Source organism: Nicotiana tomentosiformis, chromosome 9 (genome assembly GCF_000390325.3).
Source record: "Nicotiana tomentosiformis chromosome 9, ASM39032v3, whole genome shotgun sequence".
NCBI classification, from domain to species: domain Eukaryota; kingdom Viridiplantae; phylum Streptophyta; class Magnoliopsida; order Solanales; family Solanaceae; genus Nicotiana; species Nicotiana tomentosiformis.
The window spans coordinates 31,697,365-31,769,453 of record NC_090820.1 but is presented as its reverse complement, the minus strand read 5'-3'; the positions used below and the strand labels follow the sequence as shown (position 1 = coordinate 31,769,453).

Below are 72,089 nucleotides of genomic sequence, written 5' to 3'. Positions count from 1 at the left end.
CTATCCTGGTAAGTTCCTGTCCTATACCACCCACGCAAGTTATTTTAGGGTCTAAATATATTGTGGAATTAGAATTAGGCCATGCATGTGCCAATAGCTTGTAGTATGTTAGGTTAATGAATTATTTTGGGTAGTCTCTTGTTGAAATTGGTTGAGTTCAGAAGGGATTACCATTGTAGAGCTTTGTAATCTATTTTGCATACTAGGTGTTTGACAAAATTCCTAATAGGGTTACACCATGAGAATCCTTCTAATTATTATATGATTTTCGCTATCTTCCTATAGATTGTTATTGCTAGAAGTATTGGGACGTTGTAGTAACTTAAGGAAATATCAAACAAGGTATGTTGGCTAAACTACTCTCTTAGAATTGAACGGCCTTGACATTATCCAAAATGGTGATGTCCTTGATGGCCTTGATTTTATCGGGATTAATCTCGATTCCCCGGTTGGACACCATGAATCCGAGGAATTTCCCGAACCCGACTCTGAATGCGCATTTCTCTGGGTTCAACTTCATATTGTATTTCTTCAATATATTAAAGGTTTCCTACAAATGTTTCAAATGGTCCTCTTCTCGCAGGGACTTAACCAACATATCGCCAATGTAAACCTCCATTGATTTCCCTATTTATTCTTCGAACATCCGATTTACTAGGCGTTGGTAAGTGGCACCAACATTTTTTACTCCGAATGGAATTACGTTATAACAGTAGGTACCATATTTAGTGATGAAGGACATTTTTTCCTGGTCGTCCGGGTCCATCCGAATTTGGTTGTACCCGGAGTAGGCATCGAGAAAACTGAGGATCTCGTGGCCGGCCGTGGCGTCGATCATGCGATCGATGTTTGGCAGAGGGAAAGAGTCCTTGAGGCATGCCCTGTTTAAGTCTTTATAGTCTACACACATTCTTAATTTATTCCCATTTTTAGGGACTACTACTACGTAACCTCCCGGATGAACCCTATTTTAAGGAGTTTAGATACCTCGTTCTTGATGAATGCATGCTTGAATTCGGACTAAGGCCTACTTTTTAACTTGACCGGATGGAACTTCAGATCCAAGCTTAGCTTATGAGTAGTTATCTCCGGAAGAATCCCTATCATATCGAGGTGAGACCAAGAGAAACAATTTATGTTAGCTATCAGAAATTGAATGAGTTTTTCCTGAGCTCGGGACTTAGCCCAATGCCGAGGTGTACCTTACGATCAGGCAGGCGTTCGATCAATATGACTTGCTCCAGTTCTTCGACTCTTGATTTGGTGGCGTCGTAATCATCGGGGACTATGAAAGGCGTGGGAACTCCGTATTCGTCGTCCTCATTCGTCCCCTGCTTGCCCGGTTCGATCGAGGCGGGTATTGGTAATTGCTATTTGGTTTTATCTTTGGTCACCGGACTTAGACCCTTTGATGTCGAAAGTGCGGATATTGGGGTCACCTCGACGACCGTGAACATCGCCTTTGCGGCCGGTTGTTCTTCGTAAACTGTTTTAATCCCTCTTGGCATTAGGAATTTCAGCACCTGGTATAGCGTCGAGGGTACTGCCCTCTTGTTGTGAATCCATGGTCTCCCGAACAAAGCATTGTACCTCATGTCTCCTTCGATCACGCTGCACTTTGTTTCCTGAATGGTTTCGGCGGTGTTCACCTATAATGTTATCTCCCCTTTAGTGGTCTCATATGCCATGTTGAATCCGTTTAGAACCCTGACTGCAGGCACGATTTGGTCTTGTAGACCTAGTTATTCCACGACCCTCGATCTAATGATATTGGCCTAGCTTCCTGAATTAATTAATACATGCTTAACTCGAGATTTATTTATGAGTATAGATATTACCAGTGCATCATTGTGGGGATGTACGGTGCCCTCACCGTCCTCGTCGTTGAAAGACAAGGTTCCTTCTGGTACGTAATCTCGAGTCTATTTTTCCCTCGTGATGGATACTTTGGTGCACTTTAACATCGGCCCCTGGGGAACGTCGACCCCATCGATGATCATGTTAATGACGTGCTGAGGCTCCTCCTGCTCAATCTGCTTGCTAGAATCTCTATTCCTGAAATGATTTTTGGTTCGAACGCTCAGGAATTCTCAGAGATGTTCGTTGTTGAATAACCGGGCTATTTCCTCTCTCAATTGTCGGCAATCTTCTGTTATTTGGCCGTGATGCCATGATATTTACATATTAAGTTGGGATCCCTTTGGGCTGGATCGGACTGTAGAGGTCGAGGCCACTTGGTGTCTTTGATGCGTCTGATGGCAGATACAATACCTGCAATATCGATGTTAAAGTTGTACTCCGATAACCTCAGCACTTCTTTAGGCCCGATGGGCCTTTCAAAATCGTTTTGCTTATGAGTCCCCGATTATTTTGACTTCGATCGCTTCTCCTTTCACTTTTCACAGGGTTTTCTACGGACCCATTACCCCTACGATCACCGTTGTACGATTGATACCGATCTCTACTTGACCTTGGTTCACGATCAATGTCTCTTTTAGATCTGTCACTAGCTCGGAAGGGATAAACAGACACGGAAGGGGCCCCAAGCTGATCATCTTCGACCCTAATTTTTGATTGGTATCGGTTATACACGTTGGCCCAAGTCACAACCGGATATTCTACCAAATTTTGTTTCAACTGCTGCGAAGCCAATGAGCTTCGAGTATTGAGTCCTTGGGTGAAGGCCTGAACGACCCAATCGTCTATCACTGGCGGCATGTCCATCCGTTCCATTTGAAACCTTGACACGAACTCCTTGAGCATCTCGTTATCTCTTTGCTTTACCTTGAAAAGGTCCGACTTCCTGGTCTCGACCTTGATGGATATGGCATGCGCTTTTACAAATGCATTTGAAAGCATAGCAAATGAGTCAATAGAATTGGGGTGTAAGTTGTGATACCATATCATAGCTTCTTTTGACAAGGTCTCTCCAAACTTTTTCAGCAAGACAGATTCGATCTTATCATCTTCCAAGTCGTTCCCCTTGATGGCGCACGTGTACGAGGTCACATGTTCATTTGGATCAGTTGTTCCATTGTACTTAGGAATTTCGGGCATGCAGAACTTCTTCGGGATCAGATTCAGAGCCGCGCTGGGAGGAAAGGGTTTTTGAACAAACTTTTTGGAGTCTAGGCCTTTCATTATCGGTGGTGCTCCGGGGATTTGATCGACCCTGGAGTTTTAGGGCTCCACCATGTTGTTGTTCTCGCCATGGTGGCCAGACTCATCATCTGTGTTTAGCAAGGCAGATTAGGTATACATTTTAAACTTAGACCTGAAATCAAAGACACTTCAAAGAACAAGTGTGAAGTAGGGTGTTTTATGGAAATTTGTATCAAATTGCCACTATTATCCTTAGCCCCATGATGGACGCCAAACTGTTTACCCTCAAAATCGGATAACAATTAAATTTGTAAGTGGTTTTAAGGATATGCAGATTAAATTTTGATACAAAACGATAAATTGAGTTAGAATGGAAAAGTAAAGATACAATAATTTCAAACCTTGTGAGGAGGATGGTTCCAGCCTTGGTGAAGCATTCACCCTCGATCAGGGCTTACACCGGACAATTTCGATGAATGAGAGAAAAAGCTTACAATTACAGTAAAAATAATAATATATTGCTTTGGAATGCATGTTACAATATATCTAATGAATTATCAGACCTCCTTTATAAAGTAGGGGAATTCTATTTTAAGTACAACTTTATAAAAGGTAAAAAATCTTCTGTTTAACTGATTGTCGGTTCTTCATCGATACATGCCGGGATCCACGCCGCGATATTCGTCCGGTCGCGGATGTTACGGCCTTCTGTTGGTCATGCTTGATTTCCCGACAATGTCTTCCAATGTCTTTTAGGATTTGGATCGATCTCGAATCATGACCCTAATATTCTCGAAGACAGACAACGTTCCCCTAGATTCTGACTCGACGAGACATTTGTTTAGATTTTGATCCTTCGCAATTGTATCTCGAGTTCGTTTTACCCTATTGGAGGCCGGAGTGTATCATGAGCCCAGGTTTACTCGTATACACTATTATTGCTTCACTATTCTCAGTCCCTGCCTCTGCAGGACCAGAAGCTACGAGGTGTCATGGTATGAGTTCCTCGTCTTCCTCACCTTCTGTCTAAAGTTTCACAACTATTTTCTTCCCCTTCCTGCATCACAACACTCCGATATATCTTCGCAGCAGTGCCTGAAAACTCAGCCTGCAAAACTTGCTTATCCTCTGTATCAAACTGATTGAATAAACAGAAACAAATATCTTAATATAACTATCTATGCATAAAAAGTTAGATGAAAAATTCAGTAAGTGAACCCATTCAAGATTAATTCAAATCTCACAAAATGGACAACAATATAACCAAAAGATGCAAAATTTAATGCTAAAAATCAAACCGAATTCAATAATATTGAATAATAAAGATACATTTTTCAATTTAAGTAATTATACTGTTTGTTTTATATATACTGAACAATGCCAATTTGATGGACACAATAATGAAAGAAGTAGTTACTATATGTTACAAGGATGCGATAAGCTTTTGAACAAAGCACTCTTGGTAATAGTATATCAAGCAGACTGAATTTGGTTAACTTGGTCTTTTTGAAAACTTGAAGACTTCAAAGGTCATTGCTATTTTGGTTATGAAGACCACAAATTTTTATTTTCCTCCCAATTTCAGAGGATCCCTCCAGCATAACTCGAACCCAGGACATAACAGTCGTGGGTGGAGGTGCTTTACCAACTGAGCAAGCCTCACTTGTCGAATACCAGAGAGTTATTTGCTGTATCGAAAGGAACAAACAGATATTTGTTTAGTTATTTTATTTTTATCTTTTGGGTCAGTAGTTTACTTATTGTCAACTTGGGTCCTTAGTTATTTGTTGTTTAGTCCCTAAAGGTGGATAACCTAGTTAATAGTCACGTGTCTATTTTGTTAAGAAGTTGTTCTTATATACCTTTATATCGTTTTGTACTCACTCATTTTTAGAATATGAAATGAAAATTTGAAACTTTTATCTTTTAATTCCTTTTATCTTTCTCTTAATTTCTCTTTTCAATTTCAATGGCGATTCCATCGTGGGATTCGCTACATTTTCACTGTATAAAAATATTAAATTTTGAGGAAGTCCTCGAGTTGGAAGAGGATGTTGGTCCGTGATTTGATGACTGCAAATGTTAGCAATAGTTGTTTTTTCACAAGCAATGTACGAGTGCAGGTCGCAATGCCGTGAAGTAGACCTGCAGTTTATGAACAAAATCAATTCCAACAACCAAAATATATTTTATGAAAGTGCAAATGCTAGTTCTTAGTACGACGTACATGTTAGCCATGAAAACATCAAAACACTAAACATTTCCATTCCTAGAACACCAACAGAAAAAAAAATATTGATTTGGTTATAATTATAGTTGTAGTCATCTGAATGTTCCACCTGAAACTATTAAAGCTATTGAGTTTTTAAATAAAATAAGCCATAATAGGGAATATAAAGAGTGAAATAATAAGCAAATAATTGACATTCAGACAAAATATGGAACACTAAAATTACAGTGAAAACGGTTTCTAATACTCTCACCTTTAAGAATTGAAATGGCAGATCAGAATATCCTTCAATATGTAGAGCTTTGGATCAGATGCAATCGGGCACCTATATTAGCCATGACCAAGTGAAACTAAAACTTCTTTTTTCTAGGGAATGATAAACAATACCGACATACATTCATTTTATGTTAGCTCAGAAGTCGTTAAAGCATACATTGATAAACCATCAAAAGTTAGCTCTGCATGCTAGCTAGTCCTTGTAACGACCCGACCAGTCGTTTTGAGATCTAGCATGTCGTTCGGCAGTTTGAGGCCTTGAGTAGCTTCATTTCAGATATTATGACTTGTACGTATGGTCAGAATTAAATTTCGGGAAGTTCGGAATTTATTTGGAAAGAAAATTTTAATTTCGGAAACATTAAATTTGACTAAGGTTTGACTTTTGAGTAAACGACCTCGAAATAGGGATTTGAAGGTTTCAATAAGTTTATATGATGATTTCGGACTTGGGCGTATGTTCGGGTCGAGTATCGGGTGGCCCGAGAGCATTTCAGCGCTTATTATGGAAGGTTGGCATTTTAAAGATTTAAGAGTTTCATAAGTTTGGTTTGAAGTGAATTTTTATATTATATATGTCCATTTGGGGTTTCGAACCTTGGAATAGCTTAGTTATATCATTTGTGACTCGTGTGCAAAATTTGAAGTCATTCCGGATTGATTTGATACGTTTCGTCACAAGATATAGAATTTAAAAATTCGAAAATTTATAAGTTTGATTCGAGACGCGATTCATGATTTGGATGTTGTTTGACGTGGTTTAAGGCTTCAACTAAGTTTGTATTGTATTTTGGGATGTGTTGGTGTGTTTGGACGAGGTCCCCGGGGCCTCGGGTGAGAATCAGATTGAAAACGCATTGAGTTTGGACTTAGGGGAAATGCTGAAGCATCTGGCATCTGGTGTAACCGCACCTGTGAGATTTTGGCCGCAGGTACGAAGCCGCAGAAGCGGCTAAGAGGGTCGCAGGAGCGGTTCTGGGCGAGTTGGGCAGTGGCACAGGTGCGAGACCATTTTTGCATATGCGATGGCGCAGATGCGACGTCCTTGAGTGCAGAAGCGGAATGACTGGGGAAGGCTGGGACCGCAGATGCGGTCTAGTTCTGCAGAAGCCGGACCGCACCTGCTCATGAGGAGCTGCAGAAGCGAAGGCACAAAAGCGTTGGAGGGGCCGCAGATGCGGAAGTTGAGGGGCCTGAAGGGAGCCGCAGAAGCGGACTCTGTGCCGCAGAAGCGGCTCATGTTCTGCAAATGCAAAAATATGGCTGGGCAGTGAGGTTTTTATAAAAACGGGATTTGACCTATTTTTCTCTCATTTTCACTTGGTTGGGGCGATTTTGGAGAGCTTCAAGGGAAGATTTTCATCAAGCAACACAAGGTAAGTGACTCCCACTATTACAAGTTAAATATATGGTTTGCATATGGATTTAAATATAGAAATTAATAGAAATTTGGTATTTTTGGTAGAAAACCTAGAACTTGGTATTTTTGAAATTTGACCGCAAAATTGGGACATAAAATTAGTAATAAATTATATATTTGAGTTCGTGGTGTTATGGGTAGAGTTTATCTTCGAGAATTTCCAAAATGCAGGCGCGTGGGCCTGAGGGTTGACTTTGTTGGCTTTTGAGCGAAGCTGGGAATCTTTTAAATTGTTAAATTATACGTGTTGGGGGATATTTTGATTGATTTTCACGTTGTTTGACTAGTTTGAAGAGACATGCATCGGTTTGAGGTGTTAGAAAGGCCTTGGAGCCGATTATGGAACTTCGGAGCGAGGTAAGTCTCCTGTCTAACCTTGTGGGGAGAAAACTACCCCTTAGGTAATATTTGTTATTATGTGCAACTAGTTGTGGGTGCTACGTACGCACGAGGTGACGAGAGCCCATATGTAGCTATAGCATATTTATGTCTGGGTAGACTTACGATCTTATCATGTAATATTTGATTTATTTGAACTCATTATGCTGGCTTAATTATTTGAAGTTATAATTGAAATTGATTTAGAAATAAATATATGTACACTAAGAGGAACGGTAAAGATTATATTCATTTGTGCTCATGGGCTGTATTGTAAACATGTGTCTCATGATTCGGTAACTTCCTTCCTTTTCTTGTGGAGCGGGCCGAATGCCTCGGCAGTATATAGATGCATCTATGGTTTGTGCCACTCGACCTTCAGCAGTGTACACATTATTCTGGATCGGGCCAAACGACCTCGGCATAATCGTGCGTTATATCGCTAGGAGTCCGAATATTCGCGAACTAATCTCTCTACTGATGCCGAGTGTTTATGTGGTATTCCTTATTTATTTGATAATGACACTTGGAATTTTCTGAGCTGTTAAGGTAGAATGCAAGATTTAGAAATTCTTGCTTTAAAAGAAGTAATTGGAAGATTATGTAACTTATAGATTTACCCCATCATTGCCGTATGCTTCATATCAGCTCATATTTTATTACATTGTTTTATTAAACATTTAGTAAGTGTTGATGTCGATCCCTCGTCACTACTTCTCCGGGGTTAGGCTAGATACTTAATGGATATGCGTTGATTTACGTACTCATGTTGCACTTTTGCACTAAATGTGCAGGATTTGACAGGTTCATTGATGATCACCTTGGCGCATAGGCGCACCTGTTGAGGAGACTTCATGTGAGCTGCTGTAACGACCCTGCCAGTCATTTTGAGTATTACAGTCCCGTTTCCCTATTTACTGCTCAATTTATGCTTTTCAATTATTGTATGTCTTGCCGGGATAATTGGTTCGGGTCCGGAAGGATTTCGAATTGAATTGAGACACTTAGTCTCATAATTGAAAACTTAAGTTGGATAAGTTGACCGGATGTTGACTTATATGTAAACGACCTCAGATTTGAATTCTGATGATTCCAACAGCCCCGTATGGTAATTTTAGACTTAGGAGCGTGTCCGGAAAATTATTTGGAGGTCCATAGTGGAATTAGGCTTGAAATGGCGAAAGTTATTTTTTTGGGAAGTTTGACCGGGGGGTTAACTTTTTGATATCGGGGTGGGAATCTGATTCTGGAAATTGGAATAGGTCCGTAATATGAAATGTGACTTGTGTGCAAAATTTGAAGTCATTCCGGATTGATTTGATATGTTTCGGCACAAGATATAGAATTTGAAAGTTCAAAGTTCATAGATTTTTGATTTGAGGTGCGATTCGTCATTTCGATGTTGTTTGATGTGATTTGAGGCCTCGAGTAGGTTTGTGGTATATTTTAAGACTTGTTGGTGTATTTGGTTGAGGTCCCGAGGGCCTCGGGTGAGTTTCGGATCGTTAACTGATCAAATTCGGACTTAAGGAAAATGCTGGAACTGCTGCCTCTGATGTGATCGCACCTGCGAGGGTCTTGGCCGCAGGTGCGATGCCGCAGGTGCGGCAATTTTTGCGCAAAAACGCGACCACCGATGCGGTCCTAAGCATCGCAGAAGCGGAGGTTCGCTGGGTAAGTGAGATCCGCAGAAGCGCAATTCCCTCCGCAAAAGCGGATGCGCAAGTGCGAGCCTAGGCACCACAGGTGCGGAAATGCCTAGGCAATGTTAAAAATGAGGGTTTTCAAGATTTTTCTCATTTTGGTCATTTTGGAGCTCGGTTTGGGCGATTTTGGAGAGAAATTTTTTCACACAACTTGCGGTAAGTGTTCTTGACTCCCTTGTGATTATATTCCATAAATATATCTTTATTTTTAGCAATTGATTGATGAATTTAAAGAGAAAATTGGGGGTGTTGGCCTAAAGTTCATAATATGAATATTTGAGTTTTGAACATCGATTTAGAGTTGTAATCGAGTGAAATTTTTATGGTTGAACTTGTAATTGGATGGCTTGTCAGATTTTGTGAGTTTTGTCGGATTCCGAGATGTGGTTTCCACGGGCGATTTTTGGAGTGTAATTTCGGATTTTATGGGAAAATATTAGTATTTTTATATGAAATTAATTCCTATAAATTGTGTGGACTGAATCAAATTTATTGTGGTTAGATTCGAGCCGTTCAGGAGTTGCTATGCGCAGAATGGAATTTCTGGAGCATTTTGATCTTTTTCGGAATTGGATCCGTCTTGTTCGAGGTAAGTAACTCTTCTAATCTTGGAGCTGAGGGTATGAACCCTGAAAATACGTATTATATAAATTGTTTGGAGGTGACACACATGTTAGGTGACGGGCGTGTGGGCGTGCACCATAGAAATTGTGATGTAATTGTTTCGTGGAATTTTGTAGTCAAATAATCATGGCATTTTCCATCCAGTTTTATGTGTTAAAGAAATTGAGCTGAGAATTATATTAAAAAACAACTCACATTAAGGCTATGTGCCAGTATTATTGGGTCCCACAGATGTCATATTGCTATGAATTATTTGTTTTAAATTGAAAATTCATACACAGTCATATTCATTTCATTACATATATGTTGTTATTTATTGATACATCACATCATTATTTTCGGGCTATTTTCATGACATTGTGAGCCCATGAGAGAGAGAGACTGTAGAGATTAATGACTGAGGGAGGCCGAGGGCCTGACTGTGAGGATATTTTTGGGATCGGACTACACACCGCAGCATGCCATGTTGACTTTATATATATTATTATTATTATTATGTGGATCAGGGCTGCCCGCCTGCAGCAGGCCTTATAGGCTTTATATAGCATGTGAGTTGTTTGTGCAACACGTGAGTTATCAGTGCAGTTTATAGCGCTTGGGCTGAAGGAGCCTCTCCGGAGTCTGTACACACCCCCAGTGAGTGCAGGTACCTACTGAGTGCGAGTGCCGAGCGATTGGGAGGATTGAGTGACTGTGAGGACTGAGTGATGGGAAGAACTGAGTGAATCGATACTCTGAGAGTATGTATATGGTATCACCGAGATACATTGCATTGACATGCACACATGACATACAGGCATGGAGATGTGTTTTCTTCAGGCTGTACGGTATCACGTTATTCATGACTTCTCACACATACTGGCCTATAGGCATAATGATGCATTTTTCACTGGCTATCTGGAAAGAAAATGAAACATCTTATTTATTGTGGAAAGGATTTTTGGAAAAATTATTGTTTTCAACTTACTCATATTTTTGGCAACTTCGGTAAACGATTTGGTTTTTTTTTACTGATGTACTTGAAAGGCAGAACTATTTTCAGAAATCATGATTTAGCTGAGCATTTTATATATGGATTACTCTTTTTATTACTTGCTTTATGTTGTTATGAATTGTTGTTGCTTATGGGAGTTGGACTCTGACGTTGGTATAAGCTCGTCACTACTTTCAACCTAAGATTAGGTTTGTTAGTTATTGAGTACATGGGGTTGGTTGTACTCATAATACACTTCTGCACCTTGCATGCAGATATTGGATGTTGATGTTGCTGTACTCGACAGGAGCTAGAATTGAAGACGTACCTGCGTTCCGGTTGTAGCTGCCTCTTATTCATGGTAGCCTTAGATTTATAAGAATCTGTTTATGTTCATTTCGAACAGATGATGTATTTATTTCATACCAATTTTGTAAATTCTAATCTTAGAAGCTCATGATTTGTACTACCAGTTCTTGGGAAAATGTGTTAGTTTTATTTATTTTCTTTTAATTAATTGCTTTATTAATTTTATTAGAATTGGATAGTTGGTAATTGGCTTACTTAGCGGGTTGGGTTAGGTGCCATCATGACTAGTTAGATTTTGGGTCGTAACAAGGTGATATCAGAGCTCTAGGTTCATAGGTTCTATAAGTCATGAGCACGTGTCTAGTAGAGTCTTGTGGATCGATATGATGACGTCCATACTTATCTTCGAGAGGCTACAGGGCATTTAGGATAATTTTTCATCTTTCTTTCTTTATCGTGTGTAATTGATTCAGCTTGAAATATAAGTCTTTGAATTCCTTCCACGTATTCGTGTGCGCATGTGAGCGCTCGATATCAGTTGTGTATCGCCGGCTTGTGATTTCAGGGATGACGTGCGAGATGTGTATTCTGTGTTTTGTTGATGGCCCAGTCTGGAGGACTTGAGGCCAAGTTTGGACCGTAGCTCAGGCTTGGTAGCTTTAGTTGTAACTTGTACATTTGGACTCATATGTCTGGTAGTATCCCTCTGAGTGGAAAATTTGTGGCTTGATGAGCGGTCGAATGGATATATGACGAGGATGATGCGATTGCGGGATGTGTTAAGATGGATTGAATGTGACGAGAAGTGTTTCCTTGGAGTGTAAAAAGGGCCATTGGGTGCTTGATTTTCATTTTGATGTGACGTACAGTCTCGAGTATGAATGTTTTGAAGGACCTTTCACGTTGTTAAATTTAGGGACAAATTAAATTCTCATGTCTGGTTAATGAGTTTGGACTCGGATAGACTAAGTGATTGCATAGTAATTGTGACGGCGAAAGGGTACAACAAGATACCAATTTGAGGCTAAGCATGTGGATTATCCCCTGCGGAGTAATCTACGTAGGTGTGTTCCTTATAATGTGAGTGGAGAGTTTCTTTTCTACCAGCGGGGCGTATGTGTGGAGGTTTGAATTTGAAGCTGGTTGAGAAGGTTGACTTGATTGTCAAGAGAATAAATGCGAGTTTAGTGGATGATAGAGGTATTTTATGGTTGGCGTTGTATGAGCTTGAGAAGAATTTTTGTTGGACTGACTGTAGTATTATGGCAGTAATAAAGTACGGGTATTGTGAGTTATGAAGTATTTTAATCTATGGCTTTGAGCCAAGTGCTATTGACAATTCAATTAATGGTTATATGTTAAATTTTAGTTTTGGTCCGAGCCATACTTGTGGATTAGTTATGATTTGCAGAGGTTGAGATCGAGGAGGACTCGAGTATCGAATTCCTAAATACGGGTTATATTGAGCTTTATGAGTATATGAAAGTCATGGGATGAGTGAGTTGTTATTAGTGAATGATGCAGTGCGCACAGAGTATGAATTTGATTGGTGGTGTTACTGCAGGATTACCTCTTTAAGTGTTATTGTGCTAATGGGGCACATGTCTTTCAGCCCATTTGGGCGGTGAAATTTATATTTGAGCAAAGTGGGTGACTCTCGGGAAGGTGCTAATGGATTCAAAAAAACAATGTGTAAGATGCAATTGAATATTATTTTTTTGGATTCATATATCGCTAGAATCGATTATTTACATTGGATGGTGTCGGGACTTGCGGTAATTTTGTATGACTATGGATTCTACATTTTAATATAAAAAAAGGGAAGAGGAATAATTTTAAATTCACATAATGTCTTTCAGAGTGGATGCCTCAGTTGTGGTGCTTTTGGGGTACTTAAGAGGGAATTTAGCGGCTTATGGGTCTTAGGGCATTGTGGTTCTATGCTAGGGTTCGTAGGGGAGTTGTGGTTAAAGATCGTGGTGTTTTAGCAAGGAGAAGTATCAATTTGAAGACAAATTCGGAAGGAACTCGGAGAAATATGACAGCTTGGTGGTAGGTTGGATCAGCATGGTAATGGATATGATCGGTTCTTTGGGTGCTTATGATGTGGGGGTTTTCTACTGGTGCTTTGTGGCAATACTCTTGGGTTTGGCGACCTGCGTGGCTTGGTTGAGTTAGAGAGATTCAGTTCTGATAGCTTGATTATGTGCAAATGCATCCCAAGGCATTCTCGAGGATTTCTATCACGATTTGAGATGGATATTTCCTACCGGCCCGAGGAGCATGTTGAGTATTGTGATTTTCTACTGGATGAGATCAAGTGGAAGGCTTCTGGATGATCGGATATGTATTTTACTTGTGACTCAGAATGATTATGAGGTTCTCATATTTTTCATATGATGGCACGATAGATGCGGTGTGTTGTGTGGGATTAAGGTTTGCGTGCGCAAGGTCAAAGTTCAGTTTTGAAGGGGAGGTCATAAATTCTTAGATGGCATGGGCGGTTTTCGATGTTTAGATGAATGCTATAACTATTTGGTATTGCGTGAGTAGAGTGTACATTTTAGAAGGCGCACTATGTTTTGAATTATGGATGTTTCATAGGTATTGCAACACTCTCTTGGTTGATCGACTGCTGATTTTAAGATGTTGATATATGACACGAAAGAATGGGAGAAGTATTCCTCGTGGGATGATCGTGTCTGAGAGATATGTTAGACATTCGGGCGATGGAGATGGAATTAAAAATGGTGATTCGTGTGTTCTATGGATTTGGAGACTGGGAGTTGTCAGGAGCAGATTGTTTCATGGTGGTGGACTGTGAAGTTGTGGCCGAAGCTAGCCAGATGATAGTATGTATTATGATTCAGTCATCGTGGATTTTTGGAGGGTTATTTATCTATTTGTGGGTGACCAGAGTTGATTTGGGGGTCCATCGGTAGGCCCAATTAGGATGTGTATTCTACACCAAGTTGGATTGGTTGGCTCCATACTGCTATCGTCGAGGGATGTGCCATTCGGTTAATGTTGAGCTTATTCGTGTTCTGAAATGATCTGTGAATTACTCTTTTATGCTACAAGGAGTTTTGATTCATTGGTTATATGCACACATGGTGTGGTTCTATTGGGGGCCTTATGGCGGAATCTGAGCGAGATGAGTATTTGGGTATTGCATGATCGATTGCGTATTGGTTAGGTTCTTTCAGGTTTTGTGTGGCATTGTATCATTTGCCTCTCTGTGGTTATTGATTTTGAGCAGGGTGGCTCGAGGTATATAAGATGGACCAGAGTTTGTCACGACCCAAAATCCGCTAAAGGTCGTGATGGCGCCTAACAATACCGTCAGGCAAGCCAACAGTGATTGATCAATTTATTAACTCATTTTAGTACCTTAAAAATCATAATTTTTATTAATGAAGTAGTGTGATATAGTATTTACACGAACTACAATAGTGAACAGCCTGTAGGAACTCCCAAAACCCGATGTCACAAGTGCATGCATCAACTAAGAAATATAATAAAATACAACATCTATCTGGAATACAAGTTAGACAGAAAAATATAAATAACTCTGATGGAGACTCTGCAGGCTGCGGATCGTAACATGAAATGCAACTCACGGTAAAGTCCCCGAAATGGCTGCGCCTCTGCGCCCAAAGACCATCGGACATATGTGTACCTGCACAAAAAGTGCAGCAAGTGCAGTATGAGTACGTAAATCAACACGTACCCAGTAAGTATCTAGCCTAAACCCAGAGAAGTAGTGACGAGGGGTCGACATCAACACTTACTAGCGGTCCAATAAGAAAGATACATTAGAAGTAAACAAATGTGAATGAGAGAAAATAAACAGAGTAACAAGTATAATACGTGGTGCAATCCTCCTCTCAGCCATAACTCAAACTCTCCACTAGTAGCTACCTCCTCAATCAGAGAGAGAGAGAGAGAGAGTGTGTGTGTGTGTGTGTGTATATATATATATATAATGGACCTTACAGATAGGCCATCATAGTTCAATCAGGGAAAAAAGCTCACAGATATGCTGGCTTCTTGCCAATTATTATGCACGATTTCATAAGAGTCTTTTATAGAAATGCCGAGGCGTACGGCCTGATCCATTATAATATTGCCAAACCATAGATACATCTATTTTATTGCCGAGACGAGCGGCCCGCGCTCCCATGTGAGTGTGGTACATATTCCTGCTGAGGCGTACGGACCAATCTATCATAGTGTGCGCACTGCCGAGGGTCGAACAACACGAACCATAGATGTATCTATCCTGCCGAGGCGAACGACCCGATCCCATTAGAATAAGAAGCTTTGACGGGTCCTTGACCCCACTTTCGATAAGAATGCATAACGCGGAGGAAATTCATAAGAGGAGTACAATTATTTCGCGGCTAATCATGAAGCCCGTCAAATCTCTACAATAGCGAGTCTATCACTCTACATAAGTCTCGTCTCAAGTCGTATCGTAAAATGAAGGAATTTAATAGGCAAGCAACAACTCAAATTGTACAGTTATAGCGTGGCGGGAACCTAAGTCTACCCGGACATAACATGAATCTAGCTACGCACAGACTCTCATCACCTGGTGCGTACGTAGCCCCCGCAATAAGTAACACATAGCAAATACATCACCTAGGGGTAGTTTCCCCCTCACAGAGTTAGACAAGAGACTTACCTCGATCTGAAGTTCCAAGATCGGCACCAACGCTCCTCAAACACCTCAAACCAAAGCCCGTCGATCCAAAACTATTCAAACAATGTGCAAACCAATCAAAATATACTCTAATACCCATAATTAATCAATTTAAACAAATTCTCAACTCTGTTCGAAAAGCCTATAAAATCAACTCTCGGGCCCACATGCTCGGATTCCGAAAATTTTTGAAGATAAACTTTACTCATAACACAACGAACTCAAATGTATAATTAATTCCAAATTCCATGTCCAATTTCGTGGTCAAAATCCAAAAATACCAATTTCTAAGTTTTCTCTTAAAATTTCATAATTTCCATTAATTTACAAGCCTAAATTTGTATATTTAACTCACAAATGGTAGAAATCACTTACCTCATGATTGATGATTAAAATGGTGCTCTAAAATCGCTCCAAGGTCGTCTCTCATGGAGGAAATGAAATAAAAATGTCCAAATCCCCGTTTTTAAAACCACACTGCCCAGCCCGACCTTCTTCGCGAACGCGGTAAGTCCCTCGCGTTCGCGAAGCACAACTAGCTTCTGCCCTCCAGTTTCCTCTACGCAAACGCGAGATAGGGCCCGCGAACGCGAAGCTTCACCAGCTCATCCGTCGCGGACACGGACACCCCTTCGTGAACGCTAAAACCAATCCCCCCTGCCAGGCTAGCCCCTCATATGCGAACGCGACTAGGCCTTCGCGAACGCGGAGCAAAACTGCCCCACCCTTCGCGAACGCGACTGCCTTATCCTGAATGCGAAGAACATAAAGGCCCCCAGCTCAATTCCTTCTCCGCGAACGCGGGAGTCCCCTCGCGTTCGCAAAGAACAAAACCAGCACCAGCAAACCAGCAACAACAACTCAGCCAAACTTGGTCCGAAACCACCCCGAATCACACTCGAGGACCCCAAAACCTTATCCAATCAAACTAACCAGTCCCAACACATAACACGAACCTGCTCGAGGCCTCAAATCACATCAAAAAACGCTTAAACCACGAATAGCTCCCAATTCAAGCTTAGTGAACTTTAGAACTTCAAATTTCTACATTCGACGCAGAAACCTATCAAATCAAGTCCGATTGACCTCAAAATTTTCACATAAGTCATAATTGACATTACGGACCTACTCCCCCTTCCGGAATCAGAATCCGACCCCGATATCAAAAAGTCCACTCCCCGTCAAACTTCCCAAAAATTATCCAATTTTTAACTTTCGCCAATTGACGCCGAAATGATCTGCGGACCTCCAAATCAACATCCAGACCCGCTCCTAAGACCAAAATAATCGTACGAACCTGTTGGAACCTTCAAATCCTGATTCCGAGGTCGTTTACTTAAAAATTATACCTCAGTCATTTCTTCCTACTTAGAGCTTTCGAAAGTAGAATTTTCTTTCCAAATCAATCCCGAACTTCCTGAAATTTAATTCTGACCACACGTACAAGTCATAATACCCGAAGTGAAGCTACTCAAGGCCTCAAACCGCCGGACGACGAGCTAGAGCTCAAAACGACCGATCGAGTCGTTACATTCTCCCCCACTTAAACATACGTTCGTCCTCGAACTTGCTAAGAACTGCTCCAGAGTTGTCCAATACCACCGTGAAACACCTTGTGCACCTACCCGTGCCACCACAACCCAGCTGGGCACATTAGCTCGAGCCAGACTGAAGATCCTCCCTATAACCTTAGCTAACAAGCTTTAGAACCAAATTCCAACATCCAAAATTTTCCACGAGACCCGACTCTAACATACGAACACCGCATCAATCACCAGACACTGTACCAAAACACGATCGTACACCTTTTGCTGAATTCACACTATGCCCCGCATAATTTGCATGCCCATATTTACATGCTCTAACAATAGCTGTAATTTCCTAAATCCGATGCCCGCAATACATCTCATGATGTATATAAATCCTATTCCAACTCTTGCAATACTGCCACGATGAAAGAGGTGTAGAAACTCACAACCACCTACCGAATCAATAGTTTATGGAGTCTCCCCTCCTGACAAGAACCATTACCTCACTCTGAACTGAATAATGATATTTTTCCCTTTAATGTACCTTATGTAAATCTAGTTGCACAAATTTCAGGTCCCACAATCTCGTCTCACCCAGTACAAGCTGCTCAGGCAATAAGCCGCTTCAAACACTGACTCAGATTTCATATGACGCCGTCAATGCGCCGATAATCTACAATGCAAATATGACACATAAGGAGGAACGAACTCTGGAAAAGAATTACCTGGCCCGCGAAACGAATAAAACGGTCGAACAGATGTTATGAACCCTTCTCAGAGGATGAGAAACAAAATATGTTGGAATAGATATAGGGAACCATACTCAACATAACACTGTTGCGGCGTGCAACCCGATCCAAACATGATACCGTTGCGATGTGTAACCTAATCCAAATAACGTACCCGTGGCGGCGTGCCACCCGATCCACTCATAACAATAAATAACGATATACCCACCAAGCCATAATGCTTCTACCTATGGAATACCGAATATCGGCCACAAGCACGCAAGTACAAAAATATGACTCTGGGGAGATGAATAGCACAATACGCCATAAGACCTAAGCACGACTAAGGTGCGATAAATGACATGCATCTCGAGAGCCATCCTGCTCGTATGACACCACAAGATGCACGTGAACTCAACACATATGCGAATAATCAAGCCGTCTTAATCCGGCACAACCCCCACAGTTCACAACCACAAGAATAGAGCGCCTTCCAGGCATAAACTCTCACATTAATGATAGTACCAAAAATCTCCGTACTTGGTTTCGATCTTTGACAATCAAGTGACTAGCATGTCACACTTATACAATTTCCCCGTGGGGTATGATCTCACGACCTTTCGCCCAGGTAGCCAAGTATGCACATCCATACCACCAACTGTACTTATTTTGTAAAGCAGATCATGAATCCGCAAATCAATACACAATACTCCTTCCACGGAACACCATTCCCAGGTGACACTAGGATAATATCAGCTTACTCTGAACATCTAATTCTTCTCGGCTCCTCCAAGCTCGTGACATTATGTCAACACCGAACTACAAACTTGGTCCTCAACTTTCAAATTCTCATGCCGCTCACTGCACCTATCATGCCGCTACGCGAGAATATACAAATTCATTATAACCCTTGAACTACCAGTAGAATAATACTTCATTGGCTAAAAACCTTTCACTTAGCTCATTTCTGAAGAGCCCATGCAAAACGCAACTAAATTCCCAAACCGCAAAAAATACAACCTCAAGTCGTGATCTAAACCGTCATAACTCTTCCAGAATCCATTTACACAACAAAGCCATTTGAATCAAATACCTCCCAAATCAATCAGGTCATGGTGGCTGTAAAGCCCGCACATACAACCACAACCCATATGTTTAACTTTACACACCAAAGGAACTGATCATTGCCACAACCATGCCGATTCAACCATTACTAACCGACCCAACTTCTTTTAATGTACTCTTGACATGTCTTAGAAATAATAATATCTCCATTCACAACATAACAAATTCAATCCGCACTCATCCGGGGTGACCCGAATCGCGAGACCACATCATTTCAATACCCATGAATCATCTCATACCCTTTACAAGCGCGCCATAGCATCTCCAACTGGTACACCCATTTTACAAGACCTTCCGAGAATACAAAACTATTTCTTCCTTTACTCCAATACTGCACCGCATACCCGATGATAATATAGAATATTCCAAGTCCCGTTCGCAATCCACTGTGAAGACTCAATCCTCAACCACATATCGGACCCGAAATCCTTAGGCACTGCACTTCAATTCTTGAACCCACTAGAACAGTTATTGAGAGTCACCCACTCTGACCTGATCCTGAATATAACCAACCTTCAACGATCTGCTAGCACATGAACATTCTCTCAAAGAAGCAATTGACTGAATTCTTTGTTTTGTACATTACATCCACAAGAAGCATCAACTCCGAGTCTTCCCAAATCCCACACCTCAATCTATAAGGCGAAGTATAACACACGTTCATCGAGTTTCTTGTTCGAATTAATCCACCAACGCATCGATAACCAAAAATCACACAAGCAGACAGCCATATGATCCCATCGTAAATGGTGGGGCTCCCCCACTTAGCTTTAAGGTACCATCACATAATGTAGAGCCCACAACGATTCCTCTTTCTTATTTACCATGATCCTGTGCCGTCAACCCGCCAAATTTCTTGTAGTTTCTTACTAAATATTTCATGAACATTATGAATTATCAGCCAAAATCGCATACTAGACTTTCCGCTTCATAGTAAGTAGAACTCTTCGTAGAAACTTCATCAAAATCACACAACCGCTGACCTGTCCACAGGAGATAGCCCACCCGTGAAATTCCATACTGACATCTCCCAAGGACGCTGCACTAGGTACAACTACCACGTAATCAGTAAATTCTCCGGAGCCCATGCTCGCCCATCAGCTGTATAAGTATGTTCTTTCCCTATTGACATCAACTGAAAGTTCAACAATACCTTCCTAACTCAAGTCATATTGCATCAGAAACGATAATAAAATCTTCACACCCCTCTTCATTTCAAGCAACTCCTTTCTGCCATATTCAATCTTTCTTCGTATGGCAACCATCATTCCAAATAAAATCCGTAGACCAAATCACCTTCTATCACGACTCCCAAACCATTCTACACTTTCTCAAGGTATGCGGTTCTCCTACCATAGAATCCATATGCTACTCTGACACTCTCACTTCGGTCATACCATCTCCTTTAAGCAACTTCCCGACCTTTGTTGTTCATACTTGATCTGCTAGTAATTCAACTACTGCGAGAACTTCCCGCCATGTCCTTACCTCATACTTAGCTGCCCAAATGTTGCCTCAAATCAAATCCATACCTGTAGCACCTAAACTGATAAATCGTTACCAACTCTAAACGTCCTAGAAGATCATCTTTCTCGAGCCATCAACATTAGAATCACCAATTCGATTCTGAACCGCTGCACATCATTATCTCTGACAACCACCCCTCAGACACCATTTCACAATACCTTGTCCCGAAGGCAAAATCAAAGGAGACCATAACACCGGTGAACCGTAATGCATTCAGACAAGGATGTCGATGATCTCGTCCAAGTCACACCTCTATTCGGGGTTGTGAAATGTCGATTGCAATAATAATACTCAACAAGGAGTTGGTATTTTCTTGTGGTGGTCAACTCGGCAATTGCTTGCCCATGATCATTCAATTCTTTATGTAGGTGAATCACACTTGGATCACCTTGAGGAACATTTGCTCTAATTTTCCATGCCGATGAAGTATCCGCAATTTCATCTAAGATCTCACAAGCTTTCGTATATGGCATTGTCATGAAATTTCCACCGGCAATTTGGTTGACCACACATTGATTGGAAGTATTGATCCCCATGTAGAAAGTTTGTTGAATCATAGCCTCTGTCATATCAATTTTTGGGCACCCTTTCACCATAGTTCAGTACCTCTCCCATATTTCATGGAACGACTCATTGGGTTCTTGTTTAAATGCTAGAATCTCGTCTATAAGAGTAGCCATATGCCCGGGAGAAAAGAACTTGGAAATATATTTCTCCGCCAATTTATCCCGTATATGGATGGAATGGTTTGGAAACCTTTCTAACCAATCCAAGGATTTTCCCCATAGAGAGAAAGGAAATAGCCTCAACCTTAAACCATCATCGGAGACGTTTGTCTGTTTACTCCCCCAGCAAGTGTCCACAAACCCTTTCAAGCGTTTGTACATATTATGATTCGGAGCCCCGGTGAAGAATCCCTGTGCTCTTTCAATGTGAGCATAACATTTATGATTTGAATGTTGCCCGCCCTAATGCAGGGCGGGACTATGGAACTTGCATACCCTTCATTTGGCAACACCCGGTGTGGAACCGCTCTTGGTGGATTTGGGGGGTGGAACGGAAACATTGTCTTGAGGCGGTCGGCCTCGTCTATTTGCTTGAGGTTCAAGAGGAACCTTTTCAACTAAGTCATCTTCCACGTACACATCCCCCAAAGGCATGTTTCCGAGAGGATCATTGTTGTTGAGAGCCTTTGTTTCACCTACAATTGTTTCACCAAAAAGATTAGTAACACAGAAGGAAAAGAAGACAATTCACACTCAAAACCAAATATATAGCTAAATCCGTTTTTATGCTCCCCGGCAATGGCGCCAAAAATTGATCTCGTCCAAGTCACACCTCTATTCGAGGTTGTGAAATAGTCGATTACAATAATAATACCCAATAAGGAGTCGGGAGCGAATCTACAGGGAGATGAGATGGGATTAGTGGTATATATTTGGATAAAGCACGTGAAGTATCTTGGTTGCACTTCCACAAATATGATTTTGTTTTTACTTCTAAATTACGTTAAGGATTATAATTCTAAAAATATAAAACTAGAGAATATAATTTTTGGATGGTTTTCAAATATATAAAAAGTCCTAGGGGTATGACCTTCACCTAGGTGTTTGCCTAACGGGTTGTAAACTTTAAAGCTTGTTTTGTTGGTCGGGGTGTATTATAGCAATCAACACTCAAATACCCACTCAATACCTCTCGGTAAGAGAGTGATTTTGCCCAATTTGGTTTTCTCAAGTCCAAATGGATATTGAACAACATAGTTGATAAAATGCTCAAGTCGGATTTTACTATCTCTAGGTTCAACCCTTTAATTAGGACTATTAATCTCTTGATTTTATCCCAAATTCTTGTTAGCTAATTTTTCCTAGACTAAGTCTCTCTTTCTCAAGTAGAAACCAAGTCAAATAGGCATAAACTAATGTTTGCAACCATTAATTCTATAATTAAAGGCAAAAACAAGGCTAAATAATAAACACCCAACCATAAAAAAGCCATAAATCAAACACCCATTAGGTTTACACACTAGGGTTGGGTCACAACCCTAGTTAGAAATCTAGCTACTCATAATGGGTATAGAAGAAAATAAAGAAGAGAAGATGATAAAACTCGTATTGCAAGGTTAAAAGATACAAATCCAATGTTAAATCACCAAAGTAAGCTAAAGTTACCTAAAGAGGCAAGTAAAAAAGGCTACATGACTTTCAATATTCAAAACTTGACCTAATTTCGTGAAAGTAGTCTATTTATACAAAGCTGGAATTTTCGGACAAAATTGCCCTTTCGGAGGTTCTGCGGCCGCATAATTATATGTGCGGTGTGCACTTCTCTTCAGATCTTGACAGGAGTTGACTCTGTGGCCGCATAATTCTGGATTATGGTCGTATCTCTCATGTTCTACGGTCCGCACAATTCTGGGTGCGGCCGCACTAGGCTCTTTTGCGGACTGCACATTTCTTGTGTGCGGTCGCACAACTGTTTCTGCGGCCGCACAATTATTGTGCAGTCCGCATTTCTTCTTGATCTTGAAATGAATCTCTGAATTTTGGCTCTTACGTAGCTTCTGCGGTCGCACAATAATTGTGTGGTCTGCACTTTGCACTGAGGCTTTGTTGATTTTCCTTCACATTCGGTGGCCCGGTCCGCACTTGAGCTTCTGTGCCTGATTGTTTTCCTTGTTCAGATCACTCCTCCTTGAGTTGGAATTCATCGTAGTGGCTCATTTTCCAATATTCCTACAGGTAAGCATATTTTATCAGTTTTCTGGAATATAATTACACACTTTTGGACTAAAACGAAAGCTAAAAGGCGCTAATAAGTAGTCAAAATTTCCACTTATAAACTCCCCCAAACTTAAGCTTTTGCTTGTCCTCAAGCAAATAAGGTAATTCCTACCTCCACAAGATAAGAGCTATTCCAGCTACTCTAAGGTGAATAAAACACACATCAATTGGGACCAACAATTACCCACAACACTTATGAATTATCAACAAGGCAATGATTTGAAGTTTTAAGCACAAATAGTTCTAATGTGACACTAGAACATCAAGAGTTGACATTACTCATCAAGGAAGTTCGCTCTTTCATGTAGGTCATTGTGGATCCCAAACTCCTCTTCCTCCTCTACTCTCCGTTGGTATATCTCACTTAAGAATGTAGCACTCACTTCAAGGATTTGTGAAAAGTTCGCTTCTCTCTCAAAAGAATGTCACAAGTACGACTCTAAGTACCATATGCTTGCCCCTCATGTAAGTTACCACTAATGTAAGTTCACTCCGCTTGAAATCACGTAGGGCTTTTTCGGAATGTAATGAAGGCTTTTGGACTAAGGTAGGAAATATTGGAATAGAACGGGTTCATCTTTCCTTAAGCACTCCATTTTCTTTTTTCGGCTCATGCTTTGCCGACTCTTTGAGTCATTTTCTTTTTCCTTAGGGGAACTAGAGGGACTTAACATCCCTCTTTCTTGGTCATGATATTCGTTTTCTCCTTCTTTTTTTTCTCCATGCTTCGTATTTTTGTTTTTCTTTGAATCCCTTCAACTCTTCAACTTATTCACTTTCTTTTTGCATTTTTTTTCTTTTGTTCTTACTTTATTTTTCTTTGCCTTTCCTTTTCTTCATTTCTTTTCTCTTTTTGTACCTTGATACTACTTTCAAATTTCTCGTATCTCCTCCAAACTTATGTTTTAGCCAATTATTTCTCAAGAGTATTAAGGAAAGCTCGGGTGCCAAGAGAGGATCACTACAAAACGGGTAAAGGCTTGTAACATGGTTATCAAATGAGAAAGGTTTTAGGCCCAAAAGGGTTGACTAGGGATAACAACATTGGTGGGTCATGGAAAATTTCAAAACGGGTCAAGGAGAGCCAACAATCACTTGTCAAGCCAAGCAAAACTTAGAATTTTGCCTAAAAACACATTCGGAGCAAGTTCTAGACCATTTGCATGGGTACTTGGACTTGCAACAAAACATCTCACCTCTCACACAACTGGATTGTTCAAGAGGATAGAGTCGAGGGACCACAACAACCATATTCAAGATTGAAAATTACTAATGGTTCAACTAAACCACTCGATGATTGCTTAAGTCAACACAAGAGTCAAACTAGAGCTATTTCTTTCCAAGAACTTATTTTTAATCATAAGCATGTCGTTAAGTGTGTTGGTACCAAGTGAAGCATGTTTGACTCTTCTAGTTCGACTCAATTAGGTCCTTTTATTCATTACTACTACTATTCATACCTAACCATATAAAACAGACTTAATCCCTTAAGAAGGTTTTCATGCCATCCATCGTTGGGAATTATCACCCGGTTCACAAAAAAAACCACCTTTGGAAAGAGCCGTAGCATTAAGAAAACCAAAGGCTTATTGATCACTTAAACATGAAAAGAAACTACTAAATTAAAAAGAAGCTATTAAAGTAAATAAGAAGCTATTAGACTAAGCATTGACTACTGAGAAAATAAAATAAATAAGCTATGAAGTAAACTGCTGAAAGCATAAATGAATATACAAACTGAGAAAGGGAAAGAGAATATATACATCAATAGAGAGATAAGAATATGTACATAATGAAAGTAAAAATAAAAAGAGAATGTTATCAATTATTAAAGGCCAATGTCAAATGTCAAATCAAAATAGACTCCACCCCCCTGAATAAAAATAAGCATTGTCCTCAGTGCTTAACAAAATAAAAACAAGGAAGGGAAAGAGTAGAGAGGACTCCCTATGTGGTCTCAGTGTCCATAGCAGCATCACCTCCCTCAAGCTCCTCCAACTGGATCTCATCATCCTCTGCTCGGGGAGTAGCTGGGTTGGTGAACATCTGTAGCACTGTCTCAACAGTGTGGGCAGCGAGGTCTGGCTCCTCAGACTGGCTAGTTGGTGCCACTGGCGCTGATGGTGCTGCTGGGTCTGCTGGTACTGATGGACCTGTCTCCATCAGTAAGTCAAATGGAAGATCTCCAGGCTGCTATCTTGGTCACCTCTCATCTCAATTTATCAATTGATTTCCTCGAAGCCTGAGATTTCCTCATCTTCTTCACCTGCTTCTCAAGCTCCTCAATTGCTCCCCCATGTGCCACCAAGGTATCCATGATGGTCTTCTGATTCTCCAATATTTTCTTCAAAGTTTCCTCCACTGACGGAGGAATCTGGGGTGTTGGGATAGAATTCTGAGCTGCAACAACACTGGATAGGTCAGACAGCTTTGCAGTAGCTGTCTGTATCCAGTTGTTGAGACTCGCCAGTGTCTGGGAGACTCGCAGTGCAGAAAGTGGATAAGTAGAGGAGGAAGGCATTGATACTAATGGCCCTGAAGATGGAGGTGAAGGTATGATAGCTGTATCGGTAGAAGGCTCGACTTCTGTGGAAGGCATGGCTACTGTAGAAGGCATGGCAGCTGAATCTGCAACTACCACCGACGGTTCATCAGACTGGCCTACGGTAGTAGTCGACTTACCCTTGTTCTTCGGGTTCCTTGGGTCCTTCAGAGAGTACCAGGAGAAGGGCTTCTTAGCCCTAACCTTCATATCAAAGCTCTTGGGCTCCACCCCTCCATCCGTGAGATACTCTGTGATAGTGTTGGGATACGGATATGAGCTTTCACCCTGCCTGAAAACTAGAGACATGTTGACCTACATGATGGCATCCACATTGATTGGGTACTCAGCCATGATAGAAGCAAGTAGGACTGCCCGAGGGATTGGGAGATTATTTTCATTCTGGCTTGGGTCTATGCGACTGCACACAAATGTTTGCCACCCTTTTGCTTCAAAGTTGAGGGTGTTCCGCTGAATGGGAACCCCTGCTATGATCAATGGTGGTGGTGGTCCTGGAGCTGCTAGTATCTCATATAGACAAGGACGAGCTGCATCACCTATTGCGAACTTCTCTAAATACTGCACCGACTTCATATCCTCGAGCCCCAAATAAGTGTTCAGGGTGCTCTGATCAAATCGTACTTTCAAGTTCCTCACCTTAGTCACCTTAGTCCCCTTATTGATGTGTGCCACATTGGCGTAGAACTCCCGGACTAAGTGCTCCTTGGAATCAACTACGCTTTGCGCGAACCATTTCCACCTTTTTCTCTCCCGAAACTGTTTTGCCATATTTCAATTATACTTATCCAAGTCTTTCAAAAGAAACTGATGCTCAAGTGTGAGTGATCTCTGCATCCACCACTCTCGGAACCTGTTGAATGCAGTCAGGCTCACAAACCTATCTTCCCAAACTTCCTTCTTCTTTGACCTCTCCAGGACTGCAACTCTGGTATCACCCCCCGACCATCATCCGGAATATCATCATCATCATCAACTGTTACTGGTGTGGTGGGGGCATGAGTAGATGAGGGTTCTGAACCCTGACTGTCATCATCCAAACCCTCAGAAGTGCTTGCTGAGGTGGAAGGCTCATTTCAGAGCTGGTATCTCCCTGGAAATTGCTGTGGCTGAGATTGGGCATTAGGCCGTTCTTCCACAGAGTGGCCCTTTGATGCTTCCCTAGACGGGATGTATGAACTTGACTTAGAGGGCTTTACAGCCCTTCCTCGCTCTGCATTTTCCTTTTTAGATAACACTTTTTGTACGGAGAGTGGTAGGGTACCCCTGCCTCGGCCTTGGGAGGGTTCACCCCTCCCCTTGGATATATCACCTCGTCTCCATGATCTAACCATTATCTGCAATACATAGCAACATGAATTAGTTATAGTTTAAATCCAAAGTATCAGACAATTATAGATAAACAGTATGCAGGTTGGGGGAAGTGCGGTCCGCATATTTTTGGATGAGGTCGCAGATGGGCTTGTGCGGACCGCATAATTTTAGAAGTGCGGCCGCACTGATGGTTCTACGGTCCACACAATTTTAAGTGTGACTGCACAATTGAAGTGCGGTCCGCACAATCTTGAGTGCGGCCACACAATTGAAACTTCAAAAATGACAACTCTCTGAAGACAGAGACTTGCTTGATCTGCGGCCGCACACACTTTTCTGCGGTCGTGGTTATCATTCTACACCAAATGCCCTAGCCTACTGATCTACGAACCGCACAATTCAAAACTTTATGGGGCAGATTCTTAGGGTTTCTAATTCACATTCAATTTAGACATGGTAGTAGCAATTTATACATGATACACAGTTTACCCATCCCCCCAATACCAAATGGGAAGTTACCCACATAAATTTAAGCTTACATGATGATGAATTTGACATTAGGCCTACAAGTAACTAAACTAATTATGAACAAAATTATGAAAATTTAAAAATTTAAAGATGAATTGAACATACCAGTAATGTAGTGATGCTAAGGAAGAATCAAAGATGATGAAATGAGTGTTAGATACGTGAATCAGTTAAGTGCACTGTATTTGCCTTTGTGTTAATTGTTCAGAGTTCGTAAAGTCTCACCAATAGTGAGAAGGCTACTATTTATACATGACCGATTAGGTCAAGAGTTCAAGATATGAGTGCGGCCACACAATTTCATGTGCGGTCCGCACTCCTTTACCTATTACATATTTACCCTTTGTTGATATGCGGTCCGCATATTTTTGAGTAAGGCCGCAGATTTTGGTGCGGACCGCACATTTCCTTGTGCGACCACACTTTGGACATTTCTCAGACAGGCAAACTTCAGAGAGTTTGTAATTTTTTGATCTCCAGTTGTGCTGTCCGCACAAGAATTGTGCGGCCGCAGATCCCTTTCTGTTGTGGCCTTCAAAATTGTGCAGTATGTGCGGTCCGCACTTTTTTTCACACTTAGCCACTTTTCCTGAGCACAGTTCCTGCAAAGAACACTCATTCTTGCAACACACTTCAAAACCAGTTAGCATAAAACAAGACCTATCTAAAGAAGAAGAAAAAGGAAAAGGAAAAGAAACATGGGTTGCCTCCCAAAAAGCGCCTGATTTAACATCGCGACACGACGCAGATTACCATCAATCACTTGAAATGAATCACTGCCACTACGTGGCCATCATCGACTTTTCCCAGATAGTGCTTCACCCGGTGACCATTGACTCTAAACACTTCATCAATTTTATTTTTTCAAGTCCAATGCACCAAAGGGTGTAACACTCACAACTTCAAATATGCCACTCCATTTAGACTTCAACTTTCCCGGAAACATACGTAACCGAGAATTGAACAATAACACAAGATCACCTTCTTTAAATTTCTTGTTCCGAATAGAGGTACTTCATCTTCTCCTTGTGTAAGGATGAACTTGTATATGCATGGTACCGAAATTCATCTATCTCATTCAATTGTGCCACCCTTAAGTTGGAGGCGACATCCCACTCAAGATTTGGCTTTTTCAAAGCCCACATAGCCTTGTGCTCAAGTTCCACCGGTAGGTGACAAGGTTTCCCAAATACTAACCGGTATAGAGACATCCCAATCGGTGTTTTGTAAGCCGTCCTATAAGCCCATAAAGCATCGTCAAGTTTCTTTGACCAATCCTTCCGGTTGGCATTCACTATTTTTGACAAAATACTCTTGATCTCCCAGTTGGAGACTTCCACTTGTCCGCTTGCTTGAGGGTGATAGGGGGTCGTGACTTTTTGAGTGACACCATACTTGCTAATCAAGGTATTAAAAGCTTTGTTGCAAAATTGCTACCCTCATCGCTTATAATGGCCCGCGGAGTACCAAACCTTGTGAAGATGTTCTTTTTAGAAAATTCCACCACACTTCTAGCTTCGTTGTTGGGTAGAGCAACAGCCTCAACCTATTTTGACACATAATCCACAGCTACTAAAAGGTAGGTGTTCCTACAAGATCTAAACAAACGGTCCCATGAAATCAATACCCCACACATAAAAAATATCAATTTCCATGATGGTGGTGAGGGGCATCTCATTTTTCTTTGAAATCCCACTGGCCCTTTGACATTCATCACAACGCTTGACTAGATCACTTGCGTCCTTGTAGAGAGTAGGCTAATAGAATCCACAACTCAACACTTTGGCCTCCGTTCTTTCTCCCCCATGGTGACCACCGTAGGGTGACGAATGACAAGCCCCAAGAATTTCAACTTGTTCCTCCTCCGGCACACATCTTCTAATCACGCCATCGATACAAATCCGGAAGAGGTAAGGTTCATCCCAATAATAGTATAGGCAATCACGTTTGAGCTTCTTCCTTTGGTTTGAAGAGAACTTATCCAGTACAATACCACTCATAAGATAATTTCCTAAATTAGCGAACTATGGCATCTCAGTCATTGAAATAGCTAGAAGTTGCTCGTCGGGGAAGGAGTCATTGATTTCAAGGCCGTCATGTGGCCTCCCCTCCTCCTCCAAGAGAGATAAGTGGTCCGCCACTTGGTTTTCATTGCCTTTGCAGTCTTGGATATCTAGATCAAACTCTTGCAATAAAAGCACCTATCTCATTAACCGAGCCTTTGAATCTTTCTTAATCATAAGGTATCGAAGTGCCGCATAATCTATGTGGACAATCACCTTTGTACCCATCAAGTACGGGCAGAACTTCTCCATAGCAAAAACAATAGCAAGGAGCTCTTTTTCGGTCATAGTGTAATTGACTTGGGCACCATTCATGGTCTTACTAGCATAGTAGACCGGATGAAAGATCTTGTTGACACGTTGCCCCCAAACTATTCAGACTGCCACATCATTAGCATCACACATGAGCTCAAAAGGCAAGCTCCAATTCAAGGCGGTGATAATAGGAGTAGTTGTCAATTTGAACTTGAGCAATTCAAATGCCTTCATGCAATCCTCATTGAAATGGAATTTGGCATCTTTCTCCAAAATCTTACACAAGAGGTTCACCACTTTGGAAAATTTCTTAATGAAACGCCGGTAGAACCCCGCATGACCCAAGAAACTCCTCACTCCTTTCACGGATGTTGGAGTTGGAAGTTTAGAAATCACCTCTATTTTCACCTTGTCGACCTCAATGCCATTATTTGATATTTTGTGGCCAAGGAAAATGCTTTTCTCAATCATGAAATGACATTTCTCCCAATTCAACACCAATTTCATCTCTTCACATCTTGCCAAAACCTTATCCAAAATTTTCAAGCAATCATCAAAAGAATTCCCGACCACCGAAAAGTCATCCATGAAGAATTCAAAGAAATCCTCCACCATGTCCATGAAGATAGCTATCACACACCTTTGAAAAGTTACCGGTGCATTGCATAACATAAATGGCATCCGCGAGAATGCGAAAGTACCATAAGGACATGTGAAAGTAGTCTTCTCTTGATCCTTCGAAGCAATAAGAATTTGATTGTAGCCAGAATACCCATCAAGAAACAATAGAAAGCACGGCCGGCTAACCTATCAAGAATTTGATCTAGGAAAGGAAGTGGGAAATGATCCTTCCTTGTGACTTTGTTGAGCTTGAGATAGTCCATACACACTCTCCACCCGGTCACCGTTCTTGTAGGAATCAACTCGTTCTTGTCATTGGTAACCACCGTCATGCCCCCTTTCTTTGGGACATATTGCACCGGAGAGGTCCACGAACTATCGAAAATGGGATAAACAACCCTTGCATATAACCACTTGATGATCTCCTTTTTGACCACCTCTTGTATTGCTTCATTTAGCCTCCTTTGATGTTTAATGGAGGGTTTGGAATCTTCCTCCAAATTAATCTTGTGCATGCAAAATGCGGGGATTATTCCCCGAATATCCACCAATGTCCATCCAATAGCTTTCTTCCACTTTTGTAGCACCGCCAATGTGGAGTCTACCTGCACGTTAGTCAAACAAGAGGAAAGAAAATCGAATATACTTGATTTAGTATATTCTGATGTTTATGGTCCAATGGATGTAGAATCAATGGGAGGTAAGAAATATTTTCTCACATTTATTGATATGCTTTACAAAAATTGTGGGTTTATTTCTTGAGAACCAAAGACCAGGTATTTCAAGTATTTAAGAAATTCCATGCTCTGTTGGAAAGGGAGACAAGTCAAAAATTAAAGCGTCTTAGGACAGACAATGAAAGAGAGTATACTTCAAAGACGTTTGAAGAGTACTGCTCAAGCCATAGAATCAGACATGAGAAGACAGTTCCTGGAACCCCACAACACAATGGTGTAGCTGAAAGGATGAATCGCACCATTATCATAAAAGTGAGAAGTATGCTCAAAATGGCAAAACTACCTAAGTCATTTTGAGGTGAAGCAGCTCGCAGAGCCGGTTACTTGATTAACAAAAGTCCATCAGTTCCACTGGTATTTGACATTCCAGAGAAAGTCTGAACTAACAAAGAGGTGTCCTACTCCCATCTGAAAGTGTTTGGATGTAAATCTTTTGAACATGTGCCGAAGGAGCAGAGAACGAAGCTGGATGACAAAGCTATTCCCTGCATCTTCATCGGTTATGGAGATGAGGAGTTCGGCTACAGATTGTAGGACCCAGAAAGGAAAAAGATCATCAGAAGCAGAGATGTGATCTTCAGAGAAGATGTGGTCGGGATTGATAGTGATCAATCAACAAAGACCAAAAATAATAATGGTACAGTTACTAACTTTGTTACTGTACCTATACGTAATCCTTCCACAGGTGAAGAATGGCACACGGAAGGCGTAGATAAAGAGGTTACTGAGCAGTGGGAGCACCCTAGTCCACAAGAAGAAGAAGAAGGAGAGCAACAACAACATGAAGAAGGACAACAACCTTTAAGAAGATCTAAAAGAGAGAAGGTAGAGTCCACAAGGTATCCTTCTTCGGAGTATATCCTCATCACTGATGAGGGGGAGCCAGAGAATTTCAAGGAGGTGCTATCTCACCCGGAACAAATCCTGTGGATGGAAGCCATGCAAGAAGATATGAATTCTCTACAGAAGAATGATACATACGAACTGGTTGAACTTCCAAAAGGTAAAAGACTGCTCAAGTGCAAGTGGGTCTTCAAGCTCAAGAAAGATGGAGACGGCAAGTTGGTCTGACACAAAGCTCGATTGGTGGTAAAAGGTTTCAAACAGAAGAAATGTATTAATTTTGATAATATTTTCTCACTTTTTGTCAAAATGACTTCTATTCAAACAATCTTGAGCTTGGCAGCTAGCCTAGATATTGAAGTGGAGCAGTTTGACGTGAAAACTACGTTTCGATATAGAGATTTGGAAGAAGAGATCTATATGGAGCAGCCTGAAGGTTTTGAGGTGAAGGAGAATAAACACATGGTGTGCAAGTTGAAAAGTAGTCTTTATGGGCTGAAACAAGCGCCAAGGTAGTGATACAAGAAGTTTGACTCATTCATGAGAAGTCAAACATACACAAAAACTTTTTCAGATCCATGTGTATACTATAAGAAATTCTCTAATAATAACTTTATCATCTTGTTGCTATATGTGGATGACATGCTGATTGTAGGACAAGACAAGAAGTTGATTGCCAAGTTGAAGGAAGATTTGTCCAAGTCATTTGACATGAAAGACTTGGGTCCAACACGACAAATTCTAGGAATGTAGATTATATGAGATAGGACAAATAGTAAGTTGTTGTTGTCACAACATAAGTATATTGAACGTATACTTAAATGCTTCAACATGATGAGTGCTAAACCAGTTAGCGCGCCTCTTGCTGGTCATATGAAGTTGAACAAGACAATGTGTCCTACAACAAAGGAAGATAAAGAAAGTATGACTAAAGTTCCATATTCATTTGCTATCGGGAGCCTGATATATGCAATGGTATGTACCAGACCTGATATTGCTCATGCTGTCGGTATTGTTAGCAAGTTTCTTGACAATCCTGAAAAAGAACATTGGGAAGTTGTGATGTGGATACTTAGGTATCTAAAAGGAACCTCAGATGAATGCTTGTGTTTTGGGAGATCAGATCCAATATTGAAGGGCTATACCGATGCTGATATGGCCGGTGATACTGATAAAGAAAATTCACTAATAGATATCTATTTACTTTTTCAGGGGGAGCTATATCATGGCAGTCTAAATTATAGAAGTGTGTTGCACTTTCAACAACTGAAGCAGAGTACATTGCCGCTACAGAAGATGGCAAGGAGATGGTATGGCTCAAGCAGTTTCTTCAAGAGCTGGAATTGCATCAAAAGGAGTATGTCGTCTATTGTGACAATCAAAGTGCAATAGACTTGAGCAAGAACTCTATGTACCATGCAAGAACAAAGCATATCGATATGAGATATCATTGGATTCATGAGCAGGTGGAGAACGAATCTTTACATGTCAAAAAGATTTACACGAGTGAAAATCGTACTTATATGTTGACCGAGACGATACCAAGAGACAAGTTCGAGCGATGTAAAGAACTTGTTGGAATGAGCTCTATATGAGAAACTGGAGATACCTCCTTCAGGTGCATGGGACTGGATGGGGAGATTTGATGGGTCCATCCCATGTGAAAGGAAGATAACTTCCTTTGGCAAAGTCTGCACCGTCCAAATTCAAGTTTGTCAAACAAATATTTGTGTGGCAAGGAAAGCCAAAAAGGGAAGGAAGATAAGTTTGGTTCACTATTTTTTGATGTCACCCATGACGTCTTTGAGAGGTTCTTCACCTCTATAAATAAGGAAGTATTCCTTCATTTGTAATACACACCAACAAAAGAGAAAGAAGAGTGAGGTTTCATAGACAGGGTATAAGAAAATAGTCTGTGAGAAAAATAGAGAGTGAGCGATATTGTAGTAAGGTGGGAATATCAAAAGAGGGTTATTTCTTTTGAGTGTTGTAGTAGTCTTTGGAGTATTTTACTCGGACCTACAAAGTGTAAAATTTCTTGCTATAGTGATATCAGTTGCTCCTCTCGGGGCCATAATTGTTTGCCTTATTCAAAAAGATTTTCCACGTAAAAAATCTTGATGTCCTTGTAACTCTTTTATTCTTGTTAATTACCGTATCTCGGTGTTACATTATTATTTCGTGTTTATTATCGTGAATATTATTTCTGTGTGGATTTATTTCCAACAAGCTTCTCTTTCCAAAACAATACTTACTTTGAAGCTATCAAAATGAAGTTGGCCATCAAGTTGAAATAAGCAAGAAAGAAATTAATAGGTCGTCAATTGTAGTATCCATAAGACAAAATAAAATGTTACAGCAAATTCACATAAACTAAAGAGAAAACAGAACACAAATAACAATTTCTCTCTGTCTTGATATATACTTCCAATTTATTATTTGACCAGACTATGCTTTAGAAAAACATTGCCGATGAGAGAATATGAATTTGAAGTTCTTAAATATCTAGGATCCAACCTGAAAAATATAAATTAAATGAACTTTATAAATGAATAACTGCATTCAATTTGCATGAGAGCGAACTGCATCACTGATAAGTTATGTGTCATGCTATGTTTTGATGATCTGACAAACTTAATGTTAAGAGCCAGATAGGTAACCTGCTCCACATCTTCAAAGTGCTCAAAATTAACAAGTCTCAAGTCTGGGCCATGATCCAACACTCAGAGTCCAAGAAACAATAGAGGGAACAGATCCACACTAGTTCCCTTGTTGACAGTACCAGTCAACTCCCCACAACTATAAAGTGACTGTAACTGTTCCTCTGCACACACGCAACAATATAAACAGTGGGGCAGTCACTTTATGGGGAATGCCTTTGTACCAAACATGATTACATCACTCAAGTGATGCCACTTATGCAATATTAACATGAAGGAAAGGAAAAACAACATTTGCACACTCAGAATCGATCAAGCTCTCTCTCAAGTGTATTGCCAACTTGCAAGTGACATTCAAGGAGTCAAGAACAAAGAGCAACATAACGAAAGACCAGTTTCCTACATTGAGTCATCATATGTCCTTAGTTGTGTAGCACCTTTGTCAAAATAATTTACTTGTAATTCCTACTTAGCTTAGTTAGAAGCATTGTGTAGGAAACCCTTGTAAAATCATAAACCCTGTGTTTGTGTCTTGGCTAGAGTTAGTCGAGTTGTAAGCTTTGTAATAGAGTTATTACAAAGGGGCTTGTAATAGAGTTGTTACAAGTTAGTAAGGGATTAAGAGGTTAATTCCTAGTTACGACAGTTTGTAATCTGAAGTTTGCTCAGTAGTGAAGTTGAAATCATACAAGGGTAGGTCGTGGTTTTTAATTCCGTGAGCTGAGAGTTTTCCACGTAAAACTCTACTGTATCATTTACTTACTGTTGTGTGCGTGCGTTCTGTGGAAACTGATAGAGAACCTGATTCTCTATATAATTTGGTGGATCCTTAGTTTCTATCAATTGGTATCAGAGCAGGTTCTTTCTATCAGGCTAACACCTAGAAAGGATCCTCATGGCTGCTCCACCAAACTTTGAAGAAGGTTAATCAACCTACAGACCAACACGATTTAATGGCCAATACTCTGGATGGTGGAAGACAAGGATGCATGAATTTATCATGGCTGAAGACTCAGAACTTTCGGATGTCATCTGTGATGGTCCTTTTGTTCCTATGAAGACCATTGGAGAACCAGCAGTGTCAGTTCCCAAGTCTAGGAAAGAATACAATGATGCTAACAGAAAGGCTATAGAGAAGAACTTCCGCGCCAAAAAGATTCTCGTCTGTGGTATTGGACCAGACGAATACAACCGAATTTCTGCCTGTCAATTTGCCAAGGAGATCTGGGAAGCTCTTCAAACAACACACGAAGGGACTACTCAAGTCAAATAGTCGAATATTGATATGCTAACCACTGAGTATGAGCTATCAGGATGAAGGACGATGAGTCCATTCAGTACATGCACACTCATTTCACCTCTATCATCAATGAGCTCCATTCTCTAGAAGAAATCATTCCAAGAAACAAGCTTGTCAGAAAAATACTCAGCGTATTACCTGGATCCTAGGAAAGCAAAGTAAATGCTATCACAGAGGCAAATGATCTGCAGAAGCTGACCATTGATGAACTCATTGGCAATATGAAAACTTATGAAATGAAGAAAAAGAAGGATAATGAGAGAAGAGAGCCCAAAAGGGAGAAGAACCTAGTCCTCAAGACAGACAAAATGACTCAAGTGGTGAGGATGCCGATATGGCTTACCTGACAAAAAGATTTCAGAAAATGGTTCGTAGAAATGGAGGTATTCCAAAAAGGGGCAGCTCTAGCAAGCCAAAAGTCTATGACCTATTTCATAAGTGTGGGAAGCTAGGACATTTAATCAAGGATTTCCCCCTCCTCAAGCAAGATCAGTGCAAACACAACATAGACAAAGCAGTCAAGAGGAACCCGATTCCTGACAAACAATTCAAGAGAAAAGATGCTGCTGACAATGTTATGAAGCAAGATCTTGCTGCATGGGGAGACTCCTCCAGCGAATCTGGAGAGGATGATGAACAATGTGACATCTCCATGATGACAGTAGAGAGTGAAGCAGCTGAATATGACTCTATCTTTGCCCTGATGGCAAAATCGGACGATGATGAAGAAGATGATGATGATGTAAACTTTTTAGATGTTCAAAGAAATTTGAAGTCCTACTCTCAGAAAAAAGCTTATATCTTTGGCAAATATTTTAATTGATTCTTATCATAGTCTTATAAATGATAAAAATGCATTAACTGTGGAATTAGGAGAAGTAGAACATGAGAGGGATGATCTAGTGGTTGTCGTGGTCGATTTAAAAGAGACCATTGAGTGCTTAAAAATGATAAAGAAGCTCTAACTGAAAAGATTGCTAACATAGAGCATGAGAGAGATGACTTATTAGTAGTAGTCGTGGACCTAAAGGAAACAATTGAGGAACTAAAAAGGGAAGGTACGCATGAGATCACCCAAAAGGGAAAGGAAGTTGCAAGTGAGGCACACATTAAGCTTGAAAAGAAACTCCAAACTGTGAAATTTAGTCTGTGTACAGAACTTGAAAGAAACGGGAAACTTCAAGAAGACCTAGGGAGAGTTAAAAGTGACCTCAAAAAATTTCTCAAGTGGACCTGATCCTCTGATGCAATTGTTGCCATGTATACAAGTAATGGTGGGAACAGGCACAGAGTCGGGTTCCAAAGAGAAAAGACTCCCTACAATCCGCATAGCAAGTATGTTACTGTCCCTGATAACTGACTTTGTACTAATTGTAGAAATACTGGTCACTTTAAAGAAAACTGTAAGGCTAGAATTCAGTCCCAACAGAAAAACAAGGTATTTATTGAAAAGGTAACTACTGCTAAGGAACCTGGTCCCTCTACTAAAAAAAATGTATATTGCCTGCATGGACAAGAAGAATTCTGATTCACCCTTTTCCTTACTAAAAGGAACCCAAACTTGTTTGGGTTCCTAAATCTAACCCTTGATTTTCTTGTGCAGGGAGCAGTGAAAGGAAGCAGCCAAAAATGGTACATGGATAGTGGCTGCTCTAAACACATGACTGGAAGCACAAATGATTTCCTTTCACTCAAAGCCCTGCAAGGAGGGAGTGTGTCCTTTGGAAATGGCAAAAAGGGATACATTCTAGGAGTTGGAAGGATTGGGAAGTCTCTTTCTCACTCAATTAAAAATGTGTACTATGTGAACGGCTTAAAGTACAGTCTGTTAAGTGTTCCCAAATCTGTGACAAGGGAAACAAAGTGGAATTTGTGTCAAAAATATGCACGGTCACAAATCTTGTGACTGGTGAGGTGGTTCTGGTGGCTAAAAGATACAAAAATATTTATGTTGCTGATTTTGAGTCCTTGTAAAATGGGGATCTCAGTTGTCTGAGCGCTGTTGATGATGATGTTGAACTGTGGCACAGAAGATTGGGTCATGCAAGTTTTACGTTGCTTAACAAATTGGTCAAGAAGGACCTGGTTCGTGGCCTGCCCAAGTCAAGCTTCAAGGATCACAAGGTGTGTGATGCATGTGTAAAAGGAAAATAAGTCAGATCCTCTTTCAAACCTAAAAAGGAAGTTAGTACCTCAAGGCCACTTGATCTCCTTCATATGGATCTGTGTGGACCTATGAGGATGCCAAGTAGAGGAGGAAAGAAGTACATTTTTGTTATAGTGGACGATTATTCCAGATTTACCTGGACCCTGTTTCTCAGAACTAAGGATGAAACCTTTCAAGTATTTGCTACATTTGTGAAAAAGATCCAGGTGAAGATGAGCCATAATGTAGTATGTATAAGGTCTGATCACGGCACAGAATTTGACAATGCCAAATTCGACGAATTCTGTGCTGAATATGGCATTACTCATAATTTTTCAGCTCCAAGAACACCTCAACAAAATAGTGTTGTGTAGAGAAAAAATAGGACTCTTGAAGACATGGCAAGAACAATGTTGATTGATAGTGGCATTGCAAAAAATTTCTGGGCAGAAGCAGTCAGCACTGCATGCTACTTGGTGAACAGGTACATGATCAGGTCCCTCCTTAACAAAACCCCGTATGAACTATTGAATGGGAGGAACCCCAAGCTGACACATTTAAGGACATTTGGTTGCAAATGTTTTGTTCTCAACAATGGCAAGGAAGCGCTTGGAAAATTCGATGCCAAAAGTGATGAAGGAATCTTTCTGGGCTATTCATCACAAAGCAAAGCTTACAAAGTGTACAACAAGAGAACTCAATGTGTTGAGAAAAGCATACATGTGATCTTTGATGAATCTTACCATCCTTGTGGGAAAGATTCAGATGATAAGATTGATCAAGACGGAGAACAGTCAGCTGTTCCTGGTGAAGTCATAGACATGGCAAATGGTAAGACTGATATGATGAGTCAAGTCAAGGAATCAAATGATGATGATGTAGCTGTATATCCAACTGATGCGGAGGAACCTGGTTCCTCAATAACAACAATTGAAGCTGAGAACAGAGTTGTTGATGCTGTCCAAGGAACCCCACATGCTGAGTTGAGAAGCGTAACTCATGACAACTAAGGATCACGATCAGAAATACCTGGACCCTCTCACAATGAGATTCAGGTGTCTAACAGGAAGCACAAAAGTTCACACCCTCTTGAAAATGTGATCACTCCTTTTGATTCAGGGATTCAAACGAGGTCAAAGTCAAGAAACGGCTTGCCTTCTCAGCCTTTCTTTCTCAAATTGAGCCCAAAAATATAAAGGAAGCATTGAAAAATGCTGACTGGATTACGGCTATGCAAGAAGAACTCCATCAATTTGAGAGGAACAGTGTATGGCACCTGGTTCCATGAGCTGCTGATAGAATGGTTATAAGAACCAGGTGGGTATTTAGAAACAAACTTGATGAGTTAGGAAACACAACAAGGAACATGGCAAGGCTAGTAGTTCAAGGCGACAATCAGGAAGAAGGGATTGACTATGATGAAACCTTTGCTCCAGTTGCTCGAATGGAGGCCATTAGAATCCTCATTATCTTTGCATCTCATATGGAATTCAAACTGTTTCAAATGGATCTCAAAAGTGCATTTCTGAATGGCTTTCTAAATGAAGAAGTCTTTGTCAAGCAACCACCTGGCTTTCAGTGTCATGAGTATTCTGAGCATATCTTTAAACTTGACAAGGCATTATATGGGCTAAAGCAGGCTCCTCGTGCTTGGTATGAAAGATTGTCCAAATTTTTACTAGAAAATGGCTTTACAAGAGGAAAAATTGACAACACCTTATTTATGAAGAAACGGGGGAGGAACCTATTCATTGTGCAAGTCTATGTTGATGACATCATCTTCGGAGCAACAAATGATTCCCTGTGTGAGGAATTCACAAGACATATGGGAAGTGAGTTTGAAATGAGCATGATGGGGGAATTGAATTTCTTCTTGGGTCTACAAGTCAAGCAAACTCCTAAGGGCACAATGATAAGTCAGCAAAAGTACATCAAAGAACTTCTGAAGAGGTTTAAAATGGAAATCTCAAATATCATTGATACTTCTATTGCCACTGCCACTCGTCTGGATTTGGATGCACCTGGTTCTCCTGTGAATGAGACCATGTATAGAGGTATCATCGGGTCACTCCTATATCTCACAGCAAGTAGGCTAGATATTGTTTTTAGTATGGGACTTTGTGCCAGGTTTTAATCTAATCCAAAGAAATCTCATATGAAGGCTTCCAAGAGAATCTCAAGGTATCTTGAAGGAACACAGAACCTGGTTCTCTACTATCCCTCATGCGACAATTTTGATTTAATCGGGTATGCTGATGCTTATTATATTGGTTATCTGGTGGATAGAAAAAGCACATCTGGCATGGAAGACTTTCTGGGTTCATGTCTAATCTCATGGGGTAGAAGAAAATAAAACTCAGTGGCTCTTTCAACTGCAGAAGCTGAATATGTGGCGGTTGCTTCTTGTTGTGCTCAATTGCTGTGGATCAAGCAGCAGCTGGAAGATTTTGGTGTGTTTTCTGATTGTGTGCCCTTACTGTGTGATAACACCAGTGCTCTCAACATGGCAAAGAATCTAGTTCAATATAAGAGAACAAAGCACATTGATGTGCGACATCACTTCCTCAGAGACAATGTTGAAAAAGGGCTCATCTGCATGAAGTTTTGCAGCACAGAAGATCAAATTGCAGATATCTTCACCAAAGAAAAGCACTGAGTAGAGAGGACTTTGAAAAGAATCGCCTGGCACTTGGATTGATAAAATCAAGCTAAGGACCTGGTTCCTCGATGATTGGCTATGAAAGAAAAGAACAGGTAGTTAGCTAAAAAGTATTTTCTGGCAAGGTCTAACTCATCTCTATACCTTTGCATGTAGACATGTATGATGATTACATAGCACACAAGTAGCTAATGGTATCACATTTTGGTCAAAGGATGAAGTTCATATTTACAAAATCTGTCAGGGAACCTGGTTCCCGTGACACAGGTAAGTAGTTCCTCTGTACTCTCATCCAACACTTTTTAATGGCTAAAATGGTGCCACGTCATTAATGTGTCAGTTTCTTTTTCTTTTACTTTTTGTATGAACCCAAGCATCTTACCCTTTATGAAACGACTCGTCTACCCAAAGAAATTGGTACCTGTTCCTAACCAGTCCCTCATCTCCTTTTAAATAAATTCACACACGGTCTCTTTCATAACTGTTCACATCATCAACCAAAATTCCCCTTTTTCGTCAACAACCAAACACTCTCTTCTTCCATCAACTCTCGCTACACCCTACCATGTCTGAAAATTTTGAAGCCAGAAATGTCCCAAGCATCGTCCCCACTTCATCTTCATCTGTTGAAGCACCAGTAATAGAGCTTGTGACCCTTACGCCACCCAGTCCAAACCTTGAGTTAGAGTCACAACCACCCACCATTTATTCTCCAACCCAATCAAGTACTAGTTCTCATCGGAGTCGTAAAACCTCGACTCCCAAGAAGTTTGTGGCTATGACCTCTCCTTCTGCCTCGCCGAAAAATATGGTCGAAGAAGATACAGTTGAGGGAGACAAAAATCAGGAAATTTCTAGTCTACTAGTGCAAGAAACTTCTGAGATACCACACGGAGTGGGTCTTAACAGTGATGCATCTGCAATGACTACTCTAGGCCCTGATTTGAATGTTGCCGATTCTACAAGTAATGCTTCTCCTATGCCCTCTGAGTTTACTTTGGGGTTACAAGTACAAGAGGCTATAGAGAGTATGTTGTCGATTATTGTTGAGGGTTGTGTAGTTGGTGAGTATGAAGGCGTGTCTGAAACAAATGGGTCTAAGGGGGAAGGTGATAGTCTACTGGTGGAGGGAAGGAAACTGGTGCCTATCGAAAATCTGGCACTAGATAGTACTACTGGGGAACTTCCTGAGGGACCTGATCCCTCCACACAAGAGGAGCCCTATGCTCCTACTTGGGATGAAACTCCCTATTCTTCTAAAGAACCCCAGGTCAGTACTGATCTCGCTCCCTCTCCTCATTTCTATGCTGAGCTATTGACCATTGTTTCTCCCGAGATGAGATCTCTGGTTAAGGAGGAAAACGAAGGGAGTGAAGAAGACTATGATAAGGTGGCTATTGCGAGTTTCATTAGTGCTTGGAGTAAAAAGGCAACTCCCCAACCGCCCATTCCTAAAAGGCTCACTACTAGACTGCAAAAGAAGAAAGCTCTTGAGTCAGTGCTGAAGAATAGTAAGAAAGAAAAGAAGAGGAAGAGGTTGATGAAGGGTGGCAAGTTAGTACATGACAATGTAGTACCTAAAACTCTTATGGTAAATGTTGATGACGAGGTGGATGAGGAACCCAGTCCCTTGATACGTAAATCCTCCAAAAACATATTGTTCCAAAATCTGGTAAAAATTCATCTGTGATTGTGATGGAAGTTAGCAACATTGAGGTGGACAAGTCTGATGAGAAAGTGGCTGAAGAGTGTGCTGAAAAGGTGTTTGAGAATTATGTGTCTGAGAAATCTGCTGAGAAAGGAAAAAGTGTAAGAAAATCATGGAAGAGAAAGGCCGGCGCCAATGAGGAACCTGGTTCCTCAAAAAAGGCCAAGGTTAGTGTGACCAAGGATGTTGGATGGGAAAATCTGAGAAAACAGAAGGTGCTTTAGGGCTGAACCTTTGCCCCTGACATTCTTGACCTGACGGGAATGCGACAACTGGTTGAAATTTGTGAATTTCAATAGTGGACATATCTGTTCACACATGAGAGTCCCAAAGTGTTTGAGGCCGAGGTACATAGTTTCTATGCCGATTTGTTCACTGTTGAGGGTGATAATATCTGCTTGAAGGTAAATGGGGTTGACTTTGTGATTGATGAGGCTGTATTGGGAGCTATCTTGGGAGTGCCTACTGATGGTATATCCTCAATTGAAGGGACTTGCTCTTCAAACTTCAGAAATGCCATTCTGAAGGATGATGCAGTCCAGTAGGGGGCCCTCCTTCTAGTATACCACCTGCTATTCAAAATGGTGAACAAAGTGTTGCTCCCTCATGCAGAAAGACGTTCTATTACATCACGAGCAGATCTGTTCCTCATGGAGGCTCTGGATGCATACTCCACTATAAATCTGCCGGGAATCATGATTGAGCACATGAAAAAGGTAGCATATTTCAAGGATGTTAATCATGGACTTCCCTTTGGGTTTCTTCTCACCAAAGTCTTTGAGCTCTTCAAAGTTCCCCTGGGAAAGTCCCCCATGGGTACTCGCAAGCAGAGTTTCTCCAAAACCACCTTGGAAGAGTGTGGGTGCATCGATAGGAAAGGAGGGGTTGGCAACAATTCCACTATCTCTCAACTGATTGAAGCTCAGAATATCGCTAACGAAGAGATAAGGAAGTTGAAGGCAAGAAATGTTATCCTTGAGGGCCAGCTCAGTTAGGCCCAGAGGCACCTAGTTCTAGTAGATCACCAAGCGCAGAGGTTGCTCGGCTGACCAAAGAAAAAGATGATCTCAGGAAACAGGTCGAGGACCTTAAGGAGAGGTTGCTCAATGAGCAAGGATCTGCAAATGCTCGCATGGATATCCTCCTTATAACTCTTGCCTCTTCCTCTCTGCCTCCCCCATTCCCGTGCTCCTTAGAGTCATTCCCTTCCCAGCCTCAAGTTCAAGTTCTAGTTATTTTTGTCTCTTGTGGTTGATTATGTTTGATGACTGGTACACTTTTGTTATTTTTATTTTGTGGTGATTGTATAATAATGGAACTGCCCCCTGTTTATTTCCAAATTTAATGAATGTCTCGTCCTTTTGCTGTGCATACCTTGTTCTTCTGTTCTGTTTTTAGTCATGCTTGTGTGCACACATGTGGCATGAGTTTACCAAGCTAGACTTCTTTTTGCTTACTGCATGTGCCTAATCTTTTTATGATGCCAAAAGGGGGAAAAGTAATTTTGGGGGGGGGGGGGGGGAACAAGCACATGAGGCTCAAGGGGAATTTATTAATTAAGGGGAAACAAGAGAGGGAACATCACAGGCTCAGGGAGAATTTCAATTACAAGTTTGTCATCATCAAAATGGAGGAAATTGATAAGTTATGTGTCCTGCTATGTTTTGATGATCTAATAAACTTAATATTAAGAACCAGATAGGGAACCTGCTCCACATCCTCAAAGTGCTCAAGATTAACAAGTCTCAAATCTGGGCCATGATCTAACACTCGGAGTCCAAGAAATAACATAGGGAACAGATCCACACCAGTTTCCTTGTTGACAGTACCAGTCAACTCTCAACAGCTGTAAAGTGACTGCAATTGTTCCTCTGCACACACGCAACAGTGTAAACAGTGGAGCAGTCACTTTATGAGGAATACCTTTGTACCAAACATGCTTATATCATTCAAGTGATGTCACTTATGCAATATTAACATGAAGGAAAGGAAAAACAACACTTGCACACTCAGAATCGATCAAGCTCTCTTTCAAGTTTGCATACTTGCAAGTGACATTCAAGGAGTCAAGAACAAAGGGCAACATAACGAAGGACCAGTTTCCTACATTGAGTTATTACAAAGGGGCTTGTAATAGAGTTGTTACAAGTTAGTGAGGGATTAAGAGGTTAATTCCTAGGTTACAATAGTTTGTAATCTGAAGTTTGCTCAGTAGTGAAGTTGAAATCCTACTAGGGTAGGTCGTGGTTTTTAATCCCGTGAGCTGAGAGTTTTCCACGTAAAGATCTACTATGTCATTTACTTACTGTTGTGTGCATGCGTTTTGTGAAAACTAGTAAAAAACCCGGTTCTCTATATAGTTTGGTGGACCTTTAGTTTCTATCAGTCACCAATCTAATAAAAAAGAAAATGTCCCCTAGTCCACTTCTGAGTTCCACAGGATGCCACTCACCTTTCTAATTTAATTTGTAGGATTTTACTTCTTTAAATCGACTATGAGAAGGGTTGCTTCCGCGAGCAGTAGAATGTCTTGAATTCTTTATAGACATTAAACGATCGATGAAATATTAAATCATTTTACTCCTTGATGTTAGGATGAGTTTTCTAGGATGACAACTCCAAAGCAGAGCATCCACAAAAGTTAGGTACGATCTAGATGACTTTATAAATATATCTAAATAATCGGCTTGGGGGTAGCAAATGTATGATGTAATTGCAAATCTTTCATGTTGATCCCATTGCATTCGGAAAAACAAAGTGAAACCTGATACCAAGAGGTTGAGTTTGATAGAAACTTCCTCAACTTACAAAACCAAGCAGCATTTAAAATATTTGAGCATTTAAATTTTGCGATTTTGAGCTTAGGAACGTGATCTTCTTTATACTCAAGTGATTCCAAATTTGGAGCATCAATCTTCCCTGCGCGCCCGCAATCCTGAATCATGAAAACCTTTAAGGATAGACTCTTGTAAATGTTAAACGTTTCCAACCCTTTAGAAATGTGATTTAATGTCAAAGTCTCAAGGAATTGGGATGTTGCAGTAATGCCATCGAGCATCCTCACACGCGATAGCTCTAAAGATTTTAGATTCTGACATTCAACAGTTTCCAGCAACAACGAATCCCCCAAACCACCAAAACAAGACAAGTGTTCAAGAGTTAGTGCTTGGATTTTAACAAGCTGGCCATTAAATGTTGAAATGGAAACTGACCTGATCTTTTGAAGATTTCACAGCTCAATCATTTTCAACCCATTGCATTTCTCAAGGATGAAACTGAAAATCAAGGGACAACTATTAAGTAGAGTCTGAAGCATGTCTTCACTTAAACAGGCACGAAATAAAGAAAGCTTTCTCAAAGAACAGCAATTCGGCCAACCACTAGATAATGAAACACCAATTAGAATACAACCATTCAGAACCAATTCTCTTAAGGATTTTGCTGCCAAGATTTTGAAAATAGGAACAAGAAAGGGGCATATATTGACGTCAGGAACTCCACAGACTAGATCTTTTACACCATTCTGAAGTGCGATGTCAAGCCACTTATCATACAGAGGAAAAACTTCAAACTTCTCAATAGGGATTTTCTAATACTTGTATCTCTCCAGGATTTTATTCACTATTTTTATGTCTTCCCTTTTATTAACACTGAGTTCAACATTGGAAAGAGTCAAGCAGGCTTGTAGCCATGTTTTGGAGAGAATGCTCAACTTGGTTTCCTCTTTAAAACTAAGATAAGAAAGTATTTCATGAATGAGGCATTGAGGCAATATGTCTGTTGTTGCTCTCGCCTTTGTTGTGGCTTGGAAGTTCCTATGTTTCAACCCTAATATGCAGGGAATTTTATGTAGTGCGGTCTTTGTAGAAGTCAAGGTGAAAACGTAAATAGTAAAACGCTATCTAGGAAACCTATTTCTAACGGGTTTACATAACTTATCTTCCTTTTGTTAGCTTAATTCTTGGTCAGAAACTTTTTAAAATATATATACCATAATATGCAAAAACAAAAGTTTTGTTATATATTTATTAAAATGGCACCACTTGTGTTATCTAGGTCAATCCTCACATATTAGATTTTTTTGGTGGTAACACATTAGACATCAACCAAAATGGGAAAACTACGCAGTATATCCGCTTTTAAAATAATTGCGTTGAACCTTAGATCGCTTCTCGGGTTGAATAGCAGTATTTTAAAAGGCGTTTTCGGGGCGAGGCGCACCAAAAATACCCCGAGGCGATGGTGTGGGGCTAAAGTCTCAAGAGGCGTATGCCCAGCAATTCGGGGTGTACGCCTGGGCGTTCGAGGTGCATGTTTTTAGTGAGGCGTAAGCCCTAGAGACTTTTTTAAATTAAAACAAAATTTGTTGAATAAATCCTTCATATAATACTCAAATTTTCAAAAGTCAGCTTGGTAATTACTCAGCGTTTTAAAAAGAAACTGAAAGGTATTAAATTTAAAAGTCAACACCTTTTTTTATTGATTGAAGCCCTAATTTATGGTCTTTCCCAATTCTTTATCTTGTCCATTAGTCTGCTAATTTTTTTTAAAAGCAACGAATATTTAATTTTTTTTACAAATACAAAGAGAGCTACATTCTCCTTCATAGCAGCAAGTTCAAAGTTCAAATTACAGGTTAGTCATCCTTTTTGTTCATCCATGTAGAAAACTTTATTCTTTTCGACTCAAGTTACTTGTGCTTCTAAGTAGTGTATAATAGATTATTTTGACTAGTTTTTTGTGGGGATGGATCACATCTTTCTCTCTCTCTCTCTCTCTCTCTCTCTCTCTCTCTCTGTATATATATATATATATATATATATATATATATATATCACATATTTATAATTTTCTTTAATTTTTATGCAATTTTACCTGTTTATAAATATTTACTGTAATTATATTATTTTACAAAATATTAAAAATTAAATATCTATGGGGCTTACGCCCCGTGCCTCGGGGCTTACGCCTCGCTGAGGCATATGTAAAACGCGTCGCCTTACGCCCACGCCTTTTAAAACACTAGAATAGACTATCATAGATCTCTTCTAGGGTTAGAATAGACTAAATGGTAATACTTTCATGTAATCAACATTTTTTAAAAGTAATTAAGTGATAATAAACATTTTGACACTTTTGAAAATATATTACTTCAGCATAAAAGTGAATTTCACATTATAATTTTAACAAAGATGTTCATCCTTCTCTGCGATTTGCATTTTTTGAGCATATCAGCTTACTAATAAGAGACCCACAATTACTTTTATCTGTTTTTAATCCAGCGTAATATTTTAAAAATTATAGAGATTATTCAAAAAATGTGACTTATTATCAAATAAAATTTTAAAAAACAAATTCTTGAAAATGATGATCGTTGATCAAACTATAGAAAATGAACTTTTCATTGAACAGGATATCGAGAACATAGACACAAGAGATAAACATTAAAGTTCAGGAAACTACCCTGTAGTTGCAATCCCTTCTCTTAGTTCAATCTTTTCGTTTTAATACAGCAAATGTAAACTATCAGCTAAAATGGAACTCTCTGACAGATTACAACAACTAAAATATCTAGTATAACTATCTAAAAAATTTGACATAGAGAAGTATCAATCACAAGGTATCAATTACCAATTCATGGCACCTAAGGGTGTGGCCCTGTGGTCAATTAAATAGGTTAGGACCATGATGTCTCAGATTCAATTCCAGCAGAGATACAAAATACTACTCCAGGTAGTTTTTTCTCATTTGTCCAAGCCTTTGTGCTTAAAGTTATCTGGTACATATTACTGATAGGAGATAACAGGTATCTCGTGAAATTAGTCGAGGTGTATGCAAACTGAACCCGGTTATCAAAAAAAGAATTGCAAAGAAGTCAAAAAGACAAAAAAGAGGTACAGCAGTTCCTATGAACTACAGAGAAATTAACCGAACACCAAACATAGTGTCCTTGTGCCTTGACAAAAGGCTATTATTAAGAAACAATAAATGGGAGAACTTGTAGCTGAGTTCTTGAGTATCCATAATCTTTCTTGAAAAATAAAAAGTAATAAAAATTTAAAAACAATTAAGTGCATTCAATTTCCAATAGAACAATCCTGGAGCATCAATCTCCCCTATGCTCTTACAATCCTGAATATTCAAGATCCTTAAGGACTGATATAGGCAAATATTAAACATTTCTAACCTATTGGAAATGTGAACTAATATCAAACTCTCAAGGAATTGATATCTTGAATTAAGGTGCTCGAGAAATCCATCATATATCCTCAGACGTGATAGCTCTAAAGATTTCAGATTCGGACATTCAGCAATATCCAACGTAGGAGGATCTTTCAAAGCACCAAAACAAAACAAGTGTTCGAAAGTTGGCGCGTGGATTTTAACATGCTGGTTTCTCTTTGTCCCAATGGAAACTGACCTTATCTTTTGAAGACGAAGCAACTCAATATTTTCCAACCCAATACAATCTTCAACGACGAAATTGACAATTAAGGGACAACTAGAGAGTAGAGTCTGAAGCATGTTGTCATCTAAACGGACACCAGATAGAGAAAGCTTTTCCAAAGAATCACAGCTCACCCCATGACTACTTGATAATGAAAGATGCATCAGATCACAATCTGTCTCTTAAAGATTTTGATGTCAAAATAGTGAAAATAGGAAAAGGGTATAACGTACGAAAGAAGCCCGTACATACTAGATCTTTTACACCATTCTGAACAGCAATACCAAGCCACTTATCAATCAGAAGGAAAACTTCACGAGAACCGGACATTAAAATTGAAAATGTAAACTTGTCTATTGGGATTTTTCCATCCCTATATCTCTCCATAATTTTATTCACTATATTCATGTCTTTGTAATAGTGAATACTAAATTCTAAGTTGGGATGAATGAACCAGGATTGTAGCCATGCTTTGGAGAGAATGCTTGTCTGTGCTGCTTTATCAAAGCTAAGGTTGGAGACTATTTTGTCAATGAGACAATCAGGAATTATGTCAGCTGTCGCTCTCTCCATGCTATGAATGACGAAACCCTAATGTGACTGGGAATTCATAGATTATGGTTTTGGTAAAATTTCACACTCCTATCGGATGAAAAGTAAGTAAAACCCTATATATTTCTAACTATTTACATAATTTATCCCCCTTTTGTTAATTACTTAGATTATGTCCCTTAACTTTTAGCATTGGTGCAAAATTCCGAATACATCTAACCCATCTTGGCTTTTGGGCCCAGCTTATAGCCTATTTGGCCAAGTTTCTAAAATCTGTTTATTTAGAGATGTGCTTTTTTCAAAAATGCTTTTCAAAAAAATACTTTTGGTAAAAATCAGTTTGTGTTTGGCTAATTAATTTGAAAAGCACTTTTGAGCAGTAATTAGTGTTTGACAAATCTTTTGAAAACTGCTTCTAAGTATACTTTTCTCAAAAGTGCTTCTCAGAAAAGTGTTGTCGGAGAGAAGCTACATTTTTCTGCTTCTCAAAAATTGCTTCTGCTTCTCCTCAAAAGCACTTTTTTTCTTTCTAAAAGTTTGGCCAAATACCTCAATTTTTTACCAAAAGCACTTTTGGCAAAAAAAGAGAAAGAAGCACTTTTGGCCCAAAAAGAAGTTTGGCCAAACAGGCTATTATCCTCACTAGAAAATCTAATAAATATAATCAGTGGCGGACGCACGTGGTGGCAAGCGGGTTCAACTGAATCCGCTTCATCAAAAAATAATACTGAGTATATGTGTAAATTAGGATTAAAGCTGCGTAAATTTTGTATAAATATTTTATTTGAACCCACTTGACAACTACTATTTTACGACTAAAGTTATGTACTTCTAAGATTGAACCCGCTTGTACAAGATCCTGGATCCGCCCCTGAATATAATCATGTATGTCTTATATATATATATATATATATATATATATATATATATATATATATATATATATAAGGAAAAAAATCAGATACTAAATGATCTAAGAAAATATTCATTAATGCATTCAGCCAAAGGGTGGACTAAATGATCTAAGAAAATATTATGTAGTAAAGATTTCCGTATAGCTAGCCAACTCCCCTTTCTAATGAGTTTAAGATGTGACTTAAAAAATGGGTGTAAAAGGAAGAAAAATAGTAAAATCGAACACGCAATTATATATTGTATGAAAAAGTTGCACAAAGATTACTATATTAAGTTCCCATTGAATATCAGTTTACTAAAATGCTTAAATTATGATTTATGAGTTGTCTCGTGTTGTTAGCTCGAAGATCTACAAGCTATGGCAGAAAAGAAGAGATGAAAACCCTAGAATGAATGAAGAGAAAGAGAGAGAGAAAAAGGGTATGTCGAAAGAGACCCTTGATGATTTTATTTTCTGTCTAGTTCTGTGTATTACAAGGGATGTATTAATAAACCTATGAAAATTAATAAAGAATGCAACTGGGCTGGGCCTGGTATGTTGGACCCTACTATTGGGCCAGCCCTTTTCCTTTATCAGTGCTAACACCTCCCCCCCTCCCCCAAGTTGTAGGGTGAACACACACCAAGCTTGCCAAGAATATTGTGATGAAGTTGTCCGCACAAAGACTTTTTCATGATGTCAGCTAACTGGTTGGCACTGGAAACAAAATGCAGAGAAATTAGTCCAGAATTCAAGCATTCACGAACATAATGGCAGTCAATCTCAATATGCTTAGTCCTTTCATGGAAAACTGGGTTTTTGGCAATATGAAGAGTAGCCTGGATGTCACAATAGATTGGAACAGAACTGTTAATAGATAGTCTAAGATCCCCAAGAAGTATAAACAACCAAGATATCTCGGCAACCACCTTTCTGAGGGCCCTGTACTCAGTTTCAGCTGAAGATAAAGAAATAGTGGGTTGCTTCTTACTTTTCCAAGAGATGGGACTGCCACCAAGAGTCACATAAAACCCAGTAACATTCTTTCGAGAGATGGCACAAGAGGCCCAATCAGAATCAGAATAGCCATCAAGAGAATAATCAGAAGAATTGGAGAGAAGAATTCCCTGAGAAGGATCATTCATGAGATAGCGAAGAACATGTAGGCCAGCCAGCATGTGAGGGACCTGAGGTTGCTGAAGAAATTGACTCAGGTGATGGATAGAGAAAGATATATCAGGCCTTGTATGCTATAAACAATTGAGTTTCACAATAAATCTTCTGTAAAGACTAGGATCAGGAAGATGATCCCCCATGTCCAAAGTGAGCTTAACAGAAGGATCTAGAGGAGTCACAACTGGAGAGAAATGATGACAATTGAACTTAGTGAAGAGATTAGATGTGTACTTGTGCTGGCTCATGAGATAGCCTTGAGGATGAGTAGTGATTTCCAGCCCCAAGAAGTAATGTACTGACCCCAAATCCTTAATCTTAAATTGATCATCCAAATAGGATTTCAAAGAGTTCATTTCAGTGAGGTCATCTCCAGCCAAAAGTATGTCATCAACATATACTGCCAGAACCACTAGAGAACCAGAAGAAGACTTGGTGAAGAGGGAGTAATCATTCAGACTTGAAATGTAGCCTCTAGAGAGCAAAGTTTCAGATAGTTTTGAAAATCACTGTCTGGAGGCTTGCCTAAGTCCATATAATGATTTCTTGAGTTTGCAAACCAAAAGAATGGAAGAGGAAGAAAAAGTGACATCAAGACGTGGAGGTATCTTTATATAAACCTCTTCATGTAGATCACCATGGAGGAATGCATTGTTAACATCCACCTGGAACACATTCCATCCTCTCTTAATGGCAAGAGCCAGCAGGCACTTGATGGTGGTGAGCTTGATAACAGGGGAAAAAGTCTCAGTAAAGTCAATGCCTTCCCTCTGAGTGTCACCCTTAATAACCAACCTGGCCCTGTATCTCTCAACAGATCTATCTGCCCTATGTTTGATCTTATAGACCCACTTACAAGAAATAGCCTTGTTATGAGGAGGAAGGGGAATAATGTCTCAAGTATGGTTTGCTTCAAGAGCATTGAATTCCTATAGCATAGCTTCCTGCCAGGCAGGATGAGAGGCAGCCTGCTGGTAGAATTGAGGCTCATGCATGTATGCTTCACTAGGCAGAACCTTAGAAGGAGTAGAAGTAGAAGGATTGAAGTTGGCAGAAGAACATACATAATCTTTGAGATAAACAGGCTGTGTAACAGTTCTGGTGGATTTTATTAAATGAGGGGTAGCACGTGTAGGAGTGGATGTAGGAGGAATAGCAGGAGAGGTGAGTGGAGCAGAAGTTGAAAGAGGAATGATAACAGAAGAAGGAATGGCAGAAGAAGAAACATGGTGAGAAAGGATGACAGGTGGAGAAGATGGGATGTCCACAAATGGTGTAGGAAAAAAAGAAGAAAGAGAATGTGAGGAAGAGGAAGAACAAGGGAAAATATGTTCATGGAATATTACATCTCTAGAGTAGAACACTGAGGAATTTGACATGTTCAACAACTTATAACCCTTCTTACCACAAGGGTAATCTAAGAAGATACAAGAAATAGCTCTAGATTGAAACTTATTTCTACCAGCCTTAGGAGAGGTGGCAAAACACATACAACCAAAAGACCTCAAGTAGTCATAAGATGGTGGACATCCATGCAACTTTTCATAAGGAGAAACTTTGAGCAAAAGAGGTGAAGGCATCCTATTTATAAGATAAATGGAAGTCAAAACAAAGTCACCCCAAAATGTCAGTGGTAGTTTAGATTGGAACAAAAGGTCTCTTGAAACCTCTAATAAATGTTTGTGTTTTCTCTCCACAACACCATTTTGTTGTGGAGTATGTGCAATGGTGGTTTGGTGTAATATACCTTGAGAAGCAAAGAAGGTGGAAGCCTCAATACTACTACCAAGTTCAAAAGCATTGTCTTATCTGAAAGTGTGAACTGAAGAATTAAAATGTACTTTTACCATAGAAGTGAAAGCTTTTAAGATAAATAAGGCATTGCTTTTGGAAGAAAGGAGGTGAGTCCAAGTGACTCTAGAGTACTCATCAACTAAGGTGAGGAAATATCTGAACCCATTGTAAGTTTAGTATTATATGGGCCCCAAATGCCAATGTGAACTAGCTGAAAAGGTTTAGTGGAATGGATTGTGCTGTCATGAAAAGGCAACCTTTGTTGTCTAGCCATAGGACATATATGATATAAAATTTTGTTTGCTGGATACTTTATCAGATAAGAAAGGAATAGATTGCATTTTATGAAAGGGCGTATGACCTAGTCTTTGATGCCAAAACAAATCCATGTTATTGACAACAGAAGTCTGATTGCATTTAGGTGAATGAGGTACATACTGAGAAATTGATGCAGGCTTATTACAAGTAATAGAACCTATAGTAAAACTAGAATTTATACAAGGTGTAGTAGCATGGGATGACAAAGCAGGGGTTGAAGTGGGAAACAAGTCTGCATCTGGATGTAGGTAGTAGAGTCTGCCAGCAGCCTTACCAATTACCAGTGGTCTCTTCAGAGAAGGGCCCTGTAAAGAACAATGGAACTTGGTAAGTACTGCTGTACAGTCAAGTTGGGTAATGAGTTGATGTATGGATATTAAGTTAAAATGGAAAGAAGGTATAAGAAGTACATTGAGAAGGGTTATATCATGTCTCAGGTGCAAGGACCCAGTTGATATAACCTTTACTTTATAACCATTTGGTAAGGTAACAAGAAAAGGTCTAACTAAAGGCATAATATCATGAAGTAAGTGTTTGTGTGGAGTCATGTGATTAGTGGCCCCTGAATCTAAGATCCAAGGATCCCCATTAGCCTGTGATGATGCACACACATGAGAGTCTACAGATTCTACAACATAGGCAGTAAACAAACCTGCAAAATGAGCAAAACCAGAGTCCTCAATAGAAGGATTGTTGGAAACAGTATCAGGAGAGACTTGAACTTGTTGAAACATAGTCAAGAGGTGTTGATATTGTTCTTTGGTAAAGCCATGAACTGGAGAAGAATTCCCTGGAAGCTGATTGATAGCAGGAGATAACTGGGGGATGAGGTATATCACCTTGGATACAAGATACAGACTTCTTGTTCTTTGTGAACTTGAACTCAGGGGGAAATCCATGAAGTCTGTAACATTTCTCCACTGTGTGTCCAGGTTTCTTACAATATTTGCAAGAAACACCACTGACATTCTTTCTGGATTCAAATTTTACCCTTTGAGTGAAATTTCTGGTGTTGGCTGATTGCGCAGTTAACACAGAAAAAGAAGCAGAATCACCAGAGAAGTTAGAAATATTGGAGAGAGCTTCCTTTTGACTCTCATCATGTTGTAATAAGGAATAAGCCTTGCTTATTGGAGGGAGAGGATTCATCATCATGATGGAACTTTTCACAGTGGAGTAAGACTCATTCAGACCATTGAGGAACTGGAATAATTGTTGATCCTCTATGAACTTTGGAAGAGCTCCACATGAACAGACAAGACCCACATAAGAGGAATTTAACTCATCCCATAGACTCCTAAACTTGGTGAAGTATGTGGTGTACGTACAGTGGATGATACAGATCCAGTGTAAAAGGTGTGAAACCATCAGAACTTGTGCTACTAGGTGATGAAACATTATCCATAACGCTACCCATAGGATGAAACTTAACTGGATTGAATCAGAATAACACAGCAAAAGAGGTAGTTTTCTGAACATATGCTAGAACATGCAACCAAAATCTAAGCAATTTTACAGTTGAAAGTGAGAAGGATATTACCAGCCTTCTTCTGAAACTCGAAGAAGAAGAGTCTTCTCTGAAGTATAAACCCTAGAAAATCAGATTTGACCAAATCGAGTGCGGAACCTGAGAAAATCTGAGATGTTCGACATCATGAGAGTACTAGCAGTCGTCAGGTGATGAAATTCCCAAATATTATTGGTGGAAAATGTTGTTCGATATTTTCGTCGTTCTCGGTCAATCGAAAATCGAAACGATGAAAAACTCAGAGAGAGGGTAATATCGGAGTGAAGCTCGTGATGAGAGGAATCAAAATTTCCACTCTGATACCATGTTAGCTCGAAGATCTGCGAGCTATGGCAAAAAAGAAGAGATGAAAACCCTAGAATGAATGAAGAGAAAGAGAGAGAGAGAAAAAGGGTCTGTCGAAAGAGACCCTTGATGATTTTATTTTCTGTCTAGTTCTGTGTAAGGGATGTATTAATAAACCTATAAAAACTAATAAAGAATGCAATTGGGCTGGGCCGGGTATGTTGGACCCTACTATTGGGCCAACTCTTTTCCTTTATCAGTGCTAACACGCGTGCGCTTTACGTTTTGATTTTTGTGAAAAGATTGAATTAAAAAGTGACCAACTCTAGGAGGGAATTAGCATATTGAACTGAAAACTGATTGTATATATTGACCGGTGAGAAGATAAATAGTTAAAATATTTGTATACAATAAATTACTAATGCTCTAATTTAACTAGAGAGTAACTAACATCACTTGCTAAAATGTACTGTTAGTAGTTGATCACTTTTTTATATTCCATGGAATTTCTTTTTCTTATTCCTAGTAGTATTAAAATGTCGGTATATCGAGATATCTTATCTGGCTCTCAAAAAAATAGGTATGTACAAAAGTTATTAAGTTCAAATCAAGCCGCATGCAAGGTACCAAGAGCTAATTAATAGTACTTCATATTCTTTTGAATATCAACAATATTATATAAAAATTAATACTGAATTGTCTGTTTAAACATTGGATCAAGTAGGGATTTTTTCGTTCCTATACAATATTTTAAACATATTTATCAAAATTATTCTAATTTTGTATATTACCCGCCCTAAACAAAGATTACTTACAAATTATATACATTCCACCTTAAAAGTCTCTCAATCCATTATTAGTGCCTTAAATTAGGGGATTTAGTTACACCATTTTTCTTTTTTTTTTCTCCTCCCCTCAATTTTCCTATTCTCTGCTGCCTCTCTCCACCCAAAATTCTCGTAATTGAGAGCCAAAATTCGTGAGCAGTGAAGCCACGCTTCATATGAAGATAATTCAGAATTTAAATGCAATATCCTTTCTTGCCAAGTACGCATCTGAATGTTGCGTTGTTTCCATAGTTAGCATATCAACTATTCCTTTTAATTGCAAAATTATTTTGCATTCCTTAGTTGCCACCATGGTTTTCCTTAAGGAATATAAATTATTTCTTTCATTGCAGAATCCTTGCTTTTCTTAATTGACTTAACTTTTTCCTTTTCACTTAGTTCATCCTAGAAATTCGGAACAGATTTGTGCTATCCTCCATGTCCTTTTTCAAAGCTTCTGTAATAGTGGTGAATATCGCAAATAGGACATATATATCAATGATCTCGAGATTAGTTGGAGTTGAAGCGTAAGTAGAACAGAGAGATGATAAATTTGTATGGTACAACAACATACAAATTAAAAAATAAATTTCGTAAAAATTAAATACAAATTTGATACATCTACAATATCATATAAACTAAAAATAAATTTTATACAACTAATTATACAATATACAACTTATTTATAATTTATCTATAACTTTCATACATACTAAAAATAAATTTCATACAACTAACTATACAGTATACGCTTATTTACAACTAATCTACAATTTATCTACAACTTTCATATATTATTTCTACCCAGTTAAATACAACTACAATATCATACAACTTAAATACAAATTTTATACAATATGTCTTTTGTATATTTTATATCTGATTTGTATATATTTTGTATGTGGTGTGTGTTTCTTTATCTCTAAAATTCCAATAAAAACTTTCTCTCTTGATACAAGTTTGATACATATTAATAATTTTATGTAAAAAGATAGTATTGATAACTTAAATACAAATTTTATACAATGATGCATACATTATACAACAATTTTTCAACTTTCGTACAACATTCAAATAAAAAAATATATATAACTACAAGAGAATAAAATTTACATACAATTATACTACAACTTTACTACAGTTTCGTAAGTATATTATATGTCATGTGTTCTTCTTCTTCTTCTTCTTCTTCTTCTTCTTCTTCTTCTTCTTCTTCTTCTTCTTCGAGTGTCAATCTGAAATTCAGCTAAAATCAAGTCTAATCTTTACCAAACACCCTCAAAATTGAGATATAAACTCCAAACAATATTCCCAATTGTTTGCAACAACACCCAATCCAAACAAATAATAGTTTTTGAAAATCCAAATTCGATTTCAAAGCTTCAAGGCTTTTTAATGGCTGTCAATGGTGGAGAGTCAAACACCTTCAAAATTTATTGATTGACAATTTTAATTTGAACACCAATTGTGCAACATGAAAGGAAATTGCTAAGTTAAAACAATTGAAATCCACTGATGAATTTCATTAAAACTATATACAACAAGAAAGCATAAAAAAACAAAGAACACCAAATGAAGAAAAATTGGGGAAAAAAAAACAGAGAAGGAGAGTAGAGAGACGAAGAGAGAGAGAGAGAGAGAGAGAGACGAGAGAGAGAGAGAGAGAGAGAGAGAGAGAGAGAGAGAGAGACGAAGAAAGAGAGTGAGCAAGTATAAAGGGATAAGGAAATAACTGATATTATTTATTTAATTCATAATATAAATGGATACTCATTTAAAACTTATTTGTATATAATTGGTAAATTGTATATGACCATGTAATTAAATTGAAACTTGAGTAGGGGATAATAACGTTTCAAATAGTGTATAGGAAAGTAAAAATCGCTGTAGAGTTAAATAAGAAAAATTATGATAACATAATATTGATTTTCTTTTAAATTAAATAAGTGGATTAGCATTGCTACTCAGAGTGGTTTAGACATCTAGTGGTTAAGACATCTAGTTTGTACAGGCTTTACGTCATACCCCTAGTCTATTTTCACTCTTTTGACATCAAAATCTTTAAGAGAATTTGTTTTGACGAGTTGTAATCTGATGCATCTTTCATTATCTGCTAGTCATGTGGTGAACTTCAATTTTTTGGAAAAGCTTTCTCTTTATGGTTTTCCTTTAAGCGACAATATGCTGCAGACTCTGCTCGCTAGTTGTCAATTTCGTCATTGAACATTGTATTGGGTTGGAAAAAGTTGAGCTGCTTAATCTTCAAAAGGTTAGTTCAATTTTCATTAGGACAAATGTAAAACAACGTATTAAAATTCAAGCGCCAACAATAGAACAATTGTTGTACAATGGTGCTTTTGGAGAGTCTCCTATTATTGACTGTCGGAATCTGAATCCTTATACCTATCATGTGTGAAGAAGATACCTAATGAATTTCTAAAGAACCTTATCTCTTATGGACATTAATTAGTTGATGTTTCCAAAGGATTGGAAAGGTTTAACATTTCCGGGAGCCAATCCCTAAGATTCTAGCTTGTGAGGCCATAAGATATGTTGATACTCCAAATTTGGTATCACTTTGAGTATATGAATCTGAGAGCTTAAAATTGCAAAAGAGTCAGGCCAATTGAAGAACTCACAAATAGATTCTGATTGCTGGAAGAATTTGAATGCTGCATTGTTTTGTAAGTTGAGAAAATTGTTGAATGCTGCCTCTGTTACTACTACAGATTTATTGGAATAATTAGTTGTTTAGTAATAGGAAGAGTCTAATGTTTGATTTAGTTTACTACTTTGTTTAAAGGATATGTTTACATGCCTAGGAGATTCAATAATTGAAATGATTACATGCTTCATCAGTCGGTTAATGTACATAAAGAATTTTGAGTCGTTCTACTTCTCATGGAAGCGACATGCATTTGATTGCAAAAATCAGCCTCAAAATCATTAGACAATTGTATGAGTGTTTGATGTTTGATTTTTTACTGGATTTTGGATAGTTTCTTGCACGTTGTCAATTGAAATTGTCCAAGGTTTGTCAATTGAATAAAGCATTTTGGAATTGTCCAAGGTTTGTCAATTGAAAACAGTATCCCTTCTTTGAGCCTTTACACATTAGCACTCAGTGATGAAACTCAGTTTGTCCCAAATTGACTACAATTTAGTGCTATGGACGGATAGAAAATTGTTGATTCCTTGCAGCATTACTATATAAACTCATCCACAATAAACATGTTGGGCACTGCATTCGAACCAATCGAGCCATGCTGAATTTAAGATTCTAAAAAGCCAATTTTTGTGAAGGATGAAATTTTGAAAGAACCAACTTCCGTCGTAAGCGCCATACTAATATCCATAGGACTTTATTCCCTTTGATAATCCATTTGTCCGCCTAAAACCCAAAATATCTGCAGAACACACACATAAGGAAGATCCATAGCACAAATTTTCATCTTTTACTCATTGATCCATAGCTTGTCAAACATCCTCCACAAAATTTGGTGAAACAAGACTTTCAATCTACAAATTAAAACTAAATCCATAGCCACGATGGATTTGAATCTCAGGATGCTTGAAAGTGTTTTGTGTTGAATTATACAGCAATAAACCTGAATCATATTGCAGTAAAATTTCATCATTCTGGGAGATTAAAATTGGCGAAATCACTGTAGAATAAGGGATAGAAGCCACCTTAGTCCACGACTCCACAAGACCATACACCTTCATTACCCATACATCCATCTGGACCAAGTCACAGGTATAAGATACACATAGATTACCTCCTAAACTCCCTATATCCCAATCAAAACTAGCATCAACAAGATCGGGCAATGCTACATTTTTATATGTCTCATCTGATACGATTTAAAATGGGAAAGGTTGGAGCTACCGGTGGAGCTTGTACAATGGGCTTGTTAGACTGTTCGGTGAAAATAGAGAGAGGGGTCGCTCTGATCAGTTAACCACTTTTGCTTTTTGCATTTAAGTCCACTTTAACTAGTTTACCTTATTATTTAATTACCATTGTAAGTTTCCTTTATTATAGTTTAGTCCCTAGCTTCTATTTCACTATATGTACTGAGTTTTGCCCTTTTAGAGGCTTATGAATGAAAAACCCTTTTATCTTATTTGCATTATTTTCTTCTCTTCTTAGCTTAGCTAATTAGCTTATTAGATTCTTCTTCCTCTGAAATTCAATATTCGTAACAATGGTATCAGAGCAATCATCCTTGCTTTGTTGGTAGTCATCAATGGCGTTCCAAAACCCTCTTTATGGCTCTAAGTTCACTGCCAATAACTCTTTACGAGTTGTTTTACCTGCATTTCTTTCGCAGGACTTCAGCAATGCAACGTATCAAGGTAATAATCCCTATGATTATACTAATCCTTATGGGTATAGCAATATGTGATGTGGAAATTATTCTAGTGGGTACCATCAGCATTACAATCAACCCTACTATGTGTATCAGCCATACGAGTTTTCCACTGCTGTTCATAATTACTGGACTGCCGGCGTGGTACCAGGAGGAACCACGGCTATGGGTTTCTTCTCCGATAATAACATGGCTTCTTTCAACAGCACTTCTGAGTATTCCCACCTTTCTTTGTCGTCTCAACAACAATTTCTACCTGTTAACACCATTGTTAATGTTTCTACTCCCATCGATTTTTCGAGTGACCAAGAGATTCCGACTATTGTTGGTGGAGGCGATATTCCGGCAATGATTCTAGTTCCGAGAATGGCAGGCGATGAACAGAAATTAACTGTTTTTGGGATAACAGAGCCTTTGCTCGAGGAAAGGAGTTCTAAGGAAGCTGAGCTATTAAAGGATGAATCACGTTTACCCTCTAAGCTGCAGCTAGGATCGATGAAGAGACAAACTGAGTTTCCTTCGTTAGTATCAACACCTGTTGTGTGTGCGCAGAAGGTGTTTGATAAAATGGCAATGGATGGAGTAGTGGTGTCTTTTGACAAATTAGCTTGTCTTTCTAACGATCAACTGCAAAATGAAGCAGTCATAATAGAGGCATGTGTCTCAATTGTTCAAGTTAGAATAGAGGAGGCAAAAGACGGGACAATGGAGATGACGAAGCATGAAGAAACAAGACGCGCCTTTTTTTTAGATGATTCACAGGTTATTCACGAAGGAGGGGATGTTGTAGGGAAGTCTTCTAATACTGATATTGATGTTGTGAAATCGGTTTTGATTAAAGTTGAGAATGATGAGGTGGTGGTGGAGATAAAGCTTTCAACTATTGAGGCTAAAGTTTTGGAACTGAATCCATCAAGGCATGAGGAATTGGAAACTGCTTCGACATTACATGATTCACATTCACAAGGTGCTCTTCTAGATGAGGGAGATAAAGCAAGGAGTGTTGAGGAAGAGACTACTAATGTGGTGGACAACAAAGATAGCAGTCTGATTACTCATGTTCCTACAGCTGTCGATATCATTGCGTTTGCTGAAAAGAGTCGCGACACCATGAGAAATCCTATCGCTGCCTTGAAGAAGTATTTGTGTGAGAACAACCTAGCCGAAGAATTGGAGCTAAAGGTCACAGATAAGAAGAATGATGAGTTGGTTGAAGAGGCTATTGAGTTTGCAGATGCAACCCCTGTTCTAGCTCGTAGCCAGCTGCTAGAGAATGTAGTTGCTGATCCTAGAAGCTTTGTAATTGGGCCTGATCGAAGCTACAGAAGTGAGAATTCCAAGTTCACTGGCTTTGAAATTGGTGTAGATCCGGGCTGGGATCCTGAAGTTGCTCAGGCACTTCGAGTTTCAAAGGGAAAGGGTATTTCACTTGAAAGGAACAAGGCAACTCAGAAAGGTGAACAGGAAGGTGCCATGCTGCTCGAACCTCTTAGAGTGAAAGTCCTAAAAGCAAATGGAGTAGGTGAAGTACTCTTTGCACAGTTGATTAGAGAAGGACAAATTGGTGTTTGTATTATTGTTGACAGTTACGCAAATCCCTTTGGAGCCGTAAGCATTATCAAAGGTATCCAACTAAATTCCGGAAAGGCATTTGAGTATTATTACATGGTGGAAATTGAGTCTGGTCTTGAGCTGAGGAGGAAAAACTTTACAACAATTTCACTTCTGGTGGGAAATAGCCACAACTTGACTGGTGTGGCATTTGAGATAAAATGGCTTAACTCTATTATGACCAACAACAACAAAATATCAGAGAAGGCTGGTATGATTTTTTGTTCAATGTCCAAGGCAATATTGGAGTTTGAGGAGTACCAGAATGATACTCTACCTATTAAATTTGTGCCGCACGTTGTAGGTCGGGGGATTATTGAAATTGCACAGGACCGAATAGAACAGGTAGACATCTTTAATAACCAGGAATACATGGTGGCCATCAGTAAAGGTATATTCCTTGTGTCAAATGCTATAGGAGGGCTGCTTCAACATGTATGCCCAATGAGAGGTACTGGGATGGATTGTATAACTAAATATAATATTATTGCTTCATGGGGTGAGGGTGAATATTCATTACTGTTGGTTGAGTTGAAAGAGTTTTATGAACTTCAATTATCAAGGCAATTTATTATTGGAAGATATGGCAAAGATATTGTGCTATGTGCTATTTATATTCATGAGAATGAGTCCATCGTACCTCAATGGAATAATGAGGTATTACTTTTCAAGAAAGCAATTGAAGACATGTTCCATGTGGCCCTTAAGTCAACTATTCTTAGCGATGGATCAATTGTGTATATGTGGAGTACCAAATGTCCAATGCATTTCTCTACCCCTTTTAGAGTAAATGCCATAGAACCCGGTCTGTTGGACAGGACTTTGATAATTGCACATGGAAAAAGCTTAGTGAAATATATAGAAGAATATACCATACCTCCAGATGATAATCAGTTACATGCTACCATGGGGGTATTGCTTTTCCATAAAGGTGTAGATATTAAATATTACAATGTGCAGAATAATCATGCTGGAGGAGGTGAGGAGGCTATAAATCTTAATCATGTGACCAAGGGGAATATAGATTATTGACAATTGATGATGAATCAATCTACATGGAATGCATTGGAGGATGATGGGATGACACTGTATGACCAGATGAAGTGTTTTGTTATAAATGTTTCTTCCTATTTCAACATATGGGCTTGGGAAAGTGTGGTCACTGATGGTGAGAAGGTTGAGATACAGATTCAACTTCCTAAGGACTTGAGTGACACTATTAGAGCAGTAAGGCATATGAAGATTGATCCAAAAGGGATTCTTGACCAAACAGTTCGTGTATATGCATCGATTGGTTCTGTAAAGGCAAGAGCTCTCCTTGAGCATGACCTTGTTGTTGGATTGCAAGTAGCAGAAGCTGGCAGGGAATGGGAGGTATATTTGGGACTAAAACAAGCTATTCATGCCACTTTTGAAACTAGTTCTAAATCAAGAGGAATAAACGACCATCAAGCTAAGGATTTTTTCAGGAAACAGTTGTCGGTCCTACTCAATTACAAAGATCGTTGGAGTCTCCTAAGCCACAGAAGAAAAAGATTAAACCGACTGATTTCATGGGTTCAAGAGTGCATAATGCTTGCATGGGGCTGGCACTCATTGATCTGGGAAGATATGAATGCCTTGAGAGTATGTTTTTCCATCTCTTCTTCCTTGAGGACAAGGAAGTTCTTAACGGGGGAGAAATACGATTTAAAATGGGAAAGGTTGGAGCTACCGGTAGAGCTTGTACAATGGGCTTGTTAGGTTGTACGGTGAAAGTAGAGAGAGGGGCCGGCTGATCAGTTAACCACTTTTGCCTTCTGCATTTAAGTCCACTTTAACTAGTTTACCTTATTATTTAATTACCATTGTAAATTTTCTTTATTATAGTTTAGTCCCTAGCTCCTATTTCATTATATGTACTGAGTTTTGCCCTTTTAGAGGCTTATGAATGAAAAACCCTTTTATCTTATTTGCATTATTTTCTTCTCTTCTTAGCTTAGCTTAGCTTTAGTTAGATTTTTCTTCCTCTGAAATTCAATATTCGTAACATCATCTACCAGGTTTAACGAAAGAATAAACCTTGAATCATTCATATCACTTTCATCACTAACATGACCGACGATCCAATGAAGTCTTCCATTGACAAATTTACCAGGATAGATCCAAAAGGTAATATCTGGATAGTCTTGAATCCTTTTCCAAGAATTATATCTTAGACTATAAATCTTAAATACATTCAGAAAACCATCACCATGTGAATTTCCCTTAACGTCTACAACTTTGTAATCATCTTGACACTCAACGTAACCAAAACCATAAGACGAACTCTGGCCACAACGCGGATCGAGTCCTGAAAAGGGCAATTTTTTGGACTTTCTTATAGATGGATTCCATATAAATATATACCAAAATTGATTAAAAATACAAAACAGCCCTTCACACACACCCAGGACGCCATTGCAAGGAAAATCAAGCTGAACAGCTATAGGTATAGGGGGAGATTCTTCTTGATATATAATTTCATCAAGAGAGCAAGTGTTAAGAGTGAGGCTATTCTCACGAGAGCCGTAAAAAAGACACCGAAAATCTTGGTTCTGAGTTGAAAATTTTAGATGGGTTTTGATGAATTGGGGACATGAGATTAGAGAAAACCAAGATTTTGAAACGCACCTCATCTTTAATAAGGTTTTCACGGGTAGCCTTAGGAGTATTTCATATAGTATTTCTGAGGGAAGAACTGGCAGCGATTCTGATTCATGGGATAAGCTAGCGTCGGGGAATTCCATCGGCGGCGTCTCCTAAATCAGAGGTTTTCGTAGTGAGAAAGTGTTGGCGCTGAGCTTGAGCCGATTAGAACCTTTATTTGTATATGTTGTAACCCCTTCAAGAATTTGATCGAGAACTATGAACCTTAGGGGTAGTTTCAGTTTGGTTCAAATCCCAGATATCCTAGGATTATAATTGGGCTAAAAACACATATAGACAAAATTTAAGAAATTTACCAACATGGCAGCTGAATAAATATATATCTTATCATAAAGCTATAAACATAAATCAATAATCACGTTTAAGAAAAATATTCAAAGCATTTTATTCCTAAAAAAGCGTCCAAAGTGATTCAATTTTCTAAGAATGAATAATAGTCCTAAAAATCTCTCTCTCTCTCTCTCTCTCTCTCTCTCTCTCTCTCTCTCTCTCTCTATATATATATATATATATATATATATATATATATATATATATAAAAATTCAAGGCCTTTAGCACAATGACGTGGCACCTCTCATTAACCAGGAATTCTCTTCATCATTTAAAAACGGTGGCTTAACTTATTGAAGAAGCGTCGCTAGCCATTAGCACAGTGACGTGGTGTCACGACCCAATTTCATCTATAGGTCGTGATGTCGTCCAACACGACAGCTAGGCAAGCCAACTAATAAATTAAACATATATCGATAAAATTTAAATCCAAGAAAAATAATAAGACACCAAATTCTACTAATGTGTGTGCCAAGACCTGGTGTCACAACTGTATGAGCATTCTAGTAGATTATACAAAACCTCAAATACTGTCTGAAATAAAAATAGACAGAATGTAAATATAAGAAGAGACACTGGTAGCTGCAGAACGGCTCAGAAAGGCAGCTCACCACTATGCCTCTGGATAACGTGGGTGTAAGGAGATAGGTCTCCTAGTAGTACTTACCTCAGGTCTTGCACAAAAAGTGCAGCAAGTGTAGTATGAGTATGTAAACAACGTGTACCCAATAAGTATCAAGCCTAATCTCGAAGTGGTAGAGACGGGATGGCCGACTTTGACACTCACTATTGGTCAATAATAATAATTGAAATAAAACTAGAATATCTAAATCACCATGATTCACAGAATATAACAATAATTTATTTAACCAGCAGAAATAATTAAAGTCCTTCAATTTCAACAAATTTCCAAATTTATCTATTAGACTCATTTACAGGAATAACAATAATTCCTTAACAAGCAGGAATAATAATTCTTTAAATTCCAAAGATTTTCAATTTATCAATTAGCTTCACAAGCTACAATAAACTATCAAAGTATCGTGTAATTATTATTATTAAGCACGATTTCTGCTGAGGTCGTTCGGCCCAATCCAGAGTGTCGTGTACACTGCCGAGGGACGTGTGGCACGATCCATAGATGCATCTATCCTGCTAAGGCGTTCGGCCCGCTCCACAAGAAAGGAGGACATTTTCTTTAGTACCTCCGGAAAGAGAGTATATTCATTATAAGATAAATTCACGAGGATGAATAATTTCTTTTAATAATTTATTTATTTAAACAGAAAATTAAGCATATGAGATTTTCATCCTTATATTTTTAATATATATATATATATATATATATATATATATATATATATATATATATATATATATCAAATAATATTGATTAAACAAAGAATACAATTTACACAAGTAATTCATGCTTTGAGTCCTAAACTACCTAGACTTTAGCATTAATAGTAGTTACGCACATACTCTCGTCACCTGGTGCGTACGTAGCCTCCACAATTAGCAACAATTATTACCTTAATTACCTATGGGGTAATTTCCCCCTCACAAGATTAGACAAGAGACTTACCTCGTCTTGCTCCAATTTAATCCAATAGAAGGCCTTTTCCACGATTATCCAACTGTCTGGCTTGAATCTAGCCAAGAACAATTCGATACAATCACTAAAAATTAAGGGAATCAATTTCATAAGAAAATACTATATTTTTCAATAAAAGTTCGAAATTAATTAAAATTTCGTCCGTGGGGCCCACGTCTCGGAATCTGGCGAAAGTTATGAAATCCGATAACCCATTCAATTACGAGTCCAACCATACCAGTTTCACTCAAATCCGACTCCGAATCGATACAGAAATCTCGAAAATTTGTTTCTATGAGATTTCAAAATTTTCCCAAATTTCAATCTCAAAACACTAATTAAATGGTGAAAACAATGATATATTTGTGTATATATACTAAATCTGAGTTAGAATCACTTACCCCAATGTCTTTCCTTGAAAATCTATCCAAAATCGCCCCTGCTCAAGCTCCAATTTGTTAGAAATGTCGAATGGGACGAATGCCCTCTTTTTATAAAACTGCCCAGACAGCCTTCGGAACTGGGCGTCAAACTGGGCCTCGATTGTGGCTTCGATCATGGCCCTCGATTATGGCATCGAGCCTGGTCCTTCGATCATATCCTCGATCATGGCATCGAGCCTGAGCCTTCGATTGTGACCCTCGATCTTGGGTCTCGATCCTGGCCTTCGAGCATTGTCTTCGATCATGGCCCTCGAGCTGGACCTTCGATCATGGCTTTGATACTGAACCTCGTCCCTGGCTTCGCCTCAGGTCGTCGACCCTAGGCTCGATATCTGGGCTCGATCTTGGGCTCGACCACAGCCCAAAATATCCAGCAAAAGGAAAAATTACAGCAGCTTTTTAAGTCCAACTTTTGATCCGTTAACCATCTGAAACTCACCCGAGGCCCTCGGGACCTCAACCAAATATACCAGCAAGTCCTAAAACATCATACGAACTTATTTGAGACCTCAAATCACCTAAAACGATGCTAAAACCACGAATTATGCTCCAATTCAAGCTTAATGAAACTTAGAATTTTCAACTTCTACATTCGATGTCGAAACCTATCAAATCAACTCTGATTGACCTCAAATTTTGCACACAAGTCATAAATGACATCACAGAGCTATGAAAATTTTCAGAACTAGATTAAGACTCCGGTATCAAAAAGTCAACTTCCGGTCAAACTTCTAAACTTAAATTCTTGTTTTAGCCATTTCAATCCTAATTTCACTACGGACTTCCAAATAAAATTCTGATCATGCTCCTAAGTCCAAAATTACCATACGGAGCTGTTGGAATCATCAAAATTCTATTCCAGGGTCGTTTTCACATACTCGACATTCGGTCACTATTTAAACTTAAACTTTTAATTTTTTATCAAAATTCCATATCTCGGGCTAGGGACCTCGGAATTTGATTCCAGGCATACGCCCAAGTCCCAAATCACAGTACGGACCTACCGGAACTGTCAAAATACTGATCCAATTCTGTTTGCTCAAAATGTTGACCAAAGTCAACTCAGTTGAGTTTTAAAGCTCTAATTCACATTTTAATCTATTTTTCACATAAAAAGTTTTTGGAAAATTCTTACGGACTGCGTACGCAAGTCGAGGAATGATAAATAGTGCTTTTTGAGGTCTTAGAACACAGAATTAATTATTAAATGTAAAGATGACATTTTGGGTCATCACATTCTCCACCTCTAAAACAAATGTTCGTCCTCGAACGAGTTTAGAATTATACCTGAAGTGCTGAATAAGTGTGAATATTTGCTCTACATGTTTTTCTCGGCCTCCTAAGTCGCTTCCTCAACTGGTTGGCACCTCCACTGAACTTTAACTGCAGAAATCATTTTGGATCTCAACTGCGAACCTGTTTATCAACAATGGCAACTGGCTCCCCTTCATAACCCAAGTTATTATGTAGCTGAACTGTGCTGAAGTCTAACATATGTGATAGGTTGGCATGATACTTCCGGAGCATAGATACATGAAAAATCAGATGAACTCCCGATAGGCTGGGAGTCAATTCAAGCTCATAAGCAAGCTCCCTAACTCATCTCAACACCTCAAATGGGCCTATAAAGCTTGGGCTCAATTTCTCCTTTTTCCCAAACATCATGATTCCCTTCATCGGCGAAACCTCCAAAAGAACTTTTTCACCTACCATAAATGATAAATCATGCGCTTTCTGATCCGCGTAACTCTTCTGTCTGGAATGCGCTGTACGGAGTCGCTCCTGAATCAACTTTACCTTTTCCAAGGCATCCTTCACCAAATCAGTACCATATAACTTAGCCTCACCGGGCTCAAACCACCCAATGGGCGAACGACATCGTCGACCATATAAAGCCTCGAATGGAGCCATCTTGATGTTGGATTGGTAACTGTTATTATAAGAAAACTCGGCAAAAGGCAAGAAACAATCCCACTGACCTCCAAAGTCAATCACACATGCCCTGAGCATATCCTCCAAAATCTGAATTGTCCGCTCCGACTGCCCTCGGTCTGCGGATGAAAGGTTGTGATGAGCTGTACATAGGTCCCCAATTCACTCTGTACTGCTCTCTAGAAATGTGAAGTAAACTGAGGGCCTCTATATGATATTATAGAAATTGGCACACCGTGCAATCGAACTATCTCCTGAATATATATCTGGGCCAACCTATTTGAAGTATACGTAGTCACAACAGGGATAATGTGTGCCGACTTGGTCAACCTGTCAACAATGACCCAAACTGCATCAAACTTCCGCAAGGTCCGTGGCAACCCAACTACAAAGTCTATAGTGATGCGTTCCCATTTCCACTCTGGTATAGTCATCTGCTGAAGTAGGCCACCTCGCCTATGGTGCTCATATTTAACTTGCTGACAATTTAGACACCTAGCCACATACTCAACTATGTCCTTTTTTCATTCGTCTCCACCAATAATGCTGCCTCAAATCACGATACATCTGCATAGCACCTGGATGAATAGAATACCGAGAACTGTGTGCTTCCTCTAGGATCTTTTTCCTCAGTCCATCCACATTAGGAACACATAGACGATCATGGAGTCGCAGAACACCATCCGCTCCAATAGTAACTTCTTTGGCACCACCCTGTAGTGTCGTTTCTCGAAGAACCATTAAGTGTGGATCATCGTACTGGCGAGCCTTGATCTGCTCAAATAGTGAAGACTGAGCTACAACACATGCAAGAACTCGGCTGGGCTCTGAAATGTCCAACCTCACAAGTCGGTTAGCCAAGGATTAAATATCCAAAGCTAATGGCCTCCCCTCTGCTAAAATGGAAGCCAAACTACCCATACTCTCCGCCTTTCTAGTCAAGGCATCTGCAACCACATTTGCTTTGCCCGGATGATACATGATAGTAATATCATAATCTTTTAGTAACTCAAGCCATCTGCGATATCTCAGATTTAGGTCCCTCTGTTTGAACAGATGCTGCAAACTGCGATGATCAGTATAAACTTCACAAGACACCTCATAAATATAATGCCTCCAAATCTTAAGAGCGTGAACAATCGTAGCTAACTCCAAATCATGTACCGGATAATTCTGCTCGTGGGGCTTCAACTGACGTGAAGCATATGCAATAACTCGCCCTTGCTGCATTAATACACAACCCAAACCAACTCGTAAAGCGTCACAATACACTGTATACATCCCCGAACTGGAAGGCAACATTAACACTGGTGTTGTAGTCAATGTTGTCTTGAGGTTGTGAAAGCTCGCCTCACAATCATTGGACCATCGGAACGGAGCACCCTTCTGGGTTAATTTGGTCAAGGGTGCTGCAATAGACGAAAAACCCTCCACGAACCGACGATAATAACCTGCTAAACCCAGAAAACTCTTGATCTCAGTCGTCGAAGTGGGACGATGCCACTTTTGAACTACCTCAATCTTTTTGGGATCAGCCTTAATACTCTCGCCGGATACAATATGCCCCAAAAATTCTACACACTCAAGCCAGAACTCATATTTAGAGAACTTAGCATATAGCTTTTGTTCCCGCAAATTCTGAAGCACTACTCTCATATACTGCTCATTCTCCTCCTTACTGCGCGAGTAGATCAAAATGTCATCAATGAAGAAAATGACAAATGAATCAATATATGGCTTGAATACCCTATTCATCAGATCCATAAAAGTTGTCGGGGCGTTAGTTAAACCGAAAGACATCACCAGAAACTCATAATGACCATATCTAGTCCGGAAAGCAGTCTTCGGAACATCTGAATCCCGAATCTTCAACTGATGGTACCCCGACCTCAAATCGATCTTAGAGAACACCCTAGCACCCTACAACTGGTCAAATAGATCATCAATACACGGCAATGGGTACTTGTTCTTAATAGTGACTTTGTTCAATTGGCGATAATCAATACACATCCGCATTATTCCATCATTTTTCTTTACAAATAATACCGGTGCACCCCAAGGCGATACACTCGGTCTGACGAACCCTTTGGCTAATAACTCCTCAAGTTGTTCTTTCAACTTTTTCAATTCTTTTGGAGCCATGCGATATGGTGGGATAGATATAGGCTGGGTATCTGGAGCCAAGTCAATACAGAAATTAATATCACGATCAGGTGGCATACCTGGAAGATCTGAAGGAAATACATAGGAGAACTCCTGAACTACAGGCACTGAATCAATAGCTGGAGTCTCTGCAGTAGTATCTCGAACATAGGCTAGATAAGCCAAACAACCCTTCTCAACCATGTGTCGAGCCTTTATAAAAGAAATAACTCGATTAAATGAACTAACAGACGGACCCTTCCACTCCAGCTTAGGCAATGCTGGAATAGCCAAGGTAACAGTCTTGGCATGACAATCTAGAATAACATGATATGGATATAACCAG

The 72,089-nt window shown here is 39.4% G+C and overlaps 3 protein-coding genes across 3 annotated transcripts in view; 1 reads left to right on the top strand and 2 right to left on the bottom strand.

Annotated features, from left to right (window-relative positions):
* Nucleotides 1-3,141, bottom strand: part of LOC138898557 (uncharacterized) — a 4,740-nt gene extending 1,599 nt beyond the window's left edge. Inside the window, exon 1 of the mRNA XM_070184633.1 lies at nucleotides 2,427-3,141. Coding sequence (XP_070040734.1) covers nucleotides 2,427-3,141 — 715 coding nt within the window. The remainder of the gene's footprint in view (nucleotides 1-2,426) is intronic.
* A 32,855-nt stretch (nucleotides 3,142-35,996) lies between these two features.
* On the top strand, nucleotides 35,997-36,643 carry LOC138898556 (uncharacterized). Its single transcript, XM_070184632.1, has 2 exons — nucleotides 35,997-36,260; nucleotides 36,446-36,643. Exons 1-2 carry the CDS (start codon nucleotides 35,997-35,999, stop codon nucleotides 36,641-36,643), a joined length of 462 nt encoding a protein of 153 aa, XP_070040733.1.
* Nucleotides 36,644-48,866: 12,223 nt separating this feature from the next.
* On the bottom strand, nucleotides 48,867-55,357 carry LOC138898555 (uncharacterized). Its single transcript, XM_070184631.1, has 9 exons — nucleotides 54,706-55,357; nucleotides 54,400-54,641; nucleotides 54,110-54,294; nucleotides 52,826-53,458; nucleotides 52,403-52,705; nucleotides 51,976-52,351; nucleotides 51,348-51,900; nucleotides 49,491-49,778; nucleotides 48,867-49,438 (listed from the first exon to the last, which is right to left on the bottom strand). The coding sequence occupies exons 1-9, from the start codon at nucleotides 55,355-55,357 to the stop codon at nucleotides 48,867-48,869; spliced, it is 3,804 nt and encodes a 1,267-aa protein (XP_070040732.1).
* Between the last annotated feature and the right edge of the window lie 16,732 nt (nucleotides 55,358-72,089).

What these genes read in the sequence shown, in the direction of transcription:
- LOC138898556 (XM_070184632.1), top strand. Translation starts at nt 35,997, where the DNA reads ATGGCTGAAGACTCAGAACTTTCGGATGTCATCTGTGATGGTCCTTTT. An exon ending in CACACGAAGGGACTACTCAA is followed by an intron (nt 36,261 to 36,445) that starts GTCAAATAGTCG and finishes CCTGGATCCTAG; the next exon opens with GAAAGCAAAGTAAATGCTAT.
- LOC138898555 (XM_070184631.1), bottom strand. Translation starts at nt 55,357, where the DNA reads ATGGTTTCACACCTTTTACACTGGATCTGTATCATCCACTGTACGTAC. An exon ending in CTATGTTTCAACAAGTTCAA is followed by an intron (nt 54,642 to 54,705) that starts GTCTCTCCTGAT and finishes CTCATTTTGCAG; the next exon opens with GTTTGTTTACTGCCTATGTT. An exon ending in AAATCATTATATGGACTTAG is followed by an intron (nt 52,352 to 52,402) that starts GCAAGCCTCCAG and finishes TTTGCTCTCTAG; the next exon opens with AGGCTACATTTCAAGTCTGA.